Genomic DNA, 55,675 nt, shown 5'->3' on the forward strand with positions numbered 1-55,675 from the left:
GTCAGGGGGAGCCTGGGTTCAGGAGAGAGTGGAGAGCTGTGTGTGTCAGGCTGTGCTTCTCGGGGTGCTTCGTGAGAGCGACAGGGCCGGCTGTGCTGGGCTGTGCGCGTGGGTGTCAGCCTGTGCCCAGAGCCCTGCCACGGGCAGGCTGGGAGGTGCGAGGTGCCAGCAGAGCAGGGCAGCGGGCTGAAGCAGGGTCCAAGTTATCACCAAGCGTGCCGGAGAGAAGAGCAGCTGGCCCCTTCTGAGGGCAGCGCTGGCACCTCTGTGGGCTGTGTGGGACTTGGCTTTTGGCATATTGGGCCAGAGTGGGTGTTTGCAGGTGGTGTGTGGCTCTGCTCACGGTCAGTCCTGCAGGCTAGCTGGCTTGGTCTGAGCCCTGGCACAGGTGATAGAGCTGGGAGGAAGCCTTTGGGTGCTGCCATGAGTTTCTCTGGCCGCTGCTGTGTTTCAGGGTAACACCCCGAGGGATGTGGCTGTGCTGGAGCGGGGAGGCTGTGCTGGCGGCAATGTCAGAGATGCCTGCAGTGGCCATTGTGTGCTTTCCCTGAGCTGCTGTTGCTGCTGTGAGATGAGGCCCTGCTAGCCAGGCGCCCTGGTGTGCCTGCCCCAGCAAAGGAGGGAAGTGCGGCTGGTTTCTGTGGCGCTGGGGCAGCAAGGAGCGGGTCAGAGATCCCTGCTGATGGCGTGCGCTGCTCCTGCGGGAGTGGGTGGGCGCTAGCGTCCCCGTCCCCTCTGCCTCCGTGTCCCCCATGGTGTTCCGAAGCCGCCTCCTCCCCTCTCTGTCCCTGCTGTCGCCATGGCGGTGTTGGGATGCCCTTGTTGCTACGGGAACGAGGACAACAGTCCGGCTGAGAGCTGGGATCAAGCGGGTGAGTGTGCCTCGGTGTCCCCGCGGCGTGGGAAAGGTGAGGGATGCTGGTGAGCACCCCCGTGCTGACGTGGCTGCGTCTTGTCCCCTCTGAAAGAGGGAGGGCAGCCGTCGGTGCCGCTGAGCCCAGGCTGCTGAGGGTGGGGAGGAGGGGCTGGGGAGCGCGGCTGGGCAGAGACCCAGGGCTGTGGGGGAGCTCGCGGAGGGCTGACACCCCCTGTCCCACGCAGCGGTGTGGGGGCACCCCTTGTGTGAGAGGGGGGAGAGAGGCAGGGCTGCGCCTGGGCCAGGGCCACCTCGGGCCTGACAAAGCTCTCCTGGGAGCAGGTTGTGCTCCCCTCCTGTGGGATCCCTTCCCCTGAGACCAAGCTGCTTTTCTGGGGGAGGATTTGAGGGGTGAGGTGGCCTGTGGAGCAGAGTGGGGGCTCTGCTGCTGCCTGAGAGGCACCTGGGGGCGGCAGCGCTTTCCGTGTCAGGGCCTGGGAGCTGGAGCCCCTTCTTCCCCCGCAGAGCTGGACAGGGAGCAAGCTTTGCTCCCCAAAAGACAAACTGCCAAAACTTCTTCCTTTCTTCCCATGGGATGCCCTTGTGACTGCATCCAGGCTGTGGGTTAAACGTGGAGGGGACAGAGGCTGCCTGCCTCGCTGCTGCTGCTGTTGCCCTCCTCATCTTGCACGTGGCCTTTTGCATGTTCTGGCTCAGCCTGTCAATGAGGGGTGAGATTATTTGTGCTTGCTCTGTCTATAAAATGCGGTGAAGGCTTATGATGAGAAGTGCAACAGCTGGCCCAGCTGGAAGGGACTGCAAAGCTGACTCACCGCGACTCCCCTTGCGTTTTAAACCCGTGGGTGATTTTCTGGGGAGCGGTTCCTGCGTACACCTAGGGAAAACAGCAAGGCTGGACTGCTCCAGGAGGGTGCAGATTTCTCAGACAATCTGATCCCCACAGGAGTCTTCCTGTGATTTCCAGGAACTTGGAATGGGCTCTTGACAGGAGCCCCTCAGGAGTGGTACGGCTTCGCTCACCTGCTGCTCTGGATTCAGCCATGCACAGTCAGCTCTGACCGCGCGTCTGGCTGCTGGCTGCTGCCCTGGGGATCCACTCATAGTCCTTTGGGTTCTGCTCTTCCCTTCCAAAGTCGCCAGCTGCGTGGGAGCTCTGATGCATTGTGACCCAAAATGAAATGTGGGCCAGATGCCCGGCCAAGAGTGAATAAAAAGGCAGAGCTGGTGCAAGTTGGGAAGGCAGGAGAGCAGAGGGAAATGCTGGGAGAAGAGACAGTCGTAGTGTAAGGCCTTAAGGCAGGAGCCATAGCTGTACATGACAGCATGTGGAGCTGTGGATCTCCAGCAGCCTCTTGGAAGGGAGCTTGGTCCACCTCAGTGTCAGCTGAGAGTCGGCGTTTGTTTAAAGAGCGAGCAGGAAGGTTTAACACCAGGCTCCTGGTCATTCTCTCAGCTGTGCTGGAGCTTTTGCACTGAATTGCAGGGTGACAGTGCCGCAGGGAGAAAGCACAGAGGAACTGGAATAAAAGGTGATAACAAAAGGGAAATCGTGCTGCTGTGGAGTGGGCCGTTGGCCTGGCAGGGCATGGTGGTCTGCGCTGGGTCCCCCTGGGGAATGCAACGCCTGGCTCCATCCAGACAGCCTAGCACCATTCCTCTGTAAGAGTTTCTCGGGTGCCACGTCCTGCGTGGCTCGTTGGCAAGCTTTGATAAATGAGCTTTGCCAGTTAGCAGCCTTGCAGATTCACCTCCGGAGCAGAGCCATCAGGTCTCCTTTTCAAGCGAGCTCCCCTGTGTCAGCATGAATCCCAGGAGAAGTTGTACATTAATGTCAATGAAAACCTGCCAGCTGCCAGCTGGGTATGAAGGTGTTGGCTGGGTAGCCCTTGGCTGATGGCAGAGCAGTGGGTGCCTCTGAGGCTAGTGATGGGCTCCGCACGGGATGCAGAGACAAGAGAAGAGGGCTGGTGGGATCCTACGTGGTCGCTGAGGCCACTTCTCTTGTCTGCCTTCCTGGGGTTGTGTGGATCCCTGGCCTTTGAGACAAAACTGCATCTGGTGCTGATGTTTGGGTGGTTTCAGGAGGCTCAGTGGCTGTGGTCTCTCTGGGGGAGCAGGCAGAGCTCTGCTGACAGGTTTTGCTTTGGTTGTCGTCTTCCAGAAACAGAAGTGAGTGCTTCAGTCCTTCAGGGGCTGTTGAGAAGCGCTACCTAACTCTTGGGAAAGAAGACTTTGGTGCTTTTGATCAACTGGTTTTGCAGAGCTGTTCTTCATGCTCTCAGCAGTATCGCCCAGCCACGTGGCTGCTGCGGTGGGATTTGAGCAGTCCTGGCTTCCTCTGCCCTTGAGCCTTTGTGCAAACCTGGCCACCCTTGTTGGGGAGCCAGCAGCGATAAAGTAGCTTCCCTTGGCGCGCGCTCCAGAAGAGAGACTGGAGGGGGAAATAACCTTCTCCTGAGGATGGGCATCCCTTGGGTGGGCAAAACCGGGTTATTGAGGTGAATCTATTAAAAGACACAGTGAGTGTTTCTTGTACACGAAGGAATCCATTTCCATTGCATATTCATTTTGCTTTCTGTCTAGCTGTAGTTATTTATCTTACAATGTCACTGCAGCGTTAATCTCGGGGAAACGTCTGTTGATCCTGTGTTCTCACAGTGCGTCTTCCTAAAGCTCAAAGCAGCTGCACTGTTGAGGCAAAGGGCGGTAGGTGTGGGGCAGTGGTGGTTGGCTGTTCCCTAAGGGATGGGGGGCCGATGTGGATAACATTGGTGCCAGGGCAGGGACCCCACCACGGGGGCCAGCCCAGCATCCAGGTGGGCAGATGAGGCTGCAAACCCTGCAGCTCCCAAATAGCATCTTCAGAGGAAGCCAGCTGAGGCAGCAGCTCCCAAGGGGAAGGTGAAACGGCAGCCAAGCTGTTCCGCCATCCACTTGCAGCCAGGACAGGCCAGCTCGGCATCCGAAGCAGCGAGACCTGCAGGAAGCACCTTGGAAAAATGCTCTGGGTCTCAAGCGCCAAAGGCTGGTGTTGCTCTGTCCACAGCAACTGAGATGATGTTCTTCACGCAGCTTTTCTTCCATGAGGCAAACAGACCAGCTAGTGGATGGTGATGAACTTAGGGGCAGCCAAGGTCTGGCTTTTGCTGAAGCTCTGAGCTGGGTCAGCCTTTTTGGAGGTGGCTTTATTGCGCAGTGTGCAGTGCGCTAAGGCCGTGGGGGTGCTGAGGCTGAGGGACTCCTTGGAAATGGCAGCTCCCATGACATTTTCCATCTCTGCTTCTCTTCTAGCTTGGTTCCGTGCTGCTGTTACTCTTTCAAGACAATGAAGAAAGGAGGACACACTCATCATCTCTGTGGGACAATGGAAGGTTTTGCCCCATCTCACCGGTGTGACCGTCTGCCTGCCATCACAGACACCAAGGGCAAAGCTTCCTTGCAGAGCCGCAAGCCTGCCTGCCCTGTGTTTAAGCTCCATCCTCTGAGGATGGAGCTGATGCCAGGCCAGAGCATGGAGATGGTGCTGGAAGGCTTCTCCAGCACTCCCCAGGTGAGGTTGCCCCGAGGGCTGAGCCTTTCCCATCAGATCACCTGCGCTGGGACTTCTTCTGCAGCCCCTTGACATTTCCCTGAGAAAATGAGCAAGTGCTTTCAAGGAACTGTTGTAGTGGCACAAGCAAGCTGCCACCATGGCGGTACCAGTTGCGTTCCTTGCTGGCCACCATCAGTTGCTAAGGCTTTTTCATGTTTCTGTAGCTACCATAAACCCACCTTGCTGCTAGCAAAAGATGGGCAGAAGGAAGCATTACTAGCTCAGGGGCAAACGGCAGGTTACGAGGTGTCACGTGCTGAGGTGGAAGGGAAAGGCAGAGAAAAGATGCTACACTTTGACTAGGAGAAAGTAAAGAAAAATGCAAAAAAAAAATGCAAAGCTTCTGGGGGAAGCAGCGAATAAAACAAAACACCGGTGAAGGGAGGGAGTGTCTGGGAACGACATTTTTTTCCTCTGTAGGCAAAGATGGACAGAGGGCTGCTCTAGCTCTAAGTCCTGGAGGAGAAAAACAAGCACATTGTGCCAGCTCTGGTGATCACAGTGACGGTCCCCACGTGGGAAACTGTTCCCAGGGATCACTGTATTTGACAGCTTGACTTTTGTCAGTGTTTCCATAACTGCCTGCCCCAGTCTCGCAGCCAGCCCCGCTGTCCCAAGGGCAGCCAGGTCTTGCGGCACCCTTGGATGGCAGCTCAGAGAGGGAAATGTCAGCAGGATTGCTGGCTGTTCTCCTCCCAGGCCCCTTCTTTCCAGGGGAAATCCAGCTCCGCAGAGAAGCTGCCGGCTAACCCTGCTGCGCATTCCCTGCCTGCAGCATTCCTGGGCACAGATGTTTAAGCGAATGGGAACTAAATCTGCATTAAGCTCCTGCTGGTATGAGTGGTTTGAAGGTTGTTTGAAAGCGTTGCCTCAGTGGTAGCTTGAAGAAGACTTGATTACTCCCCTCGCTGACTGTGATGAGACTGTCCCAGTGCAGCTCTGAGCCCACAGGTTTAGCTGAAGAGGAGACAAAGGTACCAGAAAGGAAATAAAGTGCTCAGGGCACTGGTGAGGGTGTCTTGCCTGGAAAGCTGAAAGGGCATCTGTGGGCACAGCTGTGGCTTTGTGGCTCCTGCAGTCAAAGCCAAGACTCTGGGAGTGGGCTTTCCACCTTCCTTGGGTCTTGAGAACTTAATACTCCTCAGGCTGGTCAGAAGCCCAACTCCCTGCCTTGCCCGTGCGACACAGATGATTTGGAAGGCTGTAGGCTCAGAGGAGGAGTTGGGTTGTGGTGTTGTACAAGAAGGAAGAGTGAGAAACGAAAGGAGGAATTGGAGAAGTGAAACCATGGGAAATGAGGAAAAAGTCTTGAATGTAAGAGCATCTGGCTTAAGCAGAGGCTTTTCTTGTGAAGGGCAAGACCTCTCTTTCCTGGGGTGCTTTAGGAGGGCAGAGTACACGAGTGATCCCCTCTTGACCTGAAAGCAGGCTGGCTCCTTGGGTTTTTCCATGGATCCTTTCCACTAAGCTTCCAAGGCAGGGTCTGCTGGCGTTGGCCCTTCCAGCACCTCCTTCCCTTCATATGGTTCTATATTTTTAATCAGCTCCAACAGCTCTCCGTACGTATTGTGCTTAGCAAGGGGGCACATCAAAGCAATAATCCTTTGTGGCAGGGATTATTACGGCTGTAGGCAGCAGGTGACTCACAGGTGCCTTTTGTGGACGTTGGGGTGTAGCATTATGGACACTGGCGTGCAGAATAAATAGGAAGCAGCATCAAAAGAAAAGGGGGCTCTTGAGGAGACCAGTGGCTGTCACTTCATGGCAGCAGTACGGTCCGTGGCTGGGTGATGGTAAATGCAGGGTGTGTTCTGGATGCCGTGCTAGCACCCGCCGGGTGACCTGCGACTCTTGCACACAGGTGGTGAAGGAGCGGCTGCTGTGTCACGCCATCATGGGAAGGGAGGGAAGGAAGAGGCAGATAATGCACATGGACGTCACGTGCGAGTTCATTGCTCCCGTCCTGCAAATGTCCTCCAGGGCAATCACTTTCCGGGTGGAGAAGGTAAGTCTCGGGACTGCATCCTGGCATTTAATAGCGTGGCCGAGGCCTGAAAGCCTGTGGGGTGCGTGTGCTTGTGCTCAAGGAGGAAATGAAAGAGCTGCTCCAAGTCAGAGACGGGACTTTTTTTTAACTTCAGCCAAGTAAAACTGAGATGACAGCTGCTGCGCTGAAGGGGATCATGGCCACATCCAGAGAGACACAAGGTTCTGCAGTCAGTGTGAAGGGAGGTTCTTGAGGATCCTCCAAGGCACGGTGAAGTCTGAATGGCGATCCTGTAGGGAAGCAGAGGAAAACTGAGATTGCTGTCAGCTCCTCAGGGTGATGAGCAAAACCTGTCATCTCTTGTCTCTCTTTGCCTTCTCTGACATTGGTATGGATGCTCGCTCTTCGCATTTCCCCAACACTCACCTTCTTCAAAGGACCTGCAGATGTCTTCAGCTGCAGCACTGAGAACAACCCAAAGCAGGTGCCCTTTAGTCTCTGGATCCCAACTCCTGCGTGAACTTTCCCTCTCCCATGAGATAAACATGGGTCTGACAAAGAGAAGATATTTCAGTGTTTAGTTTCTGTGTTTTCAGATGTCTCCTCTGGTTCCCAGGCATCCTGAGAAGCACAAAATCCTGTGAGCTGGCAGATTTAATTAGAAGCTTTTCAGCTCTCCCTGATGTCTGCCTGTGGTGTGCTTGACGCCACGCGCTCCGATTTATGGAGGGCTATGGCACTGCAGCTGTTTGATATCAGCACGCACAGCACTAGTTTCCCAGACACTGTCTGGTTTCTATAAACCATGCAGGAAACCCAGAGCAATGCCCCCTGTAGCAGGGGCCTCAGGAGACAGGTTGCTACCGGGCAGCTGAGGTTTCTCGCTGACTGTGTGTGCGTGTAAATGTTCCAAACTAACCTCAGGCTACTGCAGGCTCTCCACTACAGGGTAAATCCTATTCCCTCCGCTGTCCCCACACGGGATGCTGCAGTTTCTGAACATGGAGAGCATCTGATAGTCTTAGAGGAAAAACTTTTGGAAGGATACAAACTAATGAAAATCGTAAATAGAGATGTATGCATGTCTGGGGTTGAAAAAGTTGCAATGCGTCAGAAAGGGAAGGAGGTCCATGGCCACTTGAACTTGATTTTTTCCCCTTGTCTTCTGTTTCTGTAGCAACCCAGTGATGTCCTTTGCCTTCAGTACAAGTCTCTTTCTTTAAAAAACGACTCCTCCCTGCCAGTCAGCCTTGTCCTGGCCTTAGAGCAACCCTTCTTCATCTGCGATGCGCACCGGCAGCCCCTCCCTGCAGATGTCCAGGTGAGCAGCCGTGGACCTTCCTGCTGGTGGGTGTTGGAGAGGGAGGAGTGTGGTGGCGCGTTTCTGGTGGGAGGCCCTCCAGTAGAGAAGTTGATACTTTAGAGTCAGCAGTAGACTGGCCTGAACTAAATCAGATTTGAAACGAGCTGCTGAAGGAAACAGAATATCATCTGAATTGGGGAAACACACCTGGCTCTAAGACATGGAGAGAAGGCAGCAGGCAACTAGGTCTGGGCAAGCCGGGTAGTAAAGGCGTCTCTTGGAAGCCGTCCCAGCTCTCCAGCCGCCATCCTCAGACCACTTCTGGAGCTGCTTGCTCTCTTGGAGGGCAGCTCTGCCTTCAGCCTGGTGCCTGCCCTGCTGTTAGTGGAAGGTGTGGGACGTGGACCCTGCTAAACACGTGTTGTTGTAGGCACGGCCACCACTTCTGTGCCGTGCTGGTGACTAGCCCCGGCAAGGGTGAGGACGCAGTGCTGTTGTGCTTGTGTTGAGTGTGAGGATAAAGAAGTTTTTCTAGAGTCAGGGGAAAAGGCCCTGGCTTGCCAGAGTGCTGCTTTGGTGATGTACTCAGCATACAGCTTTGGTGGGTTCCGAGTACAGTAGAACAATATTTCTTTCCCCCTTGTATCGCTATCGATGCAGAGCACAGAGATGTGAGCCTGAGGCAGTCTCAGAGAAGACTGCTGTGGTGCTTGCGGTCAGGTGCACACTGTCCAGAAAATGAAGCATGACCTGAAGCCCACGCAGGGGTCACACTTTGAGCATTGACACGTTTTATGCCCTCAGACCTTGGGACTTCATCAGCTGGTGGTGAATGCTTTTCATCTCCTTGCAGCCCATGAAGCTGGAGGTAGGGGAGGAGCTTCATCTCTTCATCAGCTTTAACCCTGCTTATGAAAAGGATTTGAATAGCCGGGTAGCAGAGAAGACTCTGAAGATACAGTTTCTAGAGCACCCGCATGTGGAGCTGGTCCCCGTTAGGGGAGAGGTCTACTTTCCCAGTCTCCGCATCCAGACCACGGCCCTGGACTTTGGCGGCATCTTGAATGACACCGAAGAGGAGCGTTACGTCGAGATGACCAACTGCAGCCCGCTTCCTGTCCGGTACCACTGGATGCTCCTGCCAAACAGCCACGTGAGCCGGAGGAGGTATGTGCACCTCTGCCCTCTCCTTGAAGCTCTTCTTCCTGATGTCCTGCCTGTCCTTGGCAAAGACCAAGGCTGTTTGCCTGGGACCTGACAAACTGCTTTCCACTTTGCCTTGTGGAAATAACACCTGCCAGCTGTGGTCAGGGGAGATGCTCAGCAAACAGGTGATCTTCACCAGTTTGATGCTGGGAAGGAGACAATGTTCTCCAGCCAAGCAGGGGCTGTAGGATACTACCAGCACGTTTTGCAGAGCCGTAAGCTAGAATCCTGCTTTATTTCTGGAGCTACAAAGCCATGCTTAGGCACTTGGACAAGCAGATGTATCATGTGGCCTCTTTTCCTTCCCTGCCAACTCTGTTTGTTGTCATCTCGTACTAAGAAGCTACAACGGCACTGCCACCAGCACGCTGTGCTGCTGTCCCAGCCTCTTGCTGCTGTTTGGCTGTAGCCTCTGTACTGGTTCCCCTGGGAAGGAAAGCTGGCGTGGGAAGCTGCTTTCTCAGAGCTTGGTGGCCTGAGGCAAACAGCACCTTGGTGAAGTGAGTTTCCATCTGTTAACCTGCACGTCACCTTCACGAACCAGCTCTTGAGTGTTTCACAGCAAACGGCAGGTTCTGCTGTGGCTTCGGGTACAGCTGTAGATGTTGGCGGGAGGACTTGTCTGAGCATCCCTGGCGAGCAGGGCTGTCCAGCGCTGGCCTGTGGGTTCCAAGCCCAGGACCAGTCTTCCAGTTGCGCTGGAGCCCATCTCTCAACACATTGCTAGCAGTTCCTCCCGCTGTGGCCTCTCTGCACAGGGCAAACGTCTGGTCTGGACAGTTTTAATTACAGCAGCAAACGATGTTGCTGTAACGCTGTAGGAAACAAAGCCAAGTTTACCATTGGACATGGAAGTGCTGCTATTCCAAATACAAGAGATCACCACGAAACAGTTTTGTTGAGGGAACTGGGATCTGGCCCGGAGGAGACGAGCTGTTGGAACTGGAAATGAGCTGTTGCTCCGAGCAGGGCTTGGGGGAGAAGTCCTGGGAACTGGGGTAGCCCGTTCACAGCTGAGCCTTACCAAGTAACAACAAGTCTTCAGTGTGGCCCTTCTTGATGCACGGCGCCTTCAAGAACAGACCCTAAAAGGCAGAGGGAAGTCTGCAAGAGCAGGTGGAGGGAGGTGGGCAGGGAAGGAGGAGCAGGGCTGTAAGCTCTGCTTGGAGGCCTCTGCCATCTCCTGCTGAATTAGACTAGGCTAGTTTAAGTACAAGCAGGCTCCATCCCTGCTCCGGCCTGATCGCACTTAGAGAACGCTACCAGCACTGCTGCTTGTTTGGACGGACCTACAGCTGTGGGTAATTGTCAAGGGAAATTTCAGGAGAAATATCCAGTAGAGCTGCAGATTCTCTCACTTAGGCCCTCTGGGTGTGGAAGGCACGGTCTGCAGGGGTGGGTGCTTTCAGGAGGGCACTGGGGGGTCTGTTGTAGCTCATCGCTGTCCAGATCTGCCCCTTTGTGTCTCAGTGTCACCTTTTTGCACAGTTCATGTGTCTTTTCTTGCTGCGCTTCTTACCTCCCCACAAGGCGTTCACCTCTGTCCTCTTCCACTTCTCCTTGCAACCAGTTACCAGCTGCCCGCACCAGCGCTATTCCAGCAGCGAGGCGCGTCATCCCCGGGCAGCGTGGCGAGGATCAAGACTCAGAGCCCGGTGAGGATGAAGGAACTGAGGCAGCTGGGGGAGGCAGACCCCCTCGCCTTGAGAGCGGAGGATGTAAGTAGGAATGTGTCTCTCTCCTGCATTTCCAGTGTGGCAAGCAGTTACGCAGCTCCCGCTCCCACGGGTGGCTCTCGATGCTGCTCACAGAGCAGCTTTGCACCCCTCCAAGCACATCCCACAACACTGCTGCAGCGACTGGTCACTGGAGAGGCTGTGCGGGACGTGTCATAGGATTGATGGAGGGCATTACCTCTGCTGCACCCATGGAGGGCATATCCATCTTGTCTCTAATCGAGTGGTCAGCAGGAAATTTCTGCAGTAGATTTTGCTGTAGCGTCTTGAGAGAGAGCAGCATGCAAATCAGAGAGAGAGTGCAAAGCATCAGGAGTCAGAGGAGCTGGGCTGGAGTCTTCCTAGGGGCTCCTAGGGCTCTCACCTCCAAGTCTTTGTGTTTCTCTAAAGGCAGTAAAACCTGTTTCTAAAGGCAGCAGAGAGAATTTGTTGCTGCCAGGAGACCTCCAAAGTACTTCAGTGTAGTGTATTAATGAATGCCTTAATGAGTGAGCAAGGGAGAAAATTTTTCCCGTGGTTACTGTGCTGGAAAGTGGAATGGATGCAGGCTGAGATGAGGATGATTTTGCCTGTGTTTGAGGGAGAGGTCCCTCCAGCCATGTCTGTCCTTTTCTCCAAGCCATGGCTCCCCTTCTGCACCCATTTCAGTGCTCGACATCTTGATCTCTCCTCCCTCGCTTCCAGGTTTTCGACATCCTGCCGCTGCACGGTGTGCTGCAGCCAGGCGAAAGCCAGCGAGTCACCTTCACTTTCTTTGGCCACGCCAACATTGTTGCCCGCGCCATGGCGCTGTGCAGGGTGGAGGGAGGCCCAACCTACAAGATGGCGTTGAGTGGGGAGGCTTCGCTCATCAGCTACCACCTAGACGTCATGGAGATTGACTACGGGCTGCAGGTACCGTGCACTTCTCTTGGCAGAGGTCCTTGTCACGAAACCACCACCAGCGCGTTGCTGCCCACCTCGGTCCAGGGCTCTCTCCCCTTCCCAGCTACTTTTTGAGTGATACGTCCTGCATCCAGGCTGGGTTTTGATGGCCATCTCCACCCCTGCTCCCCCAAAATTGGCAGTTCCTCCTCTTCAAGGTCACTCATGCTGCCTCCTGGGGCAGGCAGGATCCCAGAGGTGATCTCCAGGGGGACATGCCCCAAGACATCCATCCACTGATCCGCTCCTAAAGCCTGAGGTCCAAGGAGATGCTCTCTTTCCATGCTCTTGATTAACCAACACAGTAAACCAGGGAGGAAGTGAACTTGGGCTTCCCGTCACTGTAGCTGGAGAGAATGTCCCACAATGATCCCTGCTTTGCTTCTTTTCAGCTCAAAACCCCCCAGATATTTCCAGCTGTTGGCCCTGTACATGTTGCACGTCCATCTCCCTTTGTCGCTGTCACTGCAAGCTCTGCAAATACTTGCGTGCGGGTGCCTGTTCTTCTGAAATGTCTTGGTGCCTCCTCCTTTCTTTCAGCCAGCTGTTAGATGACACCTTGAAGTGCAGAGGGCTGGCATCCTCTTTGGTTTCTTGATTACTGATCTGTCTATGGTTGGTATTGCCCCTCTGCATGCCACCATCACTCTCTGTTCCTGTGCAGGGCTAAGAGCTACCCTGTTGCTGTGGGCTCCCCAGCCTGACCTGGGAGAGTCAAGTGCCCGTATCTTCTCTGCAGTCCCTGCTTCTCTCTTGCGTTGTGTTCATTTGCTCTCATCCCAATGCAAGCAGCAGGAGACTCCCAGCAGCAGGCTGGTGTGTGTAACTTCCCGCTCCTCTGCCCTCTCTTCAGCCGTTTCACAAAGTCGCGGAAGCAGAGCTCACCCTGCAGAACAGCGGCAAGGTGGGAATCACCTACGCGGTGCTAAGCCCCAGCACGGCCACTGCAGACAGCCCGCTGCCCGGCGTGCCCCTGGTTGTGCCCAGCACGGTGAGTAGCACAAGCGATGAACCCTGGGCCTGTCTCAGGCTGCCCAGGAGAGGGTGAGAGGGAAAAAAGGGAAAAAAGACAAGACCCACAGAAGCAGCCAGGAGAGACAGGGCTGTAAGCAATTGCTGCTGGGGGGCAGAGAGGGTCAAGCAGGTGCGGGCCTGAGAGAGTTCCTTAACGGCCGCTGCTGGCGGGTGGCCCTGCTGTCACACAGCACCCACCGGCGGGAGGCACGAGTGCTTGGGGAGCTCTCTGGCCCCCAGCTGCTGAGCTCTCTGCTCATGCTGGCGCTGGAGCCGGATGGCGCAGACTCTGCTGAGGGTCGCCTTCCCCCGGTTGTGTGATTGGACAGGACTTATTCCTGGTGCGAGCCTGCACAAACCCTGCCTGCCCCCTGCCAGCACTAAGCAGGGGAGACTGAAATACTTTCTTGTTTGGGCGTGAAGGTCCTTTGCCAGAAATGGTGACAGCCCCTGTACTGGTCCCTCACTGCTCCAGCTTTGCTGCTCTGCAGCAGCTTTGTGGGGCAGTGAGGGGGGCCAGGGAGGAGCGGGGCTGTGGAATAGCAAGGAGAGGAGTTTGCAGCACCCCACCATCCCAGCTTCTCCGTTCTGCGTGGGTGTCTTTGAGCTGAAGCAGTGTTCCTATCTATGTCCCTTTGTGCAATGGGAAGAGGAAGCCAAATGGCTTTCACATTTCCTCATGCCTGTCTCCGAAAAGGGCTGAGACGCTGATGCCCCCTTCCCGCGAGCTCCCGAAAGCACAGCTCTGCTTGGGCCCGGGCAGTGGTTGCTGTAGTTGCTTCATGGGCCCGGGCAGCTTGGCAGGGCTGGCTTTCGCTGCAGCTGTGTTGTGTGCTGCAGTAAGGGCACAGGAGACCAAGTGGCAGGATGTGTCCCGCTCAGCAGCTTCTCCCTGCAGCGTGGAGGGGAGCCGGGAGCTGAGGGTCCAGCCCAGTGTGCAGAGGGCGAGCTGCAAAAGCTGAGACCATGTCCTGTCACCTCGAGCAGTGGTGCTGTCTGCTTGTAGTTGCTCCTGACCTGGCTGGCGTCAGCCCAGCCCGGGACTCCGACAGCCCTTCTGGAAGCCCAGAGAGGAGGTGGCCTTCCTGGCAGCACCTTCTTCCCTGGATCTCCTCCTGCACTGGGCTCCTGCTTCTCCAGAGATGTACGTTTGCAGATCACTGTGAGTCTGGAGAGACTCGAGCACCCTGGGTGCAACCACACAGGCAGGAGACGTTTGGTTGGGATCTGTGAATACGTCGGCGCTCAACACCAGCCTGGGCACCACTGACGTGCTGGGACAGGAGCTGCCGGCCCGTCTGAGAGTGCGGGCACTTCCCTCATCTTGCGTAGCGGCTGGCAAAAGAGCCTTTCTTCCCTCAGCTTGGCTCTGGCTGGCAGAGGGCACACCTCGTGAGCAGAAGAGCTGTGCTCACGCTGAGCAAAGGGCAGGCAGTGCTGTGGGAATGCAGCCTTAGGAGCCCTCTGAAGGACACAGTGCATCCTGGTGCAGGAGATGTGAGCTTTGGGACAGAAGAAGGCCAGAAGGCCATGTTGTCTGACCCTTTCTCAGCCTGGAGAACATGCCTTCTCTTGGCAGCATGTCTATCGTCTGAGCCATCCCTCCACCAAAGCCTCTTTGGTGCATTCCCTCCCTCTTCTCCCGCGCTCTGCAGGGTTACGTTGGACCTGGCACGCGGAAAGTTCTCAAAGTCTATTACCTGCCGGGAGTGCCTGGAGGCTTCTGCAGGACTTTCCAGATCCGAGTGGCTCACCTGGAGCCAGAAGAAATTTCCCTGAAAGGAGAGGGGAGCTTTCCCAGGATCTGCTTGGACCTGCCCAGGAACGTCAAAGGTAAGCACTGCCCGTCTGCTCCCCAGGAAGGCCCTGGGGTTTTTTTCCCCCATGTTATATGTCCCTAGGGCATCTTGCTTGAGGAATGTGTTTCTGGGAGAGGCCAGTGTTAGGGGAATGGGGCTTCCCAGCTTGAATGGGAATGGTGCTGTGCCCACACTTGTATTTGTGGATGTTCTCTTCCTTCAGGAAATGAAAAATATGAGAAGCTGCTCAAAGAGGCGAAAGAAAAGGTGGAAAAAGACAGCCAGAGGGACGAAGCAGTTGTTCTGAGGGAGGCTGCGGCAGCGGAGCCACCCATGGACAACTCGCAGAGTCTGGTGAGGAACAACTGCTTCCCTCTTTGGCACAGGGTGCTCCCCCTGTGTCCTTTGGGCCCCTTGCACCCCACAGCAGGCTTCCTGGGGTCCTGCTGGCACTTGGGACCTCCCTGCCCACACCTGCCCATGGTCATGCATCAACTCAGCATTGCCCATGGGCTGCCCACCTCGGGGCATTGTCCCTCCCATAGATGCACCAGCTTCCTGACTGCCCCAGGAAGGGATCCTGAAGACCCTGCTCAAGGCATCGAATTGATGGTTCTTTGTGCTGGCGCTGCAGGTCATGGCTGGGGTGTCTGTGGCTCACAACAATCGGGACAATCTGTTTAACAGGGCCTGCAGCATGACAGGACAAGGGGTCATTGTTTTTAACTACAAGAGGCCAGATTCACACCAGGAATAAGGAGAATTTTTTTTTATGATGAGAGTGTTGAAGCAGTGGCCCAGGTTGCCCAGAGAGGTGGTGGATGCCCCATCCCTGGAGACGTTCAAGGTCAGGCTGGACAGGGCTCTGAGCAAGCTGATCTGGTTGGAGATGTCCCTGCTCGCTGCAGGGGGTTGGACTGGATGATTTCTGAAGTTCCTTTCCAACCCAAACCATTCCAGGATTCTAGGATTCTCTGAACCCAAGCCCTGCCAGGTTTACAGAGTTAATCGCAGCAGCCTGACTTGTGCCCTGGGGTTGTGCTGTCGGTGCTCAGCTCCAAGTGGCACCGGCCCAACAAAAGGTTCCCTTTTCAAAAGAGCTTTTGTCCAAGCTGCTTTGGCACCGGCTGTGCGTAGGCACTCGGAGCACTGGAAGGTTCCTGGCTTGTCCGTCTGCCTCTCTGACGAGATCAGCTTTTGTAACAGTGACGGGCAGGCGAAGGCGCTGGAGTTCATTTCCCTAGAGATAAGGTCCTGGCTAAGAGAGCAGGAGGTGTCACAGACACTGAGCAGTGAGCCAGGAGGACCCCATCACCCCTCTCCACAAGAGCAGGCTGGGATCCTGTTTCAGAGACAGGGTTGTGCCTTGGGAAGGACCTTTGCTAACCAGCCACTGTCTTTCCTTGTCATCAGTTGGACACTCGGCTGCAGATGCAGATGGAGCAGATGCTGGTAGAGGAACACGCCCTGGCACAGCAGAAAGCTCTTGCCTCCCATCCCCCGGAGGAGACAGCCTTTGACCAGCCTTCTCGTCAGAGCCTTCTCAAGTCAGTGGGGACTCTCATAGCCTATCTCCAGGCACCCCGAGGGTAACAGCCAGAGGCGCAGCCCTGCTGCTGCTGTTTTGGGGACAGATCTGGTTGCAGAGCGGTGGGGGCAAATCCTATTTCAGGGTCCTGAAGCAAGTTCAGGCTTGGGCTGTACCCCTGGCTCAGCAGTTCCACGGAGACCAGTGGAGGTCCAGTGAACTTGTCTGCAGTGGCTTTTCATAGCACACGAGCGGTGACCAGTATCCATTTTAAAGTAACTTTATTTTAAGGTCCCTTTGCTAGTTGAGGAAGCCTAGAACCTACACTCCCTGGGACTTGCCAAAGTCTTACTACCAGATAGTCAGGCCTTGGGATTCACTGACTAGAGCTGAGTTTCTACAGCAGTGGACACAGAAATACCCACATTTTTTGCATCGTCCACCCACTTGGAAACGTAGCCAGGCTGTGGTTTAAGAACTGTCCTTACTCGTCCTTTCAGGGCTCAGCTGCCCGAGTACATCCTGGACCTTGGCTCCGTCATTCCTGGTGACATCCACACGCACAGCGTGAAGATCACCAACACTGGCCACTTCCCTGTGTCCTTCCATGCCGATGGACAGGTCCTGCGTGACACAGGTAACCAGTGCTGGAGAGACTTCTCGTGGGCTTGAAGGAGCCTTGTCTGACAAAGTAGCTTCAGCTGCTGGCCATGGGGAGTTTTTTGAGTGCTTCTTTGTCTAGTTCTTCCTCCTTGCCACCCTCTCTACCTGCTGCTTTGGAGCCTGACTTCTCCTGGCCAGCAGGACCCAGAGACCTGGCCTGCCTGTGACTGCCCTAACACTTCCCTGGGGGCTAGATGGGCTGATCAGCGTGGTCACCTCTCAGCAACCTCTGCTCTTGACTGCCAGGAGTGTCATCTGAGTTTCTTTGTGCACTCTGGGCTTGTGTTACAAGCAGACGGACTCTTTGGGGTTTGGAAGTGCATTGCTTAGAGTTCATAAAGATGTCACGCTTGTGTTCAGCCTTTATTGAGAACGTGGCCTGTGAGGTCCTGTGTTGTATGGAAACAGGCTTCTGAAGCAGGCCTTTGAGGTAAGGCTGCACTGCCATCAAACGGTGTCTCGCTGTGTCTGAGGGGTGGTCAGGTGTCTCCTCTAAGTTGTTTTCCAGGGAGCACCATGGCATGGAGGGATCTTAGTTGGAAATTCCCCTTTGGAGAGGTCTGTGCATCCTTCCGTGGGATGCCTGAAGAAGAAATTGCTGGAGGTCCTGAAATGATAGATTTCCTTTTTACCGTGTGGACCTTGGATTCTGGCTGTGAAAACCCTTTGTCCGTGTGTGGTGAGAAGGGAGAAAGAGTGGCAGGCTTCTCCGGAGAAGCCAAGGGGTCCTTCAGAGAGCCAGCAGCCAGGACACTCGTATGGCCTTAACACGCTTGTGACACATTGATGTGGGTTGTGCCTCTCAGCTGCTTTATTTTCATCTGTTCAAGGTTTCAGTGTGGAGCCTGCCCGTGTGAAACGTCTGCCCTGCTGGGAGACAGAGACTTTTGAGGTGCGCTTCGACCCACAAAGTGCCAAGCTGCCGCTGGGAGAGGTGGACGTGCTCCTGCCCATCAAGGTACCGCATGCTTCCTCACCTCCCTCACCACCTTTCAGGGCAGGTGGCAGCTTGGGACAGCAGCAGATGTCACCTGGGCTTTCAGCGGGATGCTCTGTCCTTCACTAGGTAACAGGGGGCCCCACATTTCACGTCCGTCTCCGTGCCAACGTTGCTGTGCCGTCCCTCTGCCTCTCCAAGGATACAGTGGAGTTCTCCACTGTCCAGTGCGGACAGTGCCAGGAAGAAACCATCCAGCTCCACAATCCACTCCAGGTCCCCTGCAAATGGTTCACCACCAGGAGTGAGCCTGTTAAGAAGGTAAAGCACAGACTCCGTGGAACGCGTAACGTCGTGGTTGGGCTTTCTTTGCCCCTCTTGCCCTTTCTGCGCCTGTGGCTGCCTGAGCCCTTGGGCTACAGCCCACCTGAGGAAGCTTTAGAGGTACAGAGCAAATCTGGTTTGCCTGCACCTGTTCACTAGCTGATGCTTCACTTCTTTGCCAGCTTCACCCATTGCTCCTCTTCTGACAGTGCATCTGCGCACCCTGCCTGCACATTTTCCCTCCAGTTCTAGGCCAGTGGTGGCTGTGGCTGGTTTGGACGTGGGTGCTCGCAGCACCATGACAGTATCTCAGAGCACTGCAGGAACCGAGAGTCTGTCCTCACAGACCAAGGAGACCTCACACGATTGGTTTCTGTGCTCAGGTGGACAAACGTTTGTCGGTGCGCATGCATCGGAAGCTGCTCCAGGAGTTGAAGGCCAAGCCCTGTGTCTTCGAGGTGCTGCCCCCAGCTGGAGTCCTCGCTCCAGGACAGCGATGCCACGTGCAAGTCAGGTTTTCACCTGTGGAAGAGGTGAGATTGGCGAGGCAGAAACACCTGATAGACCAATTTAGGTCCATCTGATAAACAAATATGCGGTTCCCCTGCACACCAGGACTCATCCTGCTCACTCACCCCCAGGAGGTCTGTCAGGGCAGTGTGGTAACGAGAGCCCAGCGTGGGGAGGAGGAGATGAGGTCTACCTCCGCATGGAGCTTTCTGCAAGCCCCGTCCCCACTGTGCCTCGGTTTCCCTTGCAGCACAGCCTTCTGAGAGGGGCTTTGAAATCCCCATGGGGAGCTTGCACAGCGAGCATCAGGGCACTGCAGTGTGGCTACCTGTGGGTGCATGATGGGGAACTCTGCCTCTTTCCCATCATCTTCCCCCTTGCCAGGACGTATTTGCAGGCTGCATTGCCCTGGTGCAGAGCACGTGGCGTGCTCACAGGGGATAACGCTGGAAGGGCCCATCGAGGCTAATCCCGCTGCTGGTACCAGCAGACAAAACAGCCGCCAGACACCCTCCTGGGCACGGCAGGACAGTCACCTGCAGTGCTGTGCTGCCAGCAGTCCCCATGGCCCTGGCCCAGCCTGTCTGCATGTTCCCAGGCAGTCTGACCTTGGGGAAGGCTTGAATGGGAGGCCCTGTCACCTGGGGCTTCATGGAGGAGCTTTCTGTGCTTCTCTCTTTGCAGAAATCCTACAGAAGCAAGGTGAAGATTAACATTTGCCAGAGCAGCCAGCAGCTCGAGCTGCAGATGTCGGGGCATGGGCTGCAGCCACAGCTGGAGTTCAGCCCCTCGGTGCTGGAGCTGGGACCATCGCTGCCGTGCAGCCGCGGGGCAGAGGGGACAGTGGTGGTGAAGAACCCGTGCGATTTCCCCATCGAGTTTTACTCCCTGGAGTTCGACCAGCAGTACCTTGCTGAGGAGCAGGTGAGAGGGAAGGTCTGGTCCCATGGGCACACTCCCGTCGCTTCCTAGCGCTCCAGCCTTCCCAGGCTCGTGCCAGGGGGGTGGAGGCAGTCCCCAGGGCAAAGCCTGGTGGCATTTCAGGGTTGGCCACCTCTGCTGGCAGGTGTGTAGGGGCTTGGATAGTCCGTGCCGTTGGGAGGAAGGATTGAGGGAGAAGATGGGTTGGCTGGGGAGTCTATTCGTGTGATGAAGGTCAAGAATCACATCCCACCTACGTTTTTTTTTCCCTATGCACACAGATCCTGCGGACGCTGAAGGATTACGATCGCCACAACACCTTGTTGCTGCCACCACGTGCCCCGGGTGAGAAGCTGCCCCCAGAGGTGCTGGAGTACTATGAGGACCAGAAGAGGCTGGAAGAGGAGCAGGCACAGTCCAGGACTGGGGAACCAGCAGGCCAGGACAACGGTGAGGGATTGGCATTGGCTCTCCTGAGTGTGGCCACAGCAGGGAGCTCAGCCCACACACCCTGAGCTCCCCATGACCTCGTTGTCCATGGAAAGCCCATGCTTTTAGCAGCTTCCCATTCCCTAGCTTGGTGGAGGAATTTCCAGGTGGAAATCTGTGGCTTGTAACACGCATCCTCTGCCAGCCCTGAGTGCAGCCAAAGCAAGCTCGTATCTGCCTGCCGTGGACTGGGGCAGTAGTCAGGATGTCCCCTTGTGTCCCTCATCCACAAAGAGTAGGATGGGATGAGTTCTTCAGACAGTCGGACCAGGTCTAATACCACTGGCTATGTCCGATTTGTTTCTTCCCAGCAACAAAAGCACAAGCTCAAAATTCCCCTGAGGGCAGCCAGAGCCTGGACAGACTTCCCTGTGCCTTGGGAGTCTCCCTCCTTGGGCAATTTTGTGTCTTTTGCATGTGGCTGCGCAAAGTGTCAAATGGCAAAGAGCAGATGCCTGAGCATGTTCACTCTCTTCTTCCCTCCCTGTGTCCTTCCTGCTGAGCAAACTTTGAAAGTGTCCGGTCTCTGTCAGCTCAAGGAGGGAAGCACTCTGCTGGGATCATTCACACCATCTCATCCCACAGCTCGGTCATTCCCTCCTCCATTTTTGATGAAAGCCAGTCCAACAAGGTGGACTCTAAAGCTGAATGTGGAGAAGAGGAGGAGGAAGGCGTTGAGAAAAGATGCGGGACAGATAACAACCCTAAGCTCGTCACCTGGTTTATGTCCATTGTGGCAAAGGGGTCTCAGTGGAGGACTTGAGTGTCAGCTCCATCACTTCCCTGCAGCCTGGGGCCACCTTCACTCCTGTAGGCCCGGAATGCGCTCTTCTCTGGGAAGTCTGCAGGATCCCGGGAGGAGTCTGGGGCAGGGACAAGGGAGAGGCCAGGGAGGTTTTCCCCAGCTTTGCCACATGAGCATGTTTGCCCCCAGGAGCTGCTGGGATCAGGATGATGCTGTTCCCTTTGCTAGGCAGGGCAGGGCAGGGCGCTCGCTGTCCTACGTGGCATTGCAAGCTGAGTTGTCTTTTGGTGACCTCCTGAGGTCAAAGGTGGGAACTCGTTGTAAATGCTGTTCTGGTGAATTCAGAGCCCGGCCAGATGTCCTGCTAGTAATATTCCTCAAGCATCCGGCTTTTGGATAATGGCTTGATCCTCAGCTTGCGATCTGCCTTGGGACTGAGTAAGATGCCTGGTTCTGCCTGTGTCCCCTTACTCAGCAGGACCTGAGACCAATCTCCCATGACGACAGTTCATGAAAGATTTGGCCCAGGCCTTTCAGGCATTGCTGGCTGCTTGCTTTGTTCTCTTTCTGCCACCCCATTCTGCCACCCCATTTCCTGTACCCTGAAGAGGCACCTTCACCAGCATCTAGGGCAGACCCTGATCTGCACAAGTCTAAAGGAAGGGCATGGTGAGATCTTGGGTGTGACGTTGGTTTCAGCAGTCTCCTCTCCCAGGACCTGAGGGGATGGGAGGATGATCAGGATGACAGGTAGGCAGGAGACCGACTTTTCTACCTGCTTCTGCACAGGAGAGCATCAGCAAAGCACCGCCAGCAGCAAGGAGGCAGCGGGAGAACTGGACAACAGCCCTGTCACTAAGGCCATTGCCCGCCACCTTGGCATCGATCTCTCTGCAGAAGGGCGCGCAGCCCGAAACCAGAGAGGGATCGTCGTCATCGTCCATGGGGCACCCCTGACAGGTACGTGAGCGGCAGGCCGTGGCTGCCAGGATGGGGGGCAGCAGGAGAGACATATATCTCCTGGTGGACCACGGTGCTTGGTTGACCAAGTGAAGTGAAGCAAGGTGAGCCACAGCTCTGCTGGTACATGAAGCAGCCTCAGGCCTTCGCCTAGCTGATGCAGGTGGTGTGGCTCATCTTGTGTCCCTGCTAGGAGCTGGGCTCTCGTTCCCGCAAGCAGTGTGGCCATGTTCCTGTTGCTTTGTGGGACCACATTGCCTCGGGTCCATGTTGCCTCGTGGGAGCAGTCCCTAGCCCACACTGACCCTCAAAGTGTGCCCAGAGGTTGCCTGAGACAGCAGCGAGCAGCACAGGCTAGCGAATAATAGTCTGAGTGGTGGTGGGACAGGGCTGGAAGCAGTGTTCTGGCCCAGGGTCGAGGTCACCACAAGGGACAAAGTCCTCAGCTGAAGATGAGGTGGAGATGATCCACATTTCTAACCATGCTCAGGCTGCCTCCCTCATGGTCTCTCCTTAAGGGGCACGTGCTTTCCCCCTGCCCTTGGAAATGTGAAATACTTTTTGGGGCATTTCCAGAGCCTGTCCCTGACAATGCCTCATGTGCAAGTGTCACCAAGCAGTCTTCCTCTCTCTCAAGGCAAGACCACGGCAGCGGTCGCACTGTCCAAATACTATGGCGCTGCCTGCTTGTCCATCGATGCCGTGGTGGAGGAAGCCATCTCGAAGAGGAGCAGCTCAGCAGGGCTGTGTGCCCAGGAGCTGTGCATCAGGGCTGCCATCGAGCAGAAGAGCCGCAAGGAGACAGAGCGTGCGGGTAAGGAGAAACGCTGGACCCCCAGCAGCGCTTCAGAAACCCACCATGACCATCCACCTCCCTTGCTCCAGAGAAGCAGCTTGACAGCCCTTGGGTCTCTTGGGGAACATGGCTGCAGCGTGTAGAAATGCAAAGCCGTTTCTTCAAACATCTCTGGGTATTAAAAAAATTCTCTATTTTCCGGGATCCGGCAGGGGCACTTTTCCTGCTCCTGAGCTTCTTGGCACGGGTTCCTTTTTCTAGGAGCAGTGAAGCACACTTGTTTGTGTCTTACTGAGAGTTCTCCTGTTTCCTCAAAGCTGAATCCAGCTTGCTCCTCAGGGCCGTCAGGCAGAACTGCTGCCCACTTTAAGAAGGAAAAAGGTCTCTAAAGTGGCTCATGAAGCATTAGACGACTGACTTTGAGTGTGGCTTCACAAACATGAGAGGAAGGGAAGGATCACCTTCTGGGGCAGTTTCAGATGAGAGAGATGCTGCAGATGAGCTCTTTTCTCCAGAGATGTTCCTATACAGGCTGTCAGGTTAGGCAGCTGGTGCCAGTTGTGCTGTTCTCCGTTGTGAGACCGGAGACTTTAAGGAAACTTTATTGGGCAGCTGGTGCCCCAAGCTCTGCAGGGTGAGGCCAGACCCTGTCTGTGGTGGGGGCAGTTTTGCGTTGCTCAGCTTTGAACTTGGCTGGGTTGGGAGCTGGTGGAAGGAAGAAGGGCCTGGGTCCCCGGTGGGGTTATCCCATGTGGAGGATTTAGCTCCAGCAGAGATGGGTGATGCAGCTGGGGCAGGGCTGCGTGTTACGGTCTCTATCTGAGAATGTAGGATGGGGGCAAGGTACAGAAACAATAGTCCTGGAGGACAAATCCTTGGCTTGACCCATAGGGGGAGTGACTGTGGAAAAGGTGTTACTTGTGTGCACGTTTGTTGGGACGGACACAGGGCTGTGAATTAAAAGCTCTCTAGCTTTCCAATCTAGTTTCAGGTGGTGTGCTTTCTCGTGCTAATAAGAGAAGCAGGGAGGGAGCTGCTTCTGGGAGCAGTGCTGCCAGTGCCAGGCAGGCTGGGGGACAAGTGCTGTGTCCCTACCAGGGCACAAGGCTGTGCTCATGGAGGTGCGAGGTGCCTGCTTGCTCCCCACAGCGCCCGTCGCCAGCCCCACTGAGCCGTTTGTCCCCTCCACAGGTCAAAACGCAGATGCCTCCCGCCGCCGGCAGTTCCGGGCCCATGGCAAGCGCAGCCCAGACAGGAGCCAGTCGCCCTCTGCCAACAAAGTCAGCCTGCAGTCTGTCGGTTCCCAAAGCTCTGCAGCGGCCAAGACAAAGAAAAAGGAGCGCCTGTCCCAGAAACAGCATGTAATGGACCTGACAGGCTCCCGGGTGAAGCGTGATCGGCACAGCTTAGTGCATGGCACCTTTCTGTTGCCTTTGAGAATCATAGAATCTTAGAGGGGTTTGGGCGGGAGGGGACCTTTAAAGGCCACCCAGCCCAACCCCCTGCAGGGAGCAGGGACATCTCCAACCACATCAGGTTGCTCAGAGCCCCGTCCAACCTGGCCTTGAATGATTCCAGGGATGGGGCATCCACCACCTCTCTGGACAACCTGTTCCGATGTTCCAGCGCTCTCATCATGAAAAATGTCTTCCTTCTGTCTAGTTTGAATGTCCCCTCTTTGAGTGTAAAACCGTTACGTGTTTTCCTGTCGCTACAGGCCTTGTTAAAAGTGCAGGGGCTGCTTACCGTGGCGGGGCTCTGTGTCACCCAGAGCCTGGTGTGGGGAACGATAGTGCAGAGAGGCAGCTGGGCAGGTTGGGGATGGCGTGGGGTGGGAACAAAAACCTGTGTTCTGCCAGAAAAACTCGACTGAGTCGTATGGTTTGTTGGCAAAGTGGCTGCAGGTGGTGAGCAAAGCTGTGGGACGCTGTGCCAGGGGCTTGCAAGCTTGGGTCTCTTGTGGCCAAGGGATGTGACCCCCAGGGTTGTCCCCTGGAGCTGCTGGCCTGCCCTTTGGGTCTATTGTCTTGCGAGCGAGAGACCTGAGCTGCAAGCCCAGCAGCTGGAAATGTTCAGGGGGTTCCAAGGAGGTTTATTTCTCTCGTGGTGTTCAATGTTGCAGGGCTCATTGAGTTCTGAGCTCAGCTCAGCCCTTCCCTGCGTTCCTGCGCAGCGATGGCTGAGCATCAGTGACAGCGCAGCGGGAGAGCTGGGCTTGATGAGCTGCGTGCTGCCTGAGGACTTGCTGGTGGCCATCCTCTCGGAAAGGCTGCAGGTACGTGGGGTGGGGGCAAATGATACGTTCCTGCTACAGAGAGACAGGCGGTGAGGTACAGTTTGCAGAGGAGGGGATCTGTATCTGCTGCTGGAGAAGTCCTGGGCTGCGTGCAGGCACGCCTGGGTCAAGCTGCAGATGCTAGAAGCCGGCAGAGCGCAGGGAAAGATCAGAGCTTGTCTGAGCCGATGCTCTTGGAACGACGACGCGCTGCCCTTTGCCGTTTGGGCTGACTGAGTAGCTGAGAGCCCAACGCGTGCCATCGCTGACTTTCTCTTCCTTTGCCACTTGATTCACAGCTGAGCGACTGCTTCCAGGGAGTGGTGTTTGATGGCCTGGAGACCTGCTTTGCATGCAGCACGGCATCTGCGCTCCTCTGCCTGCTCAAAGCTGTGGGAAATCGGCCTCACATCTATTTTGTGAACGTGTTCCGGGATTATGCTTCTTTGAAAGCCAGGGAGACAGCCGCGAAAGAGCAGGAAGGTAAGAATCTTCATCTCCGCGCCTTTCCAATCTTCTCTCAAGCCCTCAACCTTACCCGTGTGTATCTGTGTCACCAGCAGAGCTTGTAAGAAACGGTTTTATGAATCCTTCCGCCTTTTGCCTCAGTGTAGCCAGCACTCAGCTCACAGTTGCTTAAACACAGCAGAGCTGAGGCTGTAAGATTCCCCTTGGTCTCTGCCATTAAAGCTTGGGCACAAGTGCAAGCTGTTGTGGCTCAGTACCTACCCACCCTCCAGCTGTCCACAGCGCTGGTGCACGTGAGCCAGGCAAGGTACAGGCGACAGTTTGGGGGATTCTCTGAACGCTGGAGCAGGGATATGAGCTCCCCAGGATGGCCTGGCAGGATGATAGGCTGGGTTGGGACAGAGCTGTGAATCCTTGCAGCTCCGCCAGAACTTGCAGTGGCTAATGGTTTCACCTCTGGTCTGTGCTGAAGAACGGGAGCGGGAAGAAGCTGCCAGGACGGAGGAAGCACGTCTCTGGGAGATGGATGAGGACGAGTACGATGCACTGATGGAGGAAGAGAAAACTCAGTTTAATCAGAGGCTCCTACAAGCCCGGCGTGAGAGGAGGAGGAGGTCTGTAAGCCTTCCATGGACAACTCCCCAGGATAGTGTCCCTCAGGGCCTTCCCTGCTCCAGAGACCTTGGTTGAGCTAAGAGGGCTTTCAGAGCAAACGCCAAAAGTGTCTATTCCAAGCCGCACAAGGATGGCCAGTTCCACCTCCCTGGCTCCCGACAGGGGAGGGACTTTGCGCTGGGAGAGAAGAGAACATCTTCTCTCCGATTCAGCAGTGAGCCCTCTGGCGTAGACGCTGGCTGCAGGCAGCTGGGCTCTGTGCTTGCCTTGCCGCTGCACCCACAAGTGTCTCTGAGTTAATGCTGTGGATGGCCATCTTCTTCATCCCCCTTCCTCACCAAACCAGAGGGGCTGTGGTGTGGGCTGGTGTGAGGTGCAGCTGTGCTGCCTTGGTGTAGAGAGCAGTCCTGCTGTAGGTGAAGCCCGTGCAACGCTGATCTCCCAGGGTTTTCCTGACTGAGTGCCGCCAGCCATAGAAGCTGGTGTCTCTTCGGCTCCCCTTCGCCTGCAGCAGCAGGGGAGCCTGGGAGAAGCTGTGACCCAGCAAAGCAGCCCTGTCCAGGAGGATGCACAGGGGAAGTGTCAAACTGGGAGGGGGACCTGCTTCAAGTGAGCATGCGTTTCAGCTTTTCTGTCAGCACAGGCCCCAGTTTGTTGCTCTGGGAGGAGATGGCTAGGGCTGCTTCCAATCTTGATTTCCAGGAGAGACGGCACAAGTTTCCCGTGGTGACGGCTGGGTTCCAGCAGGAAGCCTGGTTGATGAGAGCCTGTTTTGCAGGAGGGGAGTTACCTTTGCTTTCTGACTGATGTGAGTGTCCTCACTAAGGAGCAGGCTATGCCCAGGGAGAAGGGCTGGATAAGCCTCGTAGGTGTTGGCGCAGGGATAAGGAGGCGTTAGTGATTTGTGAGCTGGTTGAAACTGGGAGAGCAAGAGAGGGCTTCTGGCATCAGTGCGCAGAGATGGTGGATCCGTCCTTGGCAGTGTGCTGGAGGGGTCCAGGTGGACCTGATTGGAGAAGCAGCACAATTTAGACTTTAGGACAGCAAAGCCTAGATTTGGCTGGCCCTGGAGGACCCCTCTCACCTTGCCGCCCTTTGGATGTTCCCAGGCTCCCCAGGTTGAGGGAAGTCCATGGCGATGGCCTAAGAGTTCTGTCTGGCCTCAGGGTCAATGAATGGCGTGCAGGGCCAGCTGGGATTGCAGCGAGCCCACATTTCTGGTGGTGACTCACAGGGCTGTTTTCTGTTTGGCTTCCTGAAGGGCGATGGAGCAGCCTGACGAAAAGCACCGTCAGGAGCTGGAACCCCTGAAGGAGGAACAAGAGCTGGAGAATTCCAAGAGGAGTAGGAGCGAGCTTGGAAAAGACCAAGTTAATGCTTCAGGGAAGAAAATGCAGCCTGGAGTCAGACAGGTGGGTGGCTGTGTTTGTAGAGATGAGTAAAAGCCCTGGGGAGCTTCTTCCCATGGAGCTGTACCATTCCCCGAGAAGCCAGCAGCCACACGCGGCGCTGGGCCCAGGAATGGGCCTGAATGAGTAACACGTGGGGTTGTGCTGGGAAACAAGAGCCGGTGTTTGCTCATGCTGCTGCTTGGCCAGGGATGTTTTCCCATGGGTTTGCTGGGGAGCTGCATTTGTGGGATCATGCTGCCTTTGAGTCTTGGCTTCACATAACTCCAGACATTCACTGTGAAGCCCTAGATAGTTTTAGTCCAGCATTTCTCCCCACTCTGCACATGACTTACACCTCTGGGCCATGATCCGTCTGGGATGGGGTGTCTTTTGCTACATGCCTGGCAGGAGATCCCGCCAGGCCTTAGGTATTCAACCAGACTTCCTCAAGTGTCAGCCAGGCACAGGGACGCTCAGCACACCAGAATGGAGCCCAGAGGACTGCACAGGAGTACGGAGGTGTTTTAATTTCCCGCTTTGGTTCGGAGAAGCTTTTCTACTTTTCATCTGGTGGGCAGGACTCCCCATCAGTCTGGCACTGGGGAGTTTGGTTTCAGTTGAGCTACCCTGGGTACCAGCTGTGTTCTGGATTGGGATTTGTGGAGCACCCAGCACAGGTCTCAGGCGAGGCTTGGGGTGCTGTTGCAAAGATCATCACTGCCCTGCAGCATCTGAGTTGGTGCTTTGAAATGCTCACTGCTTTTTCCTGCTCCTCCTGCCCAGAACACGAACGCATCCGCCAGCAACACCAGCATTTCCACCAGCAACCAGTTGGATGCCACCAAAGGGGTAGACAAGAGAGGATCTGTAAAGAAGCACTCAGGCACTGTTGGGAGTGACAAGGAAGAGAAGAGAAAGCAGAGCAAGGTTTCCCTGATGGATGCCTGCCCAGCCGTGCGTGTGCAACACTCAGACGCAGAACAGGGGGCTCTGAGTGACAGCGAGAACTTGGCCCTGAGGTTTAAGATCTATGAGGCATCGCAGAAGTATGTGGCGCATATCTTGTCATTCTGGGACAGGGTTCAGGGTATCCTGCTGTCCCCTCTGAACCAAGCGGAGGTGCGGCACAAAGCAGAAGCCCGGCGCCAGCCTGCCTTGAGCCACAGGAGCCAGCAAAACAGAGGGAAAGAGCATCAGGTGACACTGGAAAAGGAGTGCAGGAAGAAAGAGCGCCTGGAGGAGTCTGTGAAGAAAGAGCGCATGGAGAAGGAGAGCACCAAGAAAGAGCGCCTGGAGAAAGAGGGTGTGAAGAAAGAGCGCCTGGAGAAGGATTGCTCCAAGAAAGAGCGCGTGGAGAAGAAGCGCACGAAGAAGGAGCGGCTAAAAAATCTGGAGGCTCTTGAGGACTCCGCGTTATCTGAGCTGGAAGGGGAAGGTGCAGAAGGGTCATGCAGAGGCCAGCGTGGCAGGGTGCCCTGCTTGACCATCGAAGCACTGGGCTCAGAAGATGTGACCAGGAAGATCCTGGAGAGCAGCAAGCTGCCAGTGGCAGAGCAGGTAAAGCCCTGTGAAGCTCAGGTGCTGAGCCTGCCATGCTCTGCCCTGGTGCATTGCGTCCCACGGACAAGGGCACAGAGCCTTGTCCAGGCCACTGTTCCACAACGGCTCCGGAGCAGCCCCGTGGCTGGAGAGGTTCTCACCATCCCTCAGACGGGTGCAAAGCGGGAGTGCTCTCTCTTCAAGCATCCTGTCCGTTCAGTTTCCCAGTGTGGAAATCATTCCAGATGGTTCCAGGGCAGGGCAGCTCACGGTCAGTGTTGCCTTCAGCTGAGTCACTCAGAGGAGAGATTTCTCTCTAGGTCTCAGCTGTAGGTCCTGGCACTGCTCTGGAGCCTGCCCACCCCACTGGGCATAAAAAAGCACTGTACTCCCTATAAATAATAATTTTAAAAACCCCATTGCCAAAAGCTCAGTGCCTTTAAGGAAGTGGGAGGTTGAAGGTGACGGGAGTATAAAGAGTTTTCTCTTCTGCTTTAGATCTTGGATGAGCTGGGACTGGGTCCCTCTGGGCCTCCCATTCCCCCTCCTGCTTTGTACTCCGTGATCCGCTACCCGGAGAAGCGAACGGCCCCTGCAGCAGGAGAAGCCCTCCAGCACTTCCAGCTTGTTGTGCCAGAAGGTGCTGTTGCGGAAGGAGAACAGGCGGCGACTGTAAGTGTCGTGGATGCCCCCGCTGTGCCCGCAGTGAAGGTTTCAGGGCAGGGGCCAGGCTGCATGGGGGCACGGGGGGCAGGCGAGATGGAAAAGAATCACTGTGGAAGGGCGGTCAAATCATGACGGGGCCACGTGTCTGCAGGAATCCCTTCTGTCTGTCCAAAAGAGACAGCTGTGCTGTCTCTCTGCTGAGAAATAGGATGGTTCTTTATCATGAGAGAAAAGAGCCACAGCTTTCTTTCCAGGGTGGGATGTCTCCAGGCAGGTCTGACCTCTCTCTCTCTTCTCTCTCTCCCCTTGCTGTTAAGACCTCCAAGAAACAGGTCACTCCAACAAGGGGGCGGTCGAGGAAGGAGAAAGCTGTGGGTAGCCCGAAGACTCTGAGCAAGAAGCGCAGCTCCAGCCGGGGCAGCAGAGATCTCCAGAGGCCGGACACAGGAGCACCCACATGTCCTCCCAGGTTGGACCAAAGTGATGTGGACACGGTTCCATCCCCAGGGAGACCTGTCAGGCGAGCTGTGAGGCAGGAGGTGACCCCTCTGCTTCGCAGCCATCTCGCCAGACAAGGTCCCTCATCTCCAGCTCTGCAGGCACCCTCGGCCGGTGCCTCCATGGCATGGCAAGTCCACAACCCTCCGTTCCTCATTTGCTTCTTCCCAGTGTTTGAAATCTCCTTTTTAATTGCCAGGCTGAGCAGCTGTCGGTGGATAGTGCCTGCCCACGGTGAGGTGCAACTGAAGGTCCACTTCAGCTCCACGGAACTGGGCCAGTTTGAGCAGACGCTGCATTTTGAGATCCTGGGGACAAAGCGTCTGTACCAGCTGCCCTGCAGGGGCACCTGCCTGTATCCCGCCATCAGCCAGGACCCGCGGTAAGGCTGGCGCGTGGGAGCCCTCACGCATGGCTCCCCCTGAACTCAGAGCCAGGGCTGCCCCTTGTACCCCTGTGACCTTCTGGCTTGGGCACAGCGTGCTGCCTGAGCAGCCCAGCATCTTCCCGTGCTTGGAGCTGGGAACCAGTCCTGGTACCTCAGCCACCCAGAAGGGTTATGGCTTTCTGACCAGGTTTCCTACCTAGGAGCATCTCACAGCTCCTCATTCCCTGTTTCTCTCCCCAGGCTGGTGTTTCCCCACCAGAGGGAGAGCAAGGAGGATGAGGACATCATCTCCAAGAAGTATGTCATGGACACGGGTGTTTTCCACTTTGGACCGCTGCTGTGTGGGAAGCCAAGAGACGGGTACGTGCTCCCAGCCCTGAGTTAGCAGCTGATGCTCACACAGAAGGCGGAAGAAGCCATGTGCCTGGCATACTGTTATTTTTCCAGGTGCCTTTCCACTTAGATTTTGTAAAACGCTCTTTGAGTGCGTGACTGCATCGTCACACCTCTGGCATGCAGGCACCAAGTATAGGGGCAGACATCAAAGCAACGCAAGGATGAACCCATATTCCGTGCAATGTGCCCCAAAGTGATCCTTTTTCTTAGCCTGCTCGTGGGAACATGGTCTTCCAGTGCAGCCTGCCGCTGCCCGGACACGGTGCTTTCCTCAAGATGTGATCAAGGCTGTGGTCCTGGCATCTCCTCTGCAGCCTTTTCCCCTTTTGTGGACAGGTACAAGGAGCTGCGCTATCCCAGCAACTGCGAGAAGATAACCATCCTGAACGTCAGCCCCTTGGAAGCAGAGGTGCATTTCTCCTTTGAGCGCGATCTCCAGGAGAGCACGTTCCTTTTAGAGCCTCCCAGCATGAGGCTGCAACCGAACGAGAAGCAGGTAGGAGACAGGCAGGTAGGACAGGCAGCGGTGGCAGTGCCCAGGAGCTGTTTCTCTTGCTGACTGAATGCTCTTGTGTGTTTGTTCTTGCGGGGACGGGGCTAGGAGCTGAGCGTTTGGGCGTACCCCACTTCAGCCGGCCTGGTGGAAGACAAGCTCATCTGCTGCGTTCAGGGGAACCCAGAGCCGGTGGTCTTCCGCCTGTGCTGCCAGGGGGTGCAGGTGGAGCTGGGGGTCAGCCCCAAGGAGCTGTCGTTCAACACGCTGCTTCTGCCCAGGTCAGTCACCCCACAGCCCCTCGCCGGGGACGAGAGCTGTCAGCCAGGGCTGCTCCAAGTTCCATTCAACTGCAAGACTAACATGCCCATCAAGCAGCTGGTGCTGAGTGTCTCTTTTTGTCTGCAGGAAGGACAATGAGACCCTGGCCCTGCAAAACCGCACACCGCTGCCCGTGGCCTGGCGGCTCATTGGGCTGGAAGACCTGGGCGAGGACTTCTCGGTGTCAGAAGACAGCGGCATCGTGGGTCCCCACACGGAGTTTGCTGTGCAGCTGCGTTTCAAGGCCACAAAGGCTCTCAGCATTCTGAAGACCATCCAGCTGGAGGTGAGGGGGACTGTGCCCTCCCTGGCAGAGCAGGGCAGAGTGATCAGCCCTGTGCTCTTAGGGATGGAGGCTGCTTGAAGGGTACCCTGCAAAGAGGGCAAAAGGATGAGCTTCCAGAGATTCTTTCCTTCCTGCACTGCTGGGGGGCCATGCCCTTAGCAGCAAGGGGCTCTTGGGGACGAAGTGACTGCTCGGGTGCCCTGGTAGCTGAGCTCCATGGGGCAAGTATATTGGGGAGTCAGGAAGAGATGGGCCTGACAGGGACAGGGGTGCTACGACCCCAGCTTCTGCTGCCTCCAGCTGGGTTTGCCAGCACACGCGCTGCATCCCCGGGCATCCACGTCACCTCAGAAAACCAGCCGCTGCCTCTGCAGGGCTTACGGCTGGGTTATGAGGCTGCGCCCTGAGCCCGCGCTACAACCACCTTGCTGCTGTGCCAGGTTGAACGCTGTCCTTGGGTTGTCCAGACTTTGGCATGCTCGCTGCACCCGTCCTGGCCTCTGTCTGGGGCTCTTGACAGAGAGCGACAAACTCTCGCCCTGGGAGGCTGTTCCCCATGGTTTCGGGGATGCATTTCAGTGAGGACGCTGGTTGATTGAAGAGGAGAGGGTTGGTTGTCGATGCCCCCTGCTCTGGGACACCTCACGCTTGTGGTGGCTTTAAGATCCCTTTGCTTCCCAGGGTGCTTTAGCAGCCACGCGGCTGCTGGCGGAGAGAAGAGTTGGGCTGACAGGGTTTCTTACTGCGGCAGAACCCCGCTGGGTCAGCCCGGGAGATGAACAGGTTAGGAAAGCTTGTGTGCTCACAGCGCTTGTCACGCAGGGGAGGCCATGGGGGAAGCAGCCTGTAGAGACAAGGACTCAGATATTGTCTAGCAAAAGAATGGAGGAGAAGGGGCTAAGCAGTGCTTGTTTCTTGTCACCTCAGGTTTCAGATGCAGGAGACATCTTGGGGGTCGTTCAGACCGAAAACATCAAGATCTCTGCAGAGGCCTGCGAGCCTGCTCTGAGCACCAGCGTTTCTCAAGGTCAGGGGGTGCCCCCGAAACAAAGTAATGCGGGTGCATGGCAGTGCCTTTGCAGATGGGCAACCAAAGCACTTCTCCACTGCTGCCAGAGCTGGGCGCTGAGGTCCCCCAGCGTTTGGGTGCGGGGTTGTCCCTGCTGGGCACGTTTGGGCAGCAGCCCCTATGGCCATTCATCACGAGCACTCCCCAGGGCTGTGGTGTGAGGGGTGGGAGGGTACAGGTGGGTGATGGGCAAGGGAAAGGGACCCCAGCCAGCATGATGGCAGGGGACCAGCGGTTCCTTCCCGAGCTGCTGGCTCTGCTTTGGTGATCAGCCCCTCCACTGTCTCTTCTCTCTCCTCTGCAGAACAACTGGGCCAACTTCCAGTCAGCGAAAACCATCAGCATGGCCCGTGCCAGCCAGAGGAGGTCAGAGAAGAGCATGGAGGTGACCTCCAAGCCCCACCAAGTGTGCAGAGCCAGGGCCGGTCTGCAGCTCTCTATCCGGCTTGGTGGGGAGTCCAGCGTATCCCTCTTCGGCCTCATCCTCCTGCCCAAGGCACAGGGACCCCTCACCATCACAGCCGGCGGCACCACTACCTCCGTCCCCTTCAAAAACCTCTTCCCGCAGCCCCTGGCCTTTCCAGACCCAGTGGAGCACCTGGCCTTCACCATCAGGGGCCCTGAGAGCTGGCGTGCCAGGAAGACCGCCTCCATCACCATCTCCTTGGAGGGCGGCCTGTACGCTGACGAGGCCCCTTTCACCAGCAAGGTGCTGCTCTCCTGCCCGGGGAGGGGCAGGCATCTCCTGGGTCTACCACCTCAGGGGCCTCCCCCCTCCCCAGTGACCTGTGCCCCCTTGGGAGGTCCCTGGACAAAGCTGCCCCTCACCCATAGTCTATTAAAAGAGTTCTCATTGGTGTCTATTCATCTTAATTTAAGCTGGATCCATCAAATTAGTGGTTGTAAAAGTAGAGTATGTTGCAGAGTTGCATTCTAATAGAGAAACAATTTGGGACTTAGCGGCCAGAGATTAATATTGCCCATGTAGAAAATCAGAGCAAAGAAAAACACACCTTGATTTCTGGCAGCTGAGCTGGGTGCGCTGGGATGCAGAATAACACCAAGTCCTTGACTCCCTGGCAGCAAGGGTTGACCGGTAGCGGAAGCCCCAGAGCCCTATTGCTTCCTGTGACCATCCCGAAAAACTGTCTTTTGAGATCTCGTTGATCTATGGTTGCTTTTCAGCATGTTAGTCCTTCATGGTGAAGCGGGGCCAATCCTGGGTGCCTTGCCTTACCGTTCTGGGTGGTATGAAATGGGTTTGTTTGTCAGCACTTGCCCCCTTTTCCCAGTTGAAAACACAGCCTCTCAACATCACTTGTAGCCTTTGCGTGTCGGTCTCTTCAGGGGTTTTTAGCACATTACTGAGTGAAGACTGAGATCAAATTTCCTTGCCAAAGGCTGGTAATGGTTTTCCCATCTCATTTGTGCAACTATCCCCACGAATGCCGTGCTGATCTCCCGAGTTCCAGTTCTTTGTGCCCTTCAGGCACTGACAGAAGGATCAAACGGAGCCGTTTCTGCCAGCGCTGCGCTCAGCCCGCGGCTGTTCAGTGCTCACTCGTTAGGCAAGAGTTTGGATTGCCATCGAGCCCTCTCTTGTGACTCCTGATGGGAGCAGAGCTGGCTTCAGCTCTTAAGAATGAAATTTGCTAACAGAATGAGCCGGTGGCTGTAGACGCTTATACCCAGCAGGACCTTCAGGAGACATTCAAGCGCAGGAACCCTTTCCACCAGCCAGGAGAGGCCAACAGAACACGCAGCTGACGGGGTGTGCCAGCCGTTCCTTGCTAACAGTCCTTTAGAAAAGGCTTTGGGGCACAGCCACCCCAACAAGCAGTTCACCAGTTGTGTGCCGCCTTTCTTGTGCACACGGGTGTGTTCCTGTTTGCGTGTGTGGAAATCCCCAGGACCGAACAGCTTTTGCTGTGCAGCTCATCCAAGTGCGCTTTTGTTTTGAAGGATATCTGTATTTTTCTGAGTAGATGAAGGGATGTTGTTTTGCCTGGCCATTGCATATTTTCATTTGGCCGGCAAATGAGTGCAGGTTTTACATGTTTCTGTTTCTGGGTTTCTGTACCAAACATGGAACAAACGTGTGAGGCAGAGGAGGGAGAAGTCTGGGGAGGTTTGAGAGTTCATTCTCCGGAGCCACGGCTCCCTCGTCTTGCCGTGAGGGTCCGACCTTGGTGAGCGACGGCTACAGGGGCACGGGAACAGCCTGTTCAGCGGGAGTGGTGCTGGGTTCCCACCTTCTTGGACGGTCTTTACCGTTGCTGTTTCCTGGTTCAGAGAGAGACTTCAGTTGCAAACGTGGTCCAAGCCGCGCGTGGGAGGCCTGCACGCAGCTCCCTTGGCCTTGTCACCGTGTGTGACAGTCCAGGTCCCCTTGTGCGGTGGCTGTAAGCTCCTTGAACAGCAAGGGCTTTGTCTGGAGGATCTGCAGTTTCTCCTGGCCGTGACAGCCACTCTGGTAGGACAAGCCTGTCACACACTGGACTTTTATCTGCTAGCCTGTTATTAATCCTTACCCAAACGTTTTCATTCTCAGCGCTTGCCGTCACGGATTGGTATTCTTCAGAAGAAGCTGTGTGCCTTTTTCCTCAGGGTTGGCTCTGCTGCACTGACAAGGGTTCCAGCTGATGGGCTGTGGCTCGGCTTTCTGATCTATCTTGAGACTGCTTGCTAACGAATTTTGATTGCAATTATTCATGCCAAGTGTTTTTTTCATTGCCTTTCTGCTTTGGAAGCGAGCTCCAGATTCGGGAGCTGGGGGAAACCCTTCTGTGTCCTAGAGTGTGGTGGTTTAGCCCAAGTCACCACACAGCTTCTCACTCACCCTCCCCCTGCCCAGTGGGATGGGGGAGAGAAGCTGGGAAGAAAGGAAGACTTGTGGGTTGAGATAAAAACAGTTTACTGAAATACTAAAAACTACAAGGATAACAGAATATAAGGATATTAATATCTACAAAATATACAAAATGGACAGTGTAGGATTTCTCACCACCCGATGTCCGAATGACCAACACAGCCCGTCCCGAGCAGCGATCACGAAAGGACACCGAGCAGCAAGCAAAGGGGGAGAGCAAGCCAGCAAGGGAGAGGGAACGATGCCAGCAAGCAAGAGAGATGGAAAGAAGATGGATGCCAAGGGTGCATGCCAGAATGGAATGCCCGAATGGATGCCCCCTCCCATGGGCAACCCCCACTTCTATGCTGAGGATGACGTTCATGGCATGGAATACTCTCTTTGGCCAGCTTGGGCCAGTTATTCTGTCTGTCTTCTGCCCAGCTTCCCACATCTGCACGTTAACGAGACTTTAACGAGACTTGGCAAGCCAGACACTGTCCGTGGTCTCCTTCACAACAGCTCCTATCATCAGAGTGTTTTTGCCAACAGTCTTCACAGATGAAATCCAAAGCACACCAGCTACTGAGACGAAAATTAACTCCATCCCTGCTGAAACCAGGACACAGACGTAGGAGATGACGCAAGAAATACTGCTCAGATACCTGAATTTCCTTCCAGCTGGAAGGTCTTTGTTGGGGAAGTCTTTACACTGCAGGCAGTGTTCAGTGAAGCTGATTTTAGAGATGCTCTAGACTGTCCGCATTGGCTGTTGGTGCAAGGAGTTTGGAAGTCTCATTCAAAGGTCTTTGACATGAGGGGCTGGGTTGGAAGGGCCTGTGAGAAGGACTGTCAGGTTGCTTTTGGTGGAAATAGCCTTGAATGTGGTTTTACTGAATGACAGGGAAATGGCAATGCTCAGAATTGTATTCAAACTCACAAACAGTTCTATGAAATGCTTGTGTTCCCAATATAACCGTACAAAAACAGCGCCTAAAACATCGGGAATGGCAGGTTAGAAAGGAAAGGGAAAATGTGGATGTCTGCGTTTTGCTGCTACAGACCTTAAAAACGGACTTCTTCAGTCCTTCCAGTCAACTTAGACACTGCCCGCTGGTGATGATAAACCTTATTTGAATTTGGATAGATCCTAAGATGCTAGCCTGCCTGCCCGTTTTTGAGTGTCCATAGTTGGTGTTGAAAGCCAAGACAAACCACTGAGCACAAAGCAACTCAGCTCTCTCTCTGCCTGAGCAGGTATTGAGCAAATTCTCTCTTCCCGTGCTGTGCCACGTTCTGTTCTGGTTTTGTTTAGTGAGGGGGGACTACGCTGGCAGCTGCTCTAAGAAGCTTCTAGAAGTTTCCCCCTTGTCCAGTGGACTCGGCCGGGCCTAGGGCGGACCTGCTGCTGGCCAGGGCCTAGCCAATTGGTACCAGAATGTTCCGTGATAACGCCTCTGCGATAACGTATTTAAGAAGGGGAAAAAAAAAAAAAAAAAAAAGAGAAGATGTGAAGGAGCTGAGCGGGGGCAGGGAGGCGGAGGCACGAGCCCTGCACCCCTCACCCTCTGGCCTCCCGTCGGGCGGCGTCTGGGCCTGACTCGGCCCGGCCCGGCTGCAAGGAGCGGAGAGGAGATGAGATGGGAATGAGATGTGAAGAGACCCTGAGAGGCGTCTGCCTGCCTGTTGTGAAGGATTTCTGTGAGAGGAACGGCTGCAGGTCAAGGCACGGCCGGGGAGCTGCAGCTAGGGCATGAGACTGTTCCAGCCTGCTAAATAAACGCCTCAGGAGGTCAGGATGGGATTCAGACAGCAAGAAGAGAGTAGGGTCAGTCAGCTCTCCACATCTATATTCTGACGTATTTTATGGAAAACCGGTAAAGGTCAGGGAGATGAGGACAAGAAGGAACGCAGACACTCACCTGCCCAAAAAAGTAAAAACCAAGGACCGACAACTTCCTCTACTTGTTTGCATGAGGGTCCCAGTTTTAAGCAACCCTGTTACTCTGGCCAGGACAAACAATCCTTCAGGATACACATCCTTGTTAGGTTCAGAAATGTTTGCAGCACGAGGTTCTCAGAGGAGCCAGACAATTCATTCTCTGGGTCCAAGAGGGTCCAAGCACTTGCTCTACATTTTTAGGGCTTTCTCTGCACAAGAAGGTCTGTTCTGGGGGCAAGCTGCTTCAGGTCTCTACCAGAAGAGAGACAAGGACAACTCCCAGGTGCCTGAGCCCTTCTCTGGCAGCAGAGACAGGGAACTGCAGCAAGAGCGACTCCAGGGATGCCTGGATCAAGAAAGAATCAGCTGACGATGCCACAGAATTGGAGTTGCTTTGCAGAACAAGCAGAGTGTGGGCGCGCATTCAGATGCACAACTGCAAGAATTCCTCTTGTGATGCCGTACTTTGCGCCCCAGCCTCTCTGCTTGGATGGCACGGGCCAGCTGTCGCATTTTTGTGACAGCTCCCATCGTGTCCGCACAGTACCGGCACCAGTTCCACCACAGCTGTGAACAGCAGTTGCCCCACTGGGGCAGAGAGGGACAGGGTCACAAAACCTCAAAAGTGCCAAAACCAGCCCCATCCCCACTGCCAGGGCAGGAGGGAGCAGCACACAAAGGTGGGCATGGCCAGGCCACGGGTGCTGGCCCCATCCCTTCCCCTTGGACAGAAAATTCACCTCCCCGCAAAAATCACACTTGGGGTGGGAAATGGTGGGGATGGGAGACTGTTGGAGTAGGAAACCGTGACAGGGCTGAGAAGTCATGGCTGGGTTGGGAATCCATTGTGGGGATGGGAAATGAGCACTGGGGACAGGAAATCATCAGCGGGACAGGAAATCCTTGAGCTGGGAAGTTGCTGTGGTAGGAAAAGTCAAACCCTGGCAAGGCTGGCTGAAGCAGGTGCTGGCGCAGTGTTCGCCATAGGGATGCAGGCTGGTTGTCCCCCAGAAACCTGACTCTGACCAGCTGCCATGGCAGGTACAGCAGCAGGCTCCAGCTCCTCCTGGGGCTCCTGCCCTCCAGGTAACCCCCTGTCGGACCCACCTGCCAACAGCTCACCCCATCGCCCCGCTTTGCTTCCCCCACAGAGAAGCTCCCTCTCCAGCTGTCGATGCCGCCCAAGGTGCCCGGTGTGAGCTTCATGGTTCCGGGCGTGCCGCCGCCGGTCCCCGCCTGTGTGCTGCCCTCTGTTCCAGAGCTGCCGGGGTCCTGTAAGCCTGCCCAGGTCCACCCCGTCACCTACCAGGTGCCACAGGCCAGCGTCTGGCACGGGGTGCCAGGGCCCCTGGGGGCCGCGGGGAAGTTGCAGCAGCTCCCCGAAAGCTGGCAGCTCCCTCCCGTGGTGCAGCTCCCCTCCATGCCTGCTTCCTGTCCCCGTGCCCATGGCTGGGAACAGCAGGTGGTGAGGGGGACACTGGTGTCCCACCAGCCGACGGGGCTGGGGCTGTGGGCTGTGGTCCAGGGGGAGCCCCTCTACCCCACAGGCTCCTGCCCGCTGCATATCGCTGCCTGCCACGGGCCCCCGCCACCCTGCCGCCCTGCAGCTCAGCATTGGGTGCAGGGCCCCCCTGCGCTCCGCACCCTGCCCGGCAGCACCCAGAAGCCATCACAGGCCTCCAGCGAGGACGGGGAGACCACCAAGAACAGCGTCCCTGCCACCAGCCCACGCCAGCCTGTCCTCGCTCTGCCCACTGGCAGAACCACAGCAAAGCCCCAGGGTGAGCTTTGCGGGGTGACGGAGCCTGCAGGCAGGTGGCCAAGCCGAGGAAAGCTTGCATCGCCCCGCGGCTGGCTCGGCTGTGTTTGCTTTTCCTGCAGCACTGAGCACGCTGGAAGTTCCGGGCAAGCCTGCTCATGTGCCCGAGAAGGGGCCAGCCGCTCTCACCCAGCCCTTTCTGGAGCAGCCAGCGCACGCCACCAGCAACAACACGCTCAGCCGACCCCACGCTGCGCACCCTGAGGACACTGTCCCCAGTGTCCCCGACAGCCCCAGCTTGGCCGCTTTCCTCCACGAGCTCCCCGACCTCTCCCAGTACGGGGCGGAGGGCGGCTGCCATCAAGAAGGAGTGGTGCTGGCAGGCCTGGGGGACAGCAAGGACACCATCCCTCATGTCCCCGACTTTACCGCCTTCCTCAAGGAGCTCCCCGACCTCTCCAAGTATGTGGCTGAGTGCAGCTGCCCACAGGAGCAAGTGGCACTGGCAGGGCTGGGGGACAGCCAGGGCACCGTCCCTCACGTCCTGCTTTTCCCCAACAGCCTCGCCAGCACTGCTTTCCTTCCTGAGCACCACAACTTCTCGGGGGACGTGGTGGTTGGCGACTGCCCCCAGGACCAAGCTGTTGAGACGCAGCGAGGGGACGGCCAGGACACCGCCTTGACTGCCAATGTCGCCAGCTTGACTGCCGAGGCCCTCGCTGAGCTCCTCGACCTCTCTGAGTACGTGGCGGAGGGCAGCTGCCTCAAGGAGTGAGTGGGGGCAGCGGGGCTGGGGAATGCTGAGGACGCTGTCCCCGATGTTGCCAGTGTCCCCCGCTTGACCACCTCCCTCAACAAGCTCCCCCACCTCTTGGAGTGCAGGGCAGAAGGCGGCTGCAACAAGGAGCAAGTGGTGGCGGCGATGCTGACTGCGGGATACAGGGCCAGGCGGGTGGGAGGTGCCTGCGAGCACCAGGGGGCGGACCTAGGGATCACAGGGTCAGGGGGCGGTCGGGTGTACGAGTAGCGGGGGGTATATAAGGCTTTGTGACGCAGCAGTAAACTGGCATTCAGAGCTAGACACCATGTGTCCGTCTCTTGTGTACCTGCGTAGGGAGTTGCGCAGACGGACAGGCGCCTAAGCCGTGCTGCCGATCGAGAGGTGACAATTGGTGACCCCGACGTGATAAGGCAGGCCTGCATTGGTGAGGGAGGCGCGCAGTAAGGCGTCTCTGTTTCAGCTGCTCGATATGGCTTTGATGGAGCAAGTGGTGAGTATGCTGAAAGGCGTGGGGCAGCAGGTGGAGAGCCCTATGCATAAGAAGGACCTGGACCCGCTCTTCCGTTGGATGGTGCGGACAGGTATAGCGGCCGCTCCTTCTCACTGTGTGAGTAAGGGGGCCCTCGAACAAACAGCAGAGGAACTATTCCAGAGAGCCTGTGTTGGGAACAAAGAGGCTCTCTCCGGTCTTCTGCTGGCATTAGGCTCCCTCCGGGCCATGCTGGAGAAAGCAAAAGACTGCAGGGGTGCGTGGCAGGCGGCATGTGCTTTGCTGTGGCCTGAGGCTTGGAACCGCCCAGGAATGTCCCTTCCCAACCCTCTAACAAAGGACCAGCAGGAGCCGTGCCCAAAGGGGTTAGTGGGTCCGGGCGCCAGGCACCGCTCCCCAGCACCCACTCGGTTGCAGGACGACCGAGCGAGAAGGCGGGCAACGGACAAGGGTGCAGGGAGGAACAGGGTGGGGGAACAAATTGTGAGAAGGTTTGCGTCCCAGCTAAAGTCGTGGAGGGAAAAGAAAATGGCGGCGGGGAAGAAGATGGCGGGAGGGGGGCCGGAGAGCCGTTACTGGAGCCATTTACAGTGCCGCTCCACATGCTCCCCTCTGGCCCTTCAGCGCCGTCTGAGTGTCAGATGTGGGGAAGAGAGGGCGGTGGTGCGTACTGGGGTTTGGGAAAAGGGGGATTGGTCCGGATTCCCGAGGCGCCTCCAGAGGGCACCGGCTCCGGAGCCAAGGGGACAAGTCCCCTCTTCAGTGCCCCCGCCATATGGGGTACCGATAGCAGGGCGAGAGGATAAGGCGCTGCTCCCAGAGCGAGCAAGGGAAGAAATACAGGAGAAAGAGGGAAGAGAGAAAAGGCTTGAGGAAAAGGTAGAGGAGTTACGAGAAGAAATGAAGCGCTTGGTGTGCAAAGAGGGGGCACCGAATAAGGACAGGAAGCGAGCAGCAGCAGAACGCTGGACGATCACCGCACGGGAGTGCGTGCTTGCTGATTGCACGCTGCAGCCTGAGGAGGGGCCAGCGCGAACGGCATATCCAGTGCTGATCCAACCAGGGGGAAACCGTGCTTGGAATCCGCTTGATTACAAGCTTTTAATGCAGTTGCGGAAAGCTGTGACAGAAGGGCGTATCATGGGACCCTCTGCACAACTGCTGTTGGACACCATCGCCATGGGCGGCCCATTAATATTTGATTGGCGACAATGCGCTCGTGCTTGCCTTACTCCTGCTCAAGTCCCCATCTGGGAGCAGATGCTGCGAGAGGAAGGGGAAAAGCTGCTATTGCAGGCGAGAGATGAGCCAGACCATCCCATTTATGGGGCCCACATAGATATGTTGCTAGGCACGGGACCCTGGCTCGCTCCGCAAGATCAAGTTGAGTTGCCACTTCCTGTGCTGATTGCTGCAGCTGGGCTCGGGCGACAAGCCTTTGAGCGTATGAATGCTGTGCTCTCAGGGACACCGAGTTATCTCCATATAAGACAAGGCTCAAATGAGACTTTCGGCCACTTCGCAGACAGAGTGCAAACTGCAATAGCAGGGTCCTCTTTCCCAGCAGCTGCACAGGAAGTGCTAGTGCGAGACTGCTTGCGTACAAACTGCTTAGCGGCGTACACGCAAGCTCTTGCAGCGCTCCTGGCTACGGCTAGTGTGAGGGATATCATCCAGCGAGGGTGCGAATTTGGTCGCACGTAGGAAACAGCACCGCTAGCTGAGGCCTTGCAAGCTTTTGCAGTGCAGTTGACTGGCTCCAGCGGGGGGGGCGGTACTTGTTTTAATTGTGGAAAAGCAGGTCACCGAGTAAAGGAGTGCCCAAAGAAGAAAGGACAAGGAAACATCGTTTGCTGGGTGTGTGGAGGCCCTCATCGAGCACGAGAGTGTCCGCAGAGGTTCCGAGGTGATCAGGGAAATGGGGGGGCCGGACGGAACAAGGGGTCGCCTGCCCGGCAAAATGCCTGGACCCCACAAGCAGCCGCATGGACGGGCCCGTGGGCGGGGCCCGAACCCGAGCAAGAATAGCAACAAAGGCAGCCCAGGTGGGGGGTGGCTCCTCTACACTAGGGCCCCTCACCAATCAAGTTGAGGCCAGGGCATGGGTGGCGGGACATACGGCTCTTGAACAGGGGTATGAAATACCACCACAAAAAAACGATGGACAGAGGGTGGCAGTTACATCCCTGCATACAGAGACTCAAGAGAAAAAACCCTTACCCTTGATTGCACTGACATTTGACATGACTACTCGACCCAAGGTACAGGTTCAGGTTTCTCTGGTAGGTTCACGACACCACAAACCTGCTCAAGCTACGATCACCTTCTTGGTAGACACTGGGGCTGACGTGACTACCATCTCAACTACTGACTGGCCCCGAGATGGGCCTTTGGACACGGGATCAGTAACGGTGGGGGGCGTGGGAGGAAAATCCGTGGCTCATCATAGTGCTCTGCCCCTCACCCTGCGGTGGGAGGATGGCGGGGTGTCACGCACCTCCGGCCCATTGCGTCCTTATGTTCTGAGCATACCGATCACCCTTTTGGGCAAGGACGCCATGGTCGGTGCTGGCACTGTCATACATCTTGGTCCTCCGCAGGGTTTTAGTGGGGGCCGCTGGGGACATCCCTTGTTGGCGTCTGCAATGGCGATCGGATGACCCTCTGTGGATTCCTCAGTGGCCCCTACCCCAAGAAAAATTGACTGCCCTATGGGACCTTGTACAAAGAGAAGTGCAGCAGGGGCATTTAATACCATCAACTAGCTCCTGGAACAGCCCGGTATTCGTCATAAAAAAGAAATCTGGTAAGTGGCGACTTCTCCACGACTTGAGAGGGGTCAATGCCACCATGGAGGCAATGGGGGCATTGCAACCAGGCTTACCTCTTCCATCAATGTTACCCCAAGATTGGCAATGTCTTGTGATTGGCCTGAAAGACTGTTTTTTCAGCATTCCTCTACATCCGGAAGAGACGAAGCGGTTTGCCATGACCATTCCTGCCGTGAACAACCAGACGCCGGCTCAGCGCTTCGAATGGGTGGTGCTGCCACAAGGCATGAAAAATTCCCCAACTATTTGTCAAATGTTTGTACATGCTGCTTTGCAGCCGGTGAGAGAGCGTTATCCTGATGTAGTTATCATCCATTATATGGATGACCTCCTCTTCGCAAGTGCCTGTCTGCCTCCGGCCCTGTTGACCACAATCAGACAGGTTTTGGCCCGTTTTGGCCTTGCAATAGGAGAAGAAAAGACGCAGACAGTGCCACCGTTTAAATATTTGGGTACTGAGCTCTCTCCCCGCATAGTAAAACCACAAAAGCTCTTAGTACCTACAACGACTGTGACCTCCCTCCATCAGCTACAAACACTGGTGGGCGGTATACAGTGGTTGCGGCAGTTTGCTCCCTTAAGTCCACAGGAAATGCGTGAATTGACAGATCTCCTAAAAGGTGACACGGATCTGGCAGCTCCACGAAGACTGACAGCAAAACACCGACAGTTGTTAGCTGTTTTCTTTGAACGCCTACAACGCAGTGCCTTACGGTGGCGGGATGCCACACGGGGCATCCAAGCGCATCTCCTACTACAGGCGGCGGGAGCTGTCATTGAGCTGCATCAGGGGGAGGTTCAAGCCGCATTGTTGTTTGGCTGTGTCGCTGCACCTAAAGTTGCTTTGCCTCAGTGGGATACGCTACTTGCCTTAGCGCTTCGCTGGGCTAGGGATCGGGTGCTTGCTGTTGCAGGGTCAGAGCCTCAACGAATCACCGTAGAGGTAGACCTGATCTCCTTAGACAGCACACTGCGATACTCCTTGCCTGTGCAAACCGCTCTTGCGGGATATCAGGGCTGCTTCGCTGCCTCACCACGCACACCTTATGCAGACCTGTTCTCCCTGGCGACGGTGATGCCCATACTGCCTGTCTTAGACCAACCGGTGGCAGGCCGCACGGCGTTCACTGACGCTGCAGGGAAAACAGCACGCTATGCTGTTACCTGGCTCGACCGCGGCAAGTGGAGATCTGTGGTACAAGAAGACCCTTCCTGTTCATTGCAGCAGCTTGAGCTAAAAGCAGTATGCTTAGCTTTGGAGGCTTTTCAGGATGAACCCCTTAACCTTGTTACCGATAGCCAGTATTGTCTTCGCTCTGCTCGTCTCTGTTGTTCCTGCACTGAACCCCGAACACAGACGGCAGTATTGCTATACAATGCCTTGTCGCGCCGGCGACATCCTGTCTTTATTATGCATGTCAACAGCCACACCCAACTCCCAGGTTACATTACAGCAGGGAATGCTCAGGCCGATGCAGTCTGTTATGTGGCCCTTTGTGACTTGCAGGTAGCCAAGCAGTCGCATGCTCAGTTCCACCAGTCGGCCCTTGCTTTACACCGCATGTTTGGCCTCCCCCTGCCTGCTGCCCGGGAAATAGTACAGGCATGCCCAGGATGCCGTACGGCACTGGCATTTGCCCCGGCAGTTAACCCAAGAGGATTACACCCCAATGAGATATGGCAGATGGACGTCACAGATTACCCAGAATTTGGCCGCTTTCGCCATCTGCATGTAGCAGTAGACACTTGCAGTGGAGTGATATGGGCGTCCGCCTTGACAGGGCAAACAGCGCATCTTTGTGTAAAGGCTCTTCGCATGGCCATCGTGGTTCTGGGAGCACCACAAGAACTGAAAATGGATAATGGGCCCGGGTACCGCAGTGCCACCTTTGAGAATTGGTGCACTGCATGGGGAATCCGGCACGTGTTTGGCATTCCTGGAAACAGCACGGGTCAGGCCTATGTTGAGCGGGCACATCAGACCCTGAAGACACGGCTACGGGCTCTTAAAGAGGGGGGAAACCTGACGGGACCTGAACTTTGTCCCCATGCGGTACTGCTACGTGCCCTGTACAGTCTCAATCACCTAGAACGCCGTGCCCAAGACCATCAGTTGACGGAGAGGGCTCCCATGGGCATGGTCTTTGTCCTCAAAGAGGACGGGTCGTGGACCACAGACCCTGTTCCCCTGCTGGTCCTAGGACGAGGATATGCCTGTGTGCAGACCCCTGCGGGGCCACGGTGGTATCCTGCTCGATGGGTTAAGCCGGCACTGGGTGACCGCCACTGTCGTAGTTCAGCCCCGAGTGGGACCAGACTACGCAGTTTCTCTCTCACTCCCCCCACCCTCCGAGAGAACAGGGAGAGATGATATAAGAAAAACGGCTCGAGGTTTGAGATAAGGACTGGGAGAAATCATTAAACTTACCGTTACGGGCAAAACAGACTCAACTTGGGGAAAACTATTCATTTATTACTACAAACAGCCGGATAATGAGACAGAGAACAAGATAACCTCCCTCCACCCCTCCCTCTTCCCAAGCTTAACATTATCTCTACTACCTTCGCCCCGCCCCCACCCCCGCGAGCAGCATAGGGGGGAAGAGGGAATGGGGGTTGCGGTCAGTTCATCACACGTTGTTTTACGCCACTGCTTCATGGTCGGGGGAGGAACTCCTCACATTCCTCCCCTGCTCCATTGTTGGATCCCTCCCACGGGCCACAGTCCTTTGTGAAACTGCTCCGGCGTGGGTCATCTCTTCCACGGGTGCAGTCTCTCCAGAACGGCTGTCCCAGCAGGCCCTTCACGGACCACAGCCACCTTCAGGCATCCACCTCCCCCGGTATAGGGTCCTTCATGGGCTCCAAGTGGATCTCTGCTCCTCCGTGGACCTCCACGGGCTGCAGAGGGACAACCTGCTCCACCATAGTCGTCACCACAGGCTGCAGGGGAATCTTGGCCAGGAGCCGCGTTACTCCTCCCCCTCCTTCTTCACTGACCTTGGTGTCTGCAGCCGTTCCTCACAACAGGCTGGCAGATGTCTCTCAGGATCTTTTTACATCTTATTCACTTCTCATCTCCTCTCCACTTCTTGCACCCAGGCCAGGCCGAGTTGGGCCCAGTCGGCTGCCTGGCGGGAGGCCAGAGGGTGAGGCCTGCAAGGCCCACAAGGCTCGCGCCTCCCCCTCTCTGCCCCCCGCTCAGCTTCTTCACATCTTCTCTTCTCCCTTTTTGTTCTGTTTTCCCCTACTTAAATACGTTATCGCAGAGGCGTTATCAGGGAACATTCTGCTACCAATCGGCTCGGCCTTGGCCAGCAGCGGGTCTGCCCTAGGCCCGGCTGAGTCCACTGAACAAAGGGGAGCGACTTCTAACAGTTTCCTACAGAAGCTGCCACCTTAGGCCCCCCTCCCTAAACAAAACCACGACAGCCACTCATAATGAACAAGGCTGTTTGCTACTAACATATATTCCTGTCGTTTCAGATGATACCACTCCTGCTCTTAAGTGGTGGGGATCTGGAAGCGGGTTATTGGCAGAGGTATGCCGAGCAATGGCACTCGGACATCTGTATTCTGATGCATGGCCTGGCTGACCCAATCATCACCTGTGCAGTAGGTTTCCGCACGTCCCCTAATGGCACCTGCATCTAAGGCGATGCCAGCTACAAGAAATGCACATTGGCTGACATATCCAAAGGAGTCAGCCTCTGGAACTGGAAATACAATTTCACAACGGTGGACGTTCAGGTCAATTTCTCAACGAACTGGAATGCCACGGTCCTCTGGGAAAATTCAAACAGCTTCAACATCACACTTCACAGTGACGTAAACAGTACAGCCAGCAAATGGACCAGGTCAGAAAAACGTGTCATGGGCGGCTGTTCTCTGTGCGGCACCTTTGAGCTGCTAAGGAACGCTACTCCCATTTCAGCCGCGGAGCTCCAACCACCTTGGATCACGGAAGGCATGATCCAGAATCGCTCGGTACCATGGCTCTGGATAGGACCGCCTGGTCTGTCGAAGTGCCCTATAGACTTTTTACTGACAGACGGCGTGCATAGATGGTCTTTTCCGATGAAAAGCTCTAGCAAAGGCAGTGAGGTGGAGACTTCTATGCTTGTGCCTGGGTACCAACCCCCACAGAACATCCGCCTCCCAGAGCCATGGTGGCTATTCTGTGCAAACGGCACTGGCTGGAAGACGATAGCGAAGAACACAACCTACGGCCTCTGTTCTCTTGGGCTGTTACTTTGGCCCGACGAGCGTACGGCGGCCAGAAAAAAAGCGAGAGATTACAACACAGACAACAAGCATCGCGGCAGACTGCCAAGAGCGCGTCAACCTGCCGAAGTCCGGCCTCCGTATTTTCCTCTCCATGTTTCTGCCTCCTCTCCTTTCGGCCTGGACCGCCAATAATGTTGATAGCCTTGCCTGCATTGTGGCAAAGAACGCAAACCGTACGAAAGAAGTTATTGATGTGCTCACGACAGCGTTGCAAATCTGGAAAGATGCACATACACAGGCTATTGATTATGCTCTTACTGCATTGGGCTCTGGTTGCTCTGCATCGCTGCCGCCAGCCCTGGCTTCCTACTGCTGTGTTCGCGCTAACGGCACAGTCGAAAATCTCTTAGCTCGTGCTACGGCAATGGGCCAGGAACTGGGCGATACCTCACAAAAAATTAGGTACCTAAATGGATTCTCTTGGAGCTGGACCTGGCTCACAGGACTCATTGATACCATACTGACGTGGGTTATCATTGGCCTCCTCACTATTTGCCTTTTGCCTATGCTTCTCCGATTCCTGGAAGGTATGATCCGCAAACACGTTGTAGGCATTCATTCTATGATGCTTCCGGTAGATGTTGACACAAATAAAGAGCGTGAAGAGTCAGAGGCACAAAAACCCGAGATAACTCTCACATACAAGCAGCTCTAATAAAGGCAATTTGCTCAATTAGGGAACTAGCAACAAGAATGTAGAGATTATGAAACGGTAATGGGGGTACACCGCAGGGCATAAAGAGGGGGGAGATGCGGGATACAGGGCCAGGCGGGTGGGAGGTGCCTGCGAGCACCAGGGGGTGGACCTAGGGATCACAGGGTCAGGGGGCGGTCGGGTGTACGAGTAGCGGGGGGTATATAAGGCTTTGTGACGCAGCAGTAAATTGGCATTCAGAGCTAGACACCATGTGTCCGTCTCTTGTGTCCCTGCATAGGGAGGTGTGCAGATGGACGGGCGCCTAAGCCGTGTTGCCGATCGGGAGGCGACACTGACAGACAGCAAAACCACCTTCCCCGATGTCTCCGGCAGCCCGGCCAGCAGCACCTCCTTCAACCAAGTCCCTGACTTCTTGGAGTCCAGGCTGGAGGGGGGCTGCCCCAGGGACCGCCTGGCGAAAGCCATGCTGGGGGATACCGACCCCTTCTGGGGAGTGGCGGCCTCCCCCTCGCAGGACCCTGAGGGGAAGCAGGGCGGGCTGGCGGCAGAACTTCCCAGCTGGCTGCCACTGAGCCCCTGGGAGACTTCCCGGGAGAGCTGGCCAGAGACTTCTGCGGAGAGCTCTCCAGAGAGGTCTCCAGAGATTTCCGCCGAGACTTCAGAGGACAGTGCTGGGGACAGTCCCCGGAAGGCTCCTCTGAAGTACCTTTCAGAGGGTCCCCATCTAAGCCCCCTGCGCATCCCACTGCTGAGTCCCCTGCCCAGCCCCCCGGCTCCTCCCAGCATCACCCGCCATGCCTGGTCCAGCTGCTGGAGGAGGCGCTGCGGAGGAAGCCCCAAATTCGCTTGCCGCTGCTGCCGGCCAGCATCTCCTGCCAGCTGGCACCCACAGCAGGAGAGGCGGGCGGCAAGAAGGCCAAGCGCCCCGCGCCAGCCAGCGGCTCCAAGCCACAAGAGACCTCCCCGTGGGACAACAGCTCACCCAAGCAGAGGAGGCTGTGCCACGTGGGAAAACGCTCGGAAGCCCCGTGGGAGGGGAAGCCAGACAAGGACGGGGTGGTGGCAAGGAGCAGCAGGCAGCAAGCGGGCAGCAACAAGCAAAAAGCAATGGATGGCAACAACGTGCCCAACAAGCCAGCCAGAACCCGGGGGGGCTGCCGGGGGGAAAGGTGCCCCACGCCCCCCTGACCGCTGCTGGTACCTGGACAGAGAATGAGAGGAGCACGAATGCCCCACAACACGTCACCTGCACTCACCCACTTCAGCCCCAGCCCTCTCCCAGACCTCTTCTTCTTTCTTAACTCGTTACAGGTTGGATGTTTGTTTCCTAGCACCTCTGTCTGCGGCCATTCCTGCAACAGGAGGGGAGGGGCTTAACGCAGTCCCTGCCGCACGAGTAGCTCTGACCCTCCACCTCTGCCCCCAGCCTAGGAGGAAACCCCGTGGGTCCGCATGCAGACACTTGGTCAGAACCTTAATGCCCAGACTTGGGGTAAGGAAACTAGAAAGAGCTCTTAAAAATCTTCCGCTCCCATGGAACCACAGACCATTGCACAGCAGATGCCACTTGAGCCTTGCAGCAGGAAAATTCTTCTGTAGCCCTGAGAGTAGGACCGACACCTCTGGGACTTGAGGTGCTCACCCTGCAGCAAGGAGGTGTCTGTGCATCCATTCATACCGCCTGCTGCACCCGCGTTAACAACTCAACAAACCAAACACCGTGTCCTGGCCATTTCAAACATCTTCAGCCCAGCTTCAGTTTAATCTCTGCTGTGAAAAGGCCCAGTAGTGGGGTCCTCAAAACCTCCTGCACCTTCCGGGGGACAACACAAATCTACAAGTGGGCTGTAAGCGCAGGCGGTGCCTAAAGGAAATGACAGGAATTCAGCTTCAGAGCTGTAGATTTCCAAGGACTGCTTCACTCCAGCGCCAGGCCACCAGGCCAGGCCAGTCGTTATTCATTTTAAGCTTCATCGCACTCTAGGAATTGCTAACTGCTGCTTCATTCTTTCCCCTCACGCTGCGGAGACCGCTGCTGCCACTCTTTCCTTCAGGAAGCCGTTCAGGTCACTTCACAGCCGCACAGAGCGACGGGATGAGTCAAGGCAGCGGCTGAAACGTAAATAGGCAGTCTCAGCCGCGACACGCGCTCAGAGCCAAACCGCTTCTGAGCTCTGCTGCACTGACTGAGCGCACTGGTGAGTCAGGGTCACCCTGGGGAAGCCACCAGAAGCCGGTACCTTCTGCTCCAGCCCCGCTGCAGCAAACCCCGCTGTCCCAGCATCCAGCCCAAGGAGCAGCGGCTGTCCTGGCTGTCCCCTCTGGAACCCACGGACACACTCGCTGTCCTGGTTTCGGACGCTGCGGGCGAGGAGAGAGCCCGTGGCGCGTGCCCAAACGTGGGCCTGAGCCATCAGCAGCCCGAGCTGCGCCCCCCTGGCCAGAGCAGGCAGCCCCCCCAACACGAGCAGCCCTCCCCGGGCCGGGCACCGCGCAGCAGCACCCACAGCCGGGCCTGGCGCCGCCGCCACAGCCCAGGCTCCGCCCAGAGCCGCCCTGGCCGCGGGGATCTGAGGAGCCAGCGCCGGCCTGGGGCACGCAGCCACCGTCGGGGAGCGGGCGGCCACAGCCCCGGGCCTGCACCTGCGGGGGTGCTGGCTCTGACTGGTGCCCTAGGCTGTCACTCTGCCCGCATCTGCCTCTGATTGGTACCCGGGGCTGTCATTCTGCCCTTAGCTGGCTCTGATTGGTCTGCTGGGCTGTCACTCTGCTCTCCTCTGCCTCTCATTGGTTCGCTCGGCTGTCACTCTTCTCTTTTCTGGCTCTGATTGGTCCCTAGGTCTGTCACTCTGCCCTCTTCTTGCTTTGATTGGATCCTTGGGCTGTCACTCTGCCCTGGTTTGCGCCTGCCCTTCCCTGTGTGGATGCTGCCTCTGATTGGCCCCCGGGGGGGTCAGGCTGCTGGGCTGCAGTGCCCGCCCTTCACCTGAGGCGCTGCGTCCTCTGATTGGCTGCATGGGATGTGCCCCTTGCCCCTCCCATCAAGTGATGGGTCAGGCAGCTTATCAATCGTGCGCGTGCTGCTCTCCCGCCAGCCGTGATTGGTGCCGCCGGCACGCTCCGCCCCGGCAGGCGGCCCAGCTCTCCTGGCTGTTCCCACCTTTCCTGTGGGCCTCCCAGCCTGAGCGGGCATTTGGGTTTTGTACCCCCTGGCTCCCCGCGGCGAGAGCCGCATCCTCGGCCACGCTCCCTCCCTGAGAGCCCCGGGCCCTCCCCTCAAATAGGCAAACAAGTGCATCTGCAGGAGCCCGGGGGCAGCTGCGCCTGCGCTCCAGAGACGCCTGAAGCTGCCCTGAGCCCCAGGAGGCCCTGGCGCCTCGGCCTGCGCTGGGCCCTGCAGCCCCGCGGGGCCTGGCAGCGCTGGGGAGCCCCCGGGACAGAAGGGAGGGGCAGTGGTCGGCCCCCCTGGGGAGAGCGAGGGCTCCGTCCTTCCTTCTGGCCGCAGGAGGGTGCCCGGGGCGGGCACAGGGAACTGACTGCCTGCGAAATAGCGCTTGATTTGGGAGACTGACTGTGAAATATCGCTTGATTTGGGAGACTGACTGCGAAATATCGCTTGATTTAGGAGACTGCCTGCGAAATATCGCTTGATTTAGGAGACTGACTGCGAAATAGCGCTTGATTTAGGAGACTGCCTGCCTGCGAAATATCGCTTGATTTGGGAGATTGACTGCGAAATATCGCTTGATTTGGGAGACTGACTGTGAAATATCGCTTGATTTGGGAGACTGACTGCGAAATATCGCTTGATTTAGGAGACTGACTGCGAAATATCGCTTGATTTGGGAGACTGACTGCGAAATAGCGCTTGATTTGGGAGATTGACTGCGAAATATCACTTGATTTAGGAGACTGCCTGCGAAATATCGCTTGGTTTAGGAGACTGCCTGCGAAATATCGCTTGATTTAGGAGACTGCCTGCGAAATATCGCTTGATTTGGGAGACTGACTGCGAAATAGCGCTTGATTTGGGAGATTGACTGCGAAATATCGCTTGATTTGGGAGACTGACAGCTTGCGAAATATCGCTTGATTTAGGAGACTGCCTGCGAAATATCGCTTGATTTGGGAGACTGACAGCTTGCGAAATATCGCTTGATTTGGGAGACTGCTAGACAATGCCTAGCAATCCTGTTTGCCTTGAAACTCACTTCAGCTTGTCAGGGACTGGAATTTGTCAAGAAACTGGTATTTGTCAAGGACTGATATGTCTAGCAACGGACAGAATGTCAGTTCAGATTCGGTCAGAAGTCGGAAACTGCTGAAATGCCCCAGTGAAAGGAGAGCGTGGGTGAACGACTGAAGCTCATCTCCAGGAAGATCAGACCCCTGGAGAAGGGAACGACCACCAGAGACAGCTCTGAAATGCTAACGCAAGTGGTTTTTTAATAGCCCCGCCTCGCTCAGGCACATGTATGTCTGTATTGTGCAATCCTATGGATGTGTGTACCTGCACCAGATAAATTTTGGATAAAATGTGCTGTCGGTGTGCGTGCTTTTGGAGGAGCGATCCCCCACGCACCCGGCGCCAAATAAACATGCCTGCTTTGTAACTCACTCCGACTTGTAGAGTTTGATCCGTGCGTCACGCTGACCCGGGGTGTCCTTGCAGCAAAGCCCCCGTTGCCCAACTGGAGCACAAGAACCCGGAGGGGAGGAAGGGGAGAGGCGCGTTAGGCAACCTGCCCCCTCCTGAGACAGCCCACAGCACGAAAAAGCACTCGCATCCTGCCGAGTTTGTCCCCGTGCACAGAGGTGGGCACCTCCTGTGTGCTCTGGGCTGGCACAGCCTCCCCGAGTCGTGATCTGGAAAGTCTCATTTTTAAGGGACAATGTGTCTTTCATTACCCACAGCAATTTATTTCGCTGTCCCGTACCCGCGGTGTCAAAAGGAGGGCAGGAAAGCTGGTGGCGGGGCTGGCAGGCGTGTCCCAGAGGAGCAGCTGAGGGCTCTGGGTGGTGCACGGCGCGGAGCCATTGGGCACCAAAGCCAGCTCGGGTCGGAACCAAGAGGTTCCCCTCGTTTTCAGGGCCCAAAGCGCCATTTGTAGCACCAGCCCATCCTGTCAGTGCCCACCGCCCCACTTTTAGGGCCAAAATCCTCACTATTCGGGTCCCAACCCGTCTGCTCTGACCCCCGGCCTTTTCTGGGGGCCCAAATTCCATCCTGAGGGCCTAAACGCGGGAGGCCCAGCCCGTTGCCTGGCAACGCCCGCCCAGAAGTCAGGGGGGCGCCAGTGTGCCCAGGACAGCCAGTGCCATTTGAGTAGGCGGGGCCAAGTCACGTGATTGACAGTGAGCAAAGAGCCAATCCCAGGAAGCATCGCCCCAGGGCAGGGCGGGCACTGTGCCTGCAGAGAGTGACAGCCCGGGCCGCCAATCAGATGGAGGCCGAGCTGTGCAGCGCAGCGGCCTGGCCGGCAGAAGAAAGAGGATTTCTTGCGCGCTGAGGCCAAATTCACCCGCTGGCCTGTGCTCCTGCAAGAACAGCTGGGCGCAGTGCTCTGCAGCGCACAGTGTGCCCATCCGTCCCCAGCCTTTCCGTCTGCAGCGCCGTCGGTTGGTGTCAGACCAGGCCAGAGGCCGCTGCTGCTGCTTCAGCCCCAGGGAGGTGGGGTCCCTTGAAATGAGAGCGCTGGCGTGTGGGCAGTGCCAGCCACGGCGTCTGTGGGGACACAGAGCTGTGCCTGTGGCTGAAACGGCCGCTTCTGCCAAGCTCGTGGGCCCCGAAGGGCCCCTCTGGGCCTGGATTTGTGCTGTTGAGCCATCTGAATTCTCCAGGTCCTGGCCCAACTGCCCTTGTGTGAAGCCCTGCCTTGTGCCTACAGATCCTTTGGCTGTGTGACCCTGCCCCATGTCATGAGCCAGGAGGAGTTCCCAGGGGAATACTGCTGCCCTGAAGAGAAGAGGTGAAGGTGCTTCTCTCTGCTGCTAATGTAGCTCCCGGCCAGAAAGACTGACCTGCCTCAAGCTGCTGCAACCTCTGTCAGGTCTTGAGGGGTCTTCATCTGGATGAGAACATGCAGGGAAATAACCAGGCCGTGGTATCCAGATGGCAATGTCTGCCTGGTGAAACGGGGCTGAAGGCGCTGTCCTTTGTCTGCTGCTCTGAGGCTGACGGACGGAAAGCAGTGGCTGGGAAGAACTGCAGGTCATATCTTGCCCTGCTGACCCGACCTGGGAGCCCTGTGTTTCCCTGTGTCTGGCTCATCTCTGCAGCAGCGTAGGGAAGAGAAGGAAAAAGGGATTGGCCCACAGGTAACATCTGACTCTGAGCTGAAAGGATGGTGGGCGGAGGATGAGCTCAGGCCGTGCTCAGGATCGCAGTGCACACGCTCCCAGGGGAAGCGCGTTAATGACTGCGGTGCTTTTCAGGGCCAGTTCATGAGGCAAGGCCTTTTTGTCTGAGAGGAAACGTGGGGAAGATGAATAGCCGACGCGCTGTTTTTAAGTATTTGCCACTTGGACGTCCCGTGGGATTTGCCCAGGGCTCAGGGTTTGCAGTGTCGTGGACGGAGTCTTACTGAAATAGCGGCGATGCTCCCTGTGAAGCAGAAGTTAATCTGCAGAGACCTGGTTTGGAAGTGCTCTGGTTTGCCATCTTATGCAACTGGAGTTTCCCGCTGTGCTCGTGACGGCCAGCCAAGCAGTTCTGTTTCCTTAGCTGCAGAAGCATCTCTGGCCGTGAGATGAAGATGAGGGATCTGAGCCACAGTCAGCAGGCACTGACCTCCCTTGAGCCCCGTGCCAGAGCCTGCCCAAGAGCCCTGGGCAGGGGCACTCGGGTGAAACGCATCCGTTTGAAGGGAGCCCCGGTGCGCAGAGCGATGGAGCGCGGAGGCCGTGTGGAGCTCCTGGGTGAGGGAGTCAGGGGGAGCCTGGGTTCAGGAGAGAGTGGAGAGCTGTGTGTGTCAGGCTGTGCTTCTCGGGGTGCTTTGTGAGAGCGACAGGGCCGGCTGTGCTGGGCTGTGCGCGTGGGTGTCAGCCTGTGCCCAGAGCCCTGCCACGGGCAGGCTGGGAGGTGCGAGGTGCCAGCAGAGCAGGGCAGCGGGCTGAAGCAGGGTCCAAGTTATCACCAAGCGTGCCGGAGAGAAGAGCAGCTGGCCCCTTCTGAGGGCAGCGCTGGCACCTCTGTGGGCTGTGTGGGACTTGGCTTTTGGCATATTGGGCCAGAGTGGGTGTTTGCAGGTGGTGTGTGGCTCTGCTCACGGTCAGTCCTGCAGGCTAGCTGGCTTGGTCTGAGCCCTGGCACAGGTGATAGAGCTGGGAGGAAGCCTTTGGGTGCTGCCATGAGTTTCTCTGG

General features: G+C 56.4%; 1 protein-coding gene across 1 annotated transcript; it reads left to right on the top strand.

Moving 5' to 3' along the window:
• Positions 1–799: 799 nt before the first annotated feature.
• LOC147600338 (axonemal central pair apparatus protein HYDIN-like) lies at positions 800–40,292 on the top strand. Its single transcript, XM_086751227.1, has 41 exons — positions 800–872; positions 3,924–3,987; positions 4,169–4,427; positions 6,331–6,474; positions 7,634–7,777; positions 8,613–8,926; positions 10,536–10,683; positions 11,386–11,595; positions 12,479–12,616; positions 14,295–14,472; positions 14,662–14,792; positions 15,852–15,985; positions 16,467–16,603; positions 17,460–17,587; positions 17,696–17,887; positions 18,274–18,423; positions 19,085–19,324; positions 19,603–19,771; positions 20,314–20,499; positions 21,339–21,515; positions 22,153–22,329; positions 23,503–23,696; positions 24,434–24,586; positions 24,886–25,069; positions 25,527–25,668; positions 26,931–27,081; positions 27,844–28,257; positions 28,390–28,617; positions 29,098–29,310; positions 29,583–29,785; positions 29,963–30,145; positions 30,392–30,511; positions 30,884–31,043; positions 31,149–31,325; positions 31,453–31,647; positions 32,575–32,682; positions 33,021–33,425; positions 37,984–38,049; positions 38,624–39,287; positions 39,388–40,036; positions 40,148–40,292. The coding sequence occupies exons 1-41, from the start codon at positions 800–802 to the stop codon at positions 40,290–40,292; spliced, it is 8,247 nt and encodes a 2,748-aa protein (XP_086607353.1).
• The last annotated feature ends 15,383 nt before the right edge of the window (positions 40,293–55,675 follow it).

Source organism: Chlamydotis macqueenii, chromosome 6 (genome assembly GCF_036417535.1).
Source record: "Chlamydotis macqueenii isolate bChlMac1 chromosome 6, bChlMac1.mat, whole genome shotgun sequence".
Classification (NCBI taxonomy): Eukaryota; Metazoa; Chordata; class Aves; order Otidiformes; family Otididae; genus Chlamydotis; species Chlamydotis macqueenii.

Excerpts from the sequence above, each read along its gene's own strand:
- LOC147600338 (XM_086751227.1), top strand. The coding sequence starts at position 800 with ATGGCGGTGTTGGGATGCCCTTGTTGCTACGGGAACGAGGACAACAGT. Across the intron at positions 17,588-17,695 it reads ACGTGCTCCTGCCCATCAAG|GTAACAGGGGGCCCCACATT; the intron begins GTACCGCATGCT and ends GTCCTTCACTAG. Across the intron at positions 25,669-26,930 it reads CGGCGTGAGAGGAGGAGGAG|GGCGATGGAGCAGCCTGACG; the intron begins GTCTGTAAGCCT and ends GGCTTCCTGAAG.